A 69,474-nucleotide genomic window follows, 5' to 3' on the forward strand; every position below is an offset into this window, starting at 1 on the left:
AAATATCATCAAAAAAAATAAAAGAATACAATACAGATACACGTGCACGGTGCAAGCAAGTACAATTTTTGTATTTTTTTATCAACTCAATATGAAATGCGAAAACCATGAAATTATACTGAAGAGTTTCCTTCCATGTTTCCCTAACAACAAAGTAGTAAATTATTGAGCAACATGACGCAATAGCATAGCAAAACACATGCGATAGACATGGTCGCTTTCAACGAAATAATTTTACGAAATATGAAAACACCATTTCTATGAATTCCCTTATAATTTATACCAAATAGGTACCTATAGCCATTTACTAATTTTCAACCCAACTCGACCTCTGAAATTTCATTAGCTCAAATCTATTTTAGTCTTCGAATAATATTAAATTATAGGTACTGAAATTCAAAAAAGACAGAAGTGAAGAATGCCAAAATTATTCTTCGCAATCATCGTTACTGTGGCTAAAGCTAAATTGAAAGGTGAAACATCGCATTGTTCTTCTGAAAATGGAATTTATTTTCTATCCCTCAAATTGTAAAATATCGATGTATTGAAACAGGAGCATTCACCCAGAATGAAATGAATTTCTCTAGATTGATATCTAGCTGTGGATAAGTAGAGCAATTTTCGAGAAAAATAATAAGCTTTAAAAAAATGGAAATTTTAATAAACACCCACTCATTTTTTCAGTTACCACTTTTCCACCCATTGAATAAATAACCTATGACTCATCGGGTAATTCTTTCTCATCAGCTGATTATCTGATATCAGTGAACAGTGATATCTCCCAGTTGTAAACTTGTATTGAACTATGATGGAATTTGGACTTTTCCAATCTCAAAAAACAATTTCTATTACGTTGACTTGAATTTGAAACGTAAAAAGTTGAGCTTTCGAATGTTTTAAACAGAAGGACAAAGGTGATTTGAGTACTCATGCGCAACTCGTGCTAAAATTGAAATTCTTCCAACTTTTACTTTTCCATTCGAATGTAACGTCAACGTCAGTGCATCGTGGCCTTCTCGAGTATGTCTACAACCATTTTTTGGTAAAAATTTCTTCAAAATGTCTATCTTTATATTGGTGTATTATGCTTAAGTTTTCAAATCGTAATCGAATGAAGTGTCGTTAACGTAATTGTGTTTTCAAATCATGCATTTATTTAATGGTTGGACTTATCTTTAAATTAAAACGCCTCTCGAGTGGTAGGGTGATAAGACTGTAACGTCATAATTTTACGTGTATATATACAAGTAACTTCACATAAAGCAGTTGAATCATATTTCATCGTTGATCAGTTTTTATTACTTCCACGAAGAAAAGAAAGTCTCTTAATCACTGGGTATTCCTTGGATGGGTAAGTGTTCAATTTTTTGCTTCTTTGTGCACTCTTAATTTCTAGTACATCTTGCCGAAGATGTTTTCTATAAAAATAATTTAATATTTAATTTATTACTGTACTGTCTCACAATGATATTCTCGATCAAGAAGTGAAATTTTTCAATACGTATACTTAATATATCATAGTGTGAAGTAGCCAGTGGGTCATTAAAACTGTTGTGCTAATCCTTCGTTTTAATTTTTTCTTTTCAGATCAGGGTAGTAATTTATCTAGAGAGGAACAGTTATGCCCTGTGGAACAAATTAGTCTCTGCAGGGATGGCAGTGCTCATGGATGTCAACCAACGGTTGGCCGCTGGGGCAGCGAATGGCCCAGTTGACTGAAAACCGCCCAAGAATGTATACAGAATTTAACTGAAGTCGGGGGCGAGTGGCCGAAAGGCCATCCGTTACCTCTACCAAAATGGGGTCGACCTAAGGAGGCCTTATTTTTAACATCTGTCGAAGAATATGAAGAATTAGCTCAGGTTATAGAACTAAACGTACAACATATACTGCAAGCTCACAACTATAATGCTATTGAAAATTTGATCAGGTTTGTAAAATACTCTCGAATTCTTCCTCTTTGTTCGAAAAGATCATCGCTATTATAATCATTCTTTGTGTTACAGATTTTACGAAGAGTTCAAAAAAAGCGAAGAACCATGTTTGATGAATTTTTACCGAAGCTATTGCCCACCAATTACATCCGAACATCATACTTGCGTTGGTTTAAGTTTGGAATTAATGAAAGAATTGTTCGTATTGGAAGAAAGATTTCCGGGCTTGATTGAGAAATTGTATTTGGCATCATGCGAAGAATGTGTTGATGATGTGTCGTCTTACACTTCGGAGTTACCTAACCCTTACGATTCAGAAAAAGAGCACGTTTTGGTCGCTTTGAAAATCAACATCGCTGGTCGTCTAGGAATTCTATTGCTAGATCCTGGGTATCATATTGGACGTGCCATTACCATCATGAAAGATTGCTATTACCCTCATACTGGTAAATTATTACCTCATTTAGAGATTATTGCTCAAATCTCGATGATATACTGAGTCGCAAAAACTAATCATTCTTTTGCTTCAGGTTGGTTTTTACAATCAGAAGAAAATTCATGTCGAAAAGAATACTGCTACAGTTTCGATTTTGATAATGAAGACTATGTGTACTGGCAAATTAGAGAGACGCGACCAAACGGTGTAAACAAGTTGATTGGAAATTTGATCTACGTGGGTGTACCTTATTTAGCACCAGTCGATGTTACGGAACGAAGAAATCTTGTTTACGAATTCAAATGCTTGGTTAGTCGTACAGTTAAAGGTAACCTAAGAGCTGGAGTTTATTTTCCATTCAAAGCTGGAGTCGATAAATTCACAATTTTCTATCAAGATGGTGATGTAACTAAACGTGAAAAACTGCCATTCTCCATGTTCGACAATAATGTGAGTATTTTCTATTAATATTCCTTCCAATTCCATCATAAACTTCTGTATATTAATCTGATTTTATTATAATTCCACAGAACTTAGCTCCAAGTGAAGAAAACGCATTATCTATGTGTAATATGCAGCTCGGATACAAGGATGGGCGATTGATCAACATATTAACATGTTATAATAACATCTTCAATGATGACAGCTTTGTTCAACAAATCACAGAAATCAACCAAAACATTTATAATTTAGGACAAGCCGAAGAATGACAATTATCTAACTAATTGTTTTCCGTTTACCTCGAATGCTTGCTGTTATATGAGTTTAGTTGCTACCTACTTTAGTTTTATTTTTGGTGATGGGTTTTATCATTATTATTTTTTTTTTTAGTATGTACATCATTTCTTCTCCTTCTTTTAGTCTTCATTTCTTCACAATATAAATAAATTTATTGAAATTATTACTTACCTATAATTATTTTTTTGTCTTTTTTTTTACTCAAAGAGAATTGTTTTACTTTGGGTTATTTATTACTTAATTGCTTGACTTTGATTTGCTTATAGTGTATTGAACAAGTTGTCATCAAGTGTAATGTTGTGCATTGTGCATATAATAAATGTTGCGCCACAATTGTGTCGTTTTTGTTGCTTACATGTATCGCGAATTCGCGATCTTGGTTAACGTCATATTGGAAGATTGAACTTGTTAGAGCCGAGTAAAATATTTCAATATGTAGAGAAAAGCCAGAAAAATGACCAAAAAAAAAACAGGAAATTTCAAATTGAAATTTGAAACGTTTTGGGTTTTTAATTTTAAAAATCTGGGCAATTTTGCAACTTTTTAGGTTGAAAAACAATTTTGTAGTGAATGAGAATTTTTGTCATTTTGAAAAAAAAAAAACAAATGGTAAAAAGCGGGACTTCGACGATTTTAGTAAAAGAAATGGATTTGGCAACTTTTGGCAAAAAAGTAAGTAGCTTTTTCTTCAAAAAAAAAAAAAATTACAAATTTTTGAAAAAGTGAGAATTTTGGGCAACGAAGAATATTTTTGAAATTTCTGATAAAAGGGCCAATTTTTGGCTAAAAAGCAAGACTTGAGAGTAATTCTTTAAAAAAAAAAAAAAAAAAAAGAGACTTACACAATTTTTCTAAAAAGCAAGATTGTGCCGAAAAAAAAGACCTTGACAATTTTAGCAAAAAGCAGGATCTTTTGTTATTTTTTTTTTAGAATACAATTTGAAGCTAAAAATGATATTTTGTTCTTCGTTTTCGTCAAAAAAGTGAGACTTCTGCACAACTTTTGGAAAATGTGAGACTGCCTAAAATTTTCTGCAAAAAAACAATTCTTATTTCTTAGCCATTTGGCTAAAAATAGAAAATTTTTCATTTTTGAAAACGTGTGCATTTTTTTCGACAAAAAGCAAGACTAAGAGACTAAGACAATTAAGGAAAAATTACCTTTTGGCAATTTTAGCGAAAGGAAAGATTTTGTAGCAATTTCCAGGAGAAAACTAGACCTAGATCTTTGGACAACTTTTTTTTTAAAAAAAAGCAACTTTTCGGGATTTTTGAAAAATGAAATCGAAATTCTTTAAAAATTTCACTAGAAACGTAAAGTGAGTTTTTGTTAATTTGCAAAAAGCAGGATTGTAATGCCAATTATTAGCAAAAAAAATTGTATGTTCTTTTTTGCAATTTTGAATGACCAAAAAAGCGAGAATTTGAACATTTTTGGAAAAATATGGAGCTTTTTAGAATTTTTGCAAAAAAGCCAAGGACAACAATCCTTACGTAGATAGATAGCCATTTTTCCCAAAAAAACGAAAAATTTTGTCAATTGGAATTCCTGGCAGAAAATTGTTGAGAAAGTGAGACTTTTCGGCAATTGCTGGCATAAAAGCGATATTTTTTGGTAATTCTAGGCTGAAAAATTCGAAACTTTCAGGAATTGTTTGCGAAAATAGGTATGACAATTTTTACCAAATTTTAGCCAGAAATTAAACGTTTTGGCAATTTTGACGAAAGGCGAGAATTTTTGCTATTTTTGGCAGACAGCGAGATTTTGACAATTCTAGCAAAAGGCAGGGTTTTGGAAACGTAACACTGAAAAGTCGATGTAACCAGTTAAAACCGTGCATATTTTCGAAAATTATTCACTTTGATATTTATAATTTCTTTTCCCCCTCAAGATGTAAATATTAAAAAAAGTTGAGTTTTTGAAATTTGGAACAAAAAAAAGACAATTTTAGCACCTATAAAGTTGAAAAGAAACCAAAAGTATCTAACCGAGGACGAGCTTAGAAATATTTTCACCCAATTAGCATCAGTTGAGACAAATTTTTGGAATCACTGAATCAACTCCAGCAGTCCAGCTATACCAATTGAAGAAATGAAACACGAAAATATTCATAACTCTATTATTGGATATTATATACAACAAAATCGAACAGATTTTCTTCGTATACAACAGTCAGAAGTGCTCTACGATAAAGTAACAATTTTTTTTTCAAAGAAAAGAAATCATAAATACTTAAAATTAAGAATAAAGGAACTTAGAAATAGTAAATATGAAAATTACATCTTAATTTCACCACGAAGCCACGATATTTACATTTTGAAATCATATTGTATAAAAGAAAAAAATTTGCATTGAACTGTAAAAAGTCTTAAAATAATTGCTACAAAGCTTAAATGTTAATCGAGAGTTACGAAGTAAAAAAAATCATTCTTGATTCTTTTTCTCTTTACGTTTGTTATAGGGTTTAGAACGGTGATCTTTTTTCTTTTGTTGAGATTCTTGTTTGAGACTATGTTCGGGTTCAGCACTACAACAGAAAAAGGTAATTAAACACGATTCTCGTCGAAATATTCGAGGGCTTTAGTAAATTCTATAAAGCTCCTCGCGGAATGCATGAATGAACTTACAACTACACCTAGAAAAATTTCACTGATAGAAAAATGAAAAAAAAAAGGAACCTAAAAACAACCTACGAGATGGAGAGAGTAAATTGTATGCTTATTTAAGCGAAGTGATATCATGCGTACAAAAGCAATAGTGTAACATGATTTTACAATGAGTAATAAGCGAAATGAAAAAAAAACAAGAGGATAAAACTTAAACTATAAGATATTACTTACATATATAGGTAAAATTGCTTCTATGAAGCACTTTAAATAGTAGGCCTACTTAACATTTTAATACCGCCGCACATACCTGTAAACATTAAACTCGATGTATTGTAAGAATGGTCAGCGTAATAAAGTGTGTGTTAGGTAAACTCTGGTTATTTTTCACAATTTGTATTCAAGCTGCTATTAGTGATTACCGATAAAGCGAGGCGATGTAATTTAATTGTTTTAAAGACAGGTATGTGCGTTAAATATTATTTTAGTTAAAGAACTTCAATCGTTGAGTAAAAACAAAAGAAAAAAGGTGATTATTTTTTGGATTAATTTCGAAAAAACCTGCTACGAACCTAGAATAGGTAACAGGGATAGGCAATGCCCTATATCTGGATTCGGGCAATGCTCGTGAATAATAATTCGAATTACACGACGCAGCTTTATAATTTTTTCTACTCGGACTGTACTTATACCTAATACCAGATGATCACAGATGTGTTACAACATGAAAGATAAGCTTCAAGTTTATTGTACGACTCCCCATCTAAGGTTATCGCAACGGAAATAATATTCAATGTTTAGTACCTCGGAGCTGGTGGTAAAGCGAGATATTCGTTCGGGTTGGTGTGATTCGAAGACCGATGATAGCCGATGGCTTGATGAGAACTACGAGGTCTGAAATGTTGCGTTTTAGTTTGCCATTCTCTGTTAAATTGGTCAGCTTCCTCTGAAATGGTACGATCATTTTTTAGAAACGAGGAATTAAACCCATTAGGCAACTGAATGTGACATGAATTTTACCTTCGTCCAAGTTGACGTACTCTTCGTTCTCTTCCAACTGACCAGAATACACGTTTTGCTCTTTTTCTTTAATATGAGCTCTTTCGCCAATATGATGACCGATCGATAATTTCTTCACACCGGAACGACTGTCACAAACGCTTTTCTTTGTCTCACGAACTCCACCAGGCCCACTTCTCGACGATTGCGAAGCTTGATACACCTAAATCAGAAATATACGTTATTGATCTTCTGAAATGAAATAAACCAAATGAACCTGGCATCTGACTTACTTGTGGTTTACCATCTGGACCAGTGGTCATAGTCATAACTGAACTAGAACTAAAAGAGTGACAATTCGGATCATTTGGCATTTGACTCATGCTTCTCATCATTTGGCCCATGTTTGCCATATTTCCCATACTAGGAAATCCGAAAGGAGACATCATACTGTTCATATTAGGGTCCATTCCGTCGTTGAAAGGCATTAGTGACATGGATCGACTACGGCCCGTGGGTGCTAGTGGATTACCACCGAAAAAGGAGTTCATCATGTTTTGCATCTGTCGCATGTGACCCCTGAAAAAGTAAATTCATTAAGCATACAGATATCCAAAATAAGGTGAAGGCTGGCCAATGTAGGACAAGCTGTAATCTTTCACTGTGTTCATGAGGAAAACTCAGACAGTTGTGAAACTGTTTTACAAGTGAATCCTACAGCTTACAGAACAATACAGTAAAACATTGAATAGCTGAGTATTCTTCGTGTATTTAGACTTACCCCATTAAGTCTTCGAATCCGTCACCCATCATTGAACCGAACATTTCAACTAAATACGTAAGCCTACGAGATAAAAACTGGAACAATGGTAACGCGCAGAAATGAAATCACAATCGATATTTGTACTGAATTTCACACCTTTACAAAGATTATCGATAGAATCACAAGTCTTTCAATTCTCAAAATGGATACTTGGGACACAAGATTTGTCTGATTTCTGATGCGTAACAGCTAAATCAATACACAGAAAAACTTCCATTCAGTTGAATTCAGCTTTCGAAATTCCACTTCTCGCCTTCAAATTCACGAAAAACCTAGAAATTTCCACTGAGCCTCCATTATCAGTGACAACAAAGCAACATTGTCAGATATAAGATGACCTTTTGCTGGGTGTTCAGTGAATTATGGTACCCTAGTGGTTTTATAATTTCAATTTTTCAGTGAAAAAACAGTATTAGAACAATATAGCTTAATAATTACGTACTATTATTAAATAATAGTTGAAATTCATTATCCAAATTCCACTTGATTCACTTTTTCCGTGAAAAATTATATTTACAAAACCGAAAAGGTATCATAATCATTCGAACACCTGTTCATTTTTTATCAGGTAAATTACGGGTAATTTTGAAAATGGCAACAGCGCTCGAATTTCTAGCCATCTGATTGGTCGATGAGACTTTGTTTATGTTTTCATTATAATGGTGAGGGCTCAAGCTCAAAATTCTTCGAATTTGAGAGTGCAAAAGCTCCAAAGCTCGATTTTCATTTCGTTTAATGAGGTTTTTTGAAAATATTAATGCCTGAAAGCTGCAGAATACTATTAATCGGAAAATTTCACATTTCTGTGAGATAAATGAGAAAACGAGACTAAATTTTAACGTCGTTCTGAGCATGTTCTGAGAAAGGGAAAATTTTATTTTTGATTTCCGACATTCTGAAAACGTATGCAAGTGTGAGAGAGTGAATGCATGTATTTGTACCGTATAAATTGAAGTCGTGTATTTGTGTTCACACTTTGCTACTGTGGTGGGGAGCGAGCATCAACATGATTTCTTATCACCTGACGTCTTCACGCTTTGATAAGATTTTACCAAGTTCTGATGAATCCCAAAATATCATCGAAATTTTCCATTTTTTCCCAGGGATTCTTCGATGACTAATTCGAAAAAGTTATAAAAGTTCTTCCTCTAGTTCGAAAATGTGTTGAAATTTCGCGACTAAGATGCGTAGCGTTCTATTTCACAATAATTTCGTTGATCTCAAATCGAAATGTGTTCAATATTCCAGTATTTTACATAAAACAGATTTCGAAAAATTCGCCAACGAAGAGCACATCAAGAAATGCGTTCAAAAGCTGAGTTCTCTGAAGCTCGTAGCAGATGGTAAGAAAATGGAAAGTAGAGCATCGGTGTTAATTCCGCTATGTCACTCGAACAATGACCTTTGTTTGCTATACACCTTAAGAACACATCTACTTCGACGACATCCAGGTAAAATATCATTTCCTGGAGGTATGTGTGATGAAAACGAAACTCCGGAAGATACAGCAAGACGAGAAACAGAAGAAGAAGTAGGCTTTGCTGGACATAAGATGAAAATTTATGGCTGTGGGGCACCTATCCTTAGGGCAGGTGTTTCGATTACACCGACTGTAGGATATCTTGGGCATGTGGGAACAAATGATTTTAAAATTAATAAAGAAGAGGTGCAGTTTGCTTTTACTGTACCCTTAGCAATGCTCTGTGATCCAGTATGTTGTAGATATACGCAATTTAGAAATAGTTACACGTTACCTGTGTATGTTGTAGATAGATTCAAGATATGGGGGGTTACTGGCTTCTTGACTCATTTATTTTTAAAATGTTTAGTAGACGATTTATATAAACTGAAACTGGTGCAAAGCACCGAAGTTTTAAAAGATACATGAATTGGAATTCTGTTAATTTTTATTTTGTTTTGCCTTTTATATGTTACCTTGTACCTTGCAATAATTTATTGTACGTATTTTATCTTTGATGTGTGTTTTTTGTCGTGATTTTTATACGAAACATTAAACGGTTTTGATAAGATTCTAACTTGTTTATTTCATACTTGAATAATAAATAATTTCGACATGAATACATTTCAAAAAATGTCATCGCGTTAAAAAATTCATAAACACTTGAACAATTATTCGGTTTTAACTGAAGCATTTTCGATGACACTATCGCCTGAAGTTTCTGTCAACGGTAGAGGTGCTGGAAGTGGGACATATAAATTCGATGTTCGATGCTCTTTAAGATAATCCCCTCCTTTTTCTTTATATTCCGCCGCAGTTATTAAATAATTTTTAAAATTACTATTCGTGCAAAACTTACTAGCCCCCAGCCAAGCGTTTAAAATCGGCTGCTTGGCCAGCGAAATGGAGAATTTCGATTGGAAGGGTCTCATTTCTAATAATTCCTTATTCATTCGATCTTTAAATCCAGGAATTTTGGTAGGTCCACCGGTTAAAAATATATTATTGGCTAAAGTAATGGCTAACTCTTCCGAATAGCCTTTTAGGATGAATTCTATCGTTTCAGCTATTCCAGCTTGGCTGGAACCCAGCATAGAAGGTTGAAATAAAACTTCGGGAGCTCGCATACGCTCCAATCCCAAATGCAGCTGGTAAGCTTCCTTAGTATTAATAGGTTCATTCGGCGAAGCACTGCCACTGAATAGAGGGTCGTAGTATTTCAGAACTTCTTCTAGTTCGAGTATTTTTTCTTGCTCTTCTTCGCTATCTGTGTCACCTCCTTCCTAAGTAATTAAATCAAGGTCGTTTTATTTGACGTTCGTCTCGGCGTTACGTAATTTTAGAAAAGAATTACTTTATTAATTGCTTTGTAAACGTCCCAGTCTTCGTCTCGTATACCAAAATCGTCGTCATTTTTTTCCTTACGAGCTAATTGACTTATCAATCTCATTCGTTCTTGAGATGCTATGGTGCCTCTTTTCGCCATATCTTGACGGCGCTGTCTACGAAGCGTTCTTTTTTCAACCAGTTCTTTTCTGAAAAAAAAAACGTGAAGAAAATTTCAAGTTTGTGAAAAGCATGCTTTAAAGCGCGAATATTTATTGAAAATATAGGTACCTTTTTCTATAGACTGTACTCAACCATGGTTTTATATCTTCGTCATCTTTGGGTAATTTGATATCGGTTTTCATTATTTTTATTTTTGGTTCCTAAGGGGGGAAAAGGGTTAAAAATGTTCATAAAAAATATCGAGTAAATTCGGTGCAAACCTCAGAAATGCTTTCTTCAATAACTCCTGCTCCCGCAGCAGCTGCAATTTTTTGTTTAGTTTTTTGGATTTTCGTTTGCAAAGTATTGACAGTTTTTTTCAATTCATTTAAATTTGATATCTCGAATTCTCGTAAGGCTGCCTAAAATAACATCGAGTATTATTTTTTTGTGTTCCGGAAAAAAAAGTCAAGTAAAAGTTTTTATCACCTGTATTTCCTGCTGAGTATCCATATCTTGTATCATTTCTTGAAGAGCTTGCAACCTGCTCAATTTTTCTTCGTCTTCGATCAACTATTCAAATCGATAATTTCCACCAATAAAATCGGATTTTCAATTTATGTATTCATAATCATAGGATTAATTCTCACTTTTTCTTCTCTTTTTCTTGCATTAATCTCGACTAATTTTCTCGCCAACTCTTTTCGTTTTTCTCGTTGTTGATCTGGAGTTAGAGGAGTGCTTACTGCGATGTTGTACGGTAACTGAATACGTTTAACGTGCTTATCATAGTAATCACCGTCAGCCCATTTGGCAGCTTCTTCTTGATAATTTGTACAAATAGATCCATGATCGAAAATTAAAGCCTGCAATGGGTAAAAATATTAGCACTTATTTCAATTCATTTATTTGCCAAGAATATCATCTTACCTCTGCTCGACTCAACGTTATAGCATTTAAATGAACTGGATATTTCAGCTGAAGTAATTTATGAAGATAATATGTGACGTGATATCCACCGATATCGATTCGTTTACATTTAGCAGTATCGACTTTGCCATCAATCACAGGAATAACGTGAGTACAATGATAACCAACGCTTACAATCAATACCGAACCTTTGGGATTATTGTCTTGCAAATAACTAAGCAAGAAATCAATCCCGTAGCAAACTCCAGGCACATTGTAACCTTCAAACAGCAGCTCTGACATCACTGAAAAAAAAATCATGAAAATTAAAGTAATCAAAATTCAACGTCTTACGTTTCGTTTCACAGTGAAAAAGATCCACTTACATATTCTAGAATAGTTGGGATTTAAAAAAGATTCAGTCATGAAAATTGGGTGATCAACACTTCCTTCAGTATCTATACTCAGATGAGCGAACGAGTAATCCAGGATTTGCTCTTGAACTTCAAACTGTGTGACTACGTTACGATCAAATTGGGTTTTTAGTTGAAATCTAACAGCTTCGATGTTCGTGATATCATTTCCTATTTGAGTTTCGCCTTCCTTTAAGGAGAAAAGTTTATGAATTATTCGATATCATATTGTATGAATGGGGTGAATGTTGTTTTGGTATTTACCTTCCTTCCACGATCTTTTCGAGGCCTTGCTAGTAAGTTTTTGAAGATTAAATTGGGTTGTTTGCTAGTGGCCCAGCCAATTCTGCAATTATAAGAACCTAAAAATACACGAAAGTTATTAGTATGAGCGGTTTTAAATATATTTTTAGTGTAGCAGTGAAGTTCACTTACCATTGTCTATTACTATAGGAACACGAGCGTTACGTATAGCTGTGGTATACGGATGATAAAAGTCCGGTATAGTTTTGAAATCTTTAATATCTAAAATATCCATAGTTTGCAAGTTTAATTAGGATATTTTAAAAATAGTTTTGAGCAATTCCATTTTTTCAAAATTTTTCAAATCAAAACCGAACCTATTCTTATCAGTAAAACTTGTTTGTTTGTTTATTGTTTTGAACTTTCCAACTTGAAAACAAACCTTTTGAGCAGCAATAAAATCTCAAATGGCCATTTTTTGACCAAATTTCTCAAATTTTTGAACAATTTTGAATTATTTTTCCATAAAATGTACAAATAAAGCATCTTTGAATCAATATTTCAATTAAAAAATATTTTTCATAGAAAAAAACTGTAATTTCACATTGTCCATTGTTTGGAGCTTCTTTCCTTTTTCAGTTTCTAAGCTCCTCCCACCAACCAAACTTTCCTGTTATCATCACGTGTTTTTCTCAACTTTTTAAAAAAACCTCGTGTCGTTTCATTTTTTACAAGTTTTAACCATAAAAAAATAAACACATCGGTGTAATTTAATTCGAATCACAATTTAGTATGCTATTCGAAGATGTTGAAGCCAACGTTGAAAAATCTAACCAACAAAAATTATGGCAAACCACCCAAAACTCAGAACCCTGTAAGTTATGCTATTTGTGATTATCTCAATTCGTGAACGAAATCTATTTCGTATTTGTATTTTTGCAGGTTTTACAAAAATTTGGACAACATCATATAGATTCGTTCAACTTCATGTTGAGAGAGGGACTTGACAATGCTATCAGAGATTTATGGCCTGTTGAATTCATGACGATGAACTCAACTAAAATTAAACTCCAAATTTTAGTAAGATTGCTCTTCAAATGATAAATTCTTATTCTTATCAAAATGGGTAATACGGTTCATTTGTTTCGTAGGATGCTAGAATAAGTTCACCTTCTGTACCCAGTGGCAGTATCGGTGTAAAAACCAAACAAATCTACCCTGCCGAATGCAGACAACGAAGTGCAACTTACACGGGCAAATTGCAAGTTCAGCTTTTATGGTACAAAGATGATAAATGCCATCCACCTATAGACATTGATTTGGCGAATATTCCAATTATGTTGAAAGTAATGCTTTCAGAATATATTTCTATCTTCATCTTGATGATGATTAATCGTTGACTACGGGTTTCAATTCAACTTTTTTTTCCAGTCTGATTTATGTAATTTGAAAAATTTAACCCCTGAAGAATTGATTAGCCATGGAGAACACGAAGAAGAATGGGGTGGATATTTCGTTGTCAAAGGAAAAGAAAGATTGATAAGAATGTTACTCAATACCAGACGAAATTATCCTATTGCTGTGAAACGACCTTCTTGGAGAAGCAGAGATACGAATTTTTCCGATATCGGTGTTCTTATTCGGTGTATATCAGAAGATCAAACGGCTGTGGTAATTATTTACTCCGATTTCTGACGTATTGATATTACCCGAAAATGTAATTATGTTTCTCGTATTTATTTCAGAATAATGTTCTGCATTTTTTAACCAATGGAACTGCTAAACTTATGATATCTTATAGGAAAGCTTTATACTACGTTCCTATTATTTTAATTATGAAATGTCTGGTCAATTACACCGATGAATTTATATACCAACATATAATCGCCGGTTACGAAGATGATTTATATTTCAAAGGGTTGGTGTATAATTCAACTATCTAATTGAAAATATGAATTATACCTCTAATTAATAATTATTATCGATATTCTACAGGTGCATTTTGGAAATGATGCGTTCTCTGCATGAATACGATATTCATAATCATGAAGAAGCTTGTAAATACATGGGTGATTTATTTCGCGTTCGATTTTACGATTTACCTCCGTGGACAACCGATGAAGAAATAACTCAATTTATTATGAAGTTGGTATCATTTTTCTGAGTAAATTCGTAAAATCCTCGATAGACGAATCATTGAAAATGGGTATCATTTCGTGTTGATTTTTAGTCGATGTGTTCTCATCCATTTGAAAGATAACACGGAGAAATTTCACATGCTGGTTGTAATGCTCCAAAAACTGTTCAACGTTGTTCAAGGACATAATTTAGTGGAGAATCCTGATTCTGTGATGTTTCAAGAGTTATTGTTAGGAGGTCATTTGTATCTTAAAGTGAGTCTGACTCTATGAAAAGTTGATTAAACAACGAAATTCATTCGAAATCCAATTACATATGTGGTTTTTCTTCCATTTTTTTCAGATCTTGAAAGAAAAACTTCAGGGTTGGCTGTACGCAGTAAAAAGTGTTTTACTGAAATACGATAAAATAAATGCCGATTTAAGCGAAAGTGAGGAGCACGAAAATTCACATAAATTCATATACATAGTTTGTTCTTGTTCTAAAGCTCGTTGTATCAATTTCAGAGGATCTTTTAAATTACATGAAAAAAGCTGAAACTGTGGAAATGAGTTTAGAATCATTTTTCGCTACAGGAAACCTGTTTTCAACTTCCGGATTGGGTTTGCAACAAGATAAAGGTCTGCCAACTCGCAAAGTATTCGTATTTTGTCGAATATGTCAGTTGACTTTCTAAACCATATTTTCTTTTCCAGGTTTAACGATTATGGTTGAAAATATCAGCAGAATGCGTTACATGTCTCACTTCAGAGGAGTCCATCGTGGTTCAGTTTTCGAACAAATGAGAATGACCGAACCTCGACAGCTGTTACCCGACGCTTGGGGATTCATATGCCCTGTTCATACGCCCGATGGTACACCTTGCGGTTTACTCAATCATTTAACGAGAACTTGCGAGGTTATTTGAATATTTGAATATTTCTTAGTCGTAGAAATGAGCTGTAAAACTTATATTTCTACGTTTCTTCAGGTTGCAGACACCCCCAGTAAAAAATTACTCGACAGAGTGCCCTTGGCTTTGGCCACTTTGGGTATGAGACCAATGACCGAAGCTCCTCTACCGTCCAGTATCAGTTCTTGGTATTTTGTCATGTTAGATGGTAAAATAATCGGTCACGTAATGGCAAGCATGGCTGAAAGCGTAGTCCAGCAGTTAAGATTGCTAAAAATCGAAGGAAAAAAGGTATCGTTGACTGGTCATTCGATTTGTTGATATTTTCATCGGAGTCGATTAATTTTCACCTATATTTTTTCATCAGGTTCCAAGAACCATGGAAATAATTCTGCTCCAACGTAAAGATTACGATACCGTGACTCAATTCCCTGGCCTTTATTTATTCACCGGTAACGCCAGAATGGTCAGGCCAGTGTTGAATTTGGCAGCAAATCAGATTGAAATGATTGGTACATTCGAACAAGTTTATTTGGATATTAGCATATGTCCCGAAGAAATAATACCAGGAGTATGTGGCATATTTATCACTTCTCGGAGTTTTTGCATTGGTGAATTAATTATTAAAATGATTACAGGTTACCACACATCAAGAGTTATCAAAGTCAGACTTTTTAAGTTTTGCTGCTTCGTTAATCCCTATGCCAGATTATAATCAAAGTCCTAGGAATATGTATCAGTGTCAGGTATTTGAAAAAGAGTTGATTGAAATATTGTTGCTGAATTTTTATTGATGAGAAAATGATTATTTTTACAGATGGGTAAACAAACTATGGGAACTGCTGTTCATAATTGGCAATTGATATCGGATACTAAATTATATAGACTTCAGACCCCTGCCAGTCCTTTATTCAGACCGGTGTTTCACGATATACTGCAAATTGATGATTATGCGATGGGTACTAATGCTATTGTGGCTGTGATTTCTTATACGGTATGTGATTAATTTTTATCAATATTTTTGTATTAAAATCGTGAAATAATTTACGATTTTTTTTGTAGGGTTATGATATGGAAGACGCTATGATTATTAATAAAGCTTCCTTAGAGCGAGGATTCGCCCATGGATCTATTTATAAATGTGAAACCATCGAATTAAAGGTATTGTATAGAATTTCAATTCTAAAAATTAATTATTTTCTAATTAAAACTATGTTTTCAACAGCCTGGAATGTATTTCACCCTCGATCCAAATCGTAAAGACTTAGCCGGCCAAGTTGATAGAGATGGGTTACCATTTGTTGGATCTAGATTGACTCCAGATAGTATTTATTATAGGTAAGCATCTGAAATCCATGTTGGAAATACTACTATCGTCCTACATTTCATTTATTCGCCAATATTTAATTCATTTACAGTTACTACGATCCTGCAACGCAAGCATATTCCATCGGTAAATACACCGGTAAAGAAGAAGTATTCGTTGACACGGTTCGATTATGTGGTGATTTCGTCAACGATAAATCATCTGTTCAAAAAGCTTGCGTACTGTTCAGAGTACCGGTAAATGCCTATATATCTACGTGTATAAAAACATTTCATTCTATTTTCAACTAGAGTCTAAAAAAAATCTCTATTCAACAGAGAAATCCTAACGTCGGTGATAAATTTGCTAGTCGAGCTGGACAAAAGGGTATTTTTAGTTTAGCCTACAAACCCGAAGATTTACCATTCACCGAAAGTGGGCTCGTACCAGATATTGTATTCAATCCTCACGGTTTCCCTTCCAGAATGACAATCGGTAACAAGAAATTGACTCGATTATCTTTCTAAAAAAAAAAACCAGATCAATATTTATTTGATTTTTTACGCAGCTATGATGATCGAATGTATGGCTGGAAAAGCTGCCTCAATGTATGGAACGGTTCACGACGCTTCTCCATTCCAATATGGTGAAAATGAATCGGCGATTAATTATTTCGGAGAATTGCTTCAAGCTGGTGATTAAATTTTTCCTAATTTTTTTCGTATTTTTTAAATTAATTTTTAATACGTCTCTTATCTCTAGGTGGATATAATTATTACGGCGAAGAAATCATGTATAGCGGAATAGACGGTACGGAGATGCCAGCTTCTATATTTTTCGGTGTCGTACATTATCAAAGATTACGTCACATGGTATCAGATAAATGGCAGGTTAGTGACATTAAGACAAGCAATCGGACGTCTCTTTTGCATAATCGATTATCACGATTTTTATTAATTCAAGGTAAGAAATACCGGTCCGATTGATATTCTCACACGACAGCCTTTAAAAGGAAGAAAAAAAGGAGGAGGTGGTCGTGTAGGTGAAATGGAACGAGATGCACTTATCTCTCACGGTACACCGTTTCTGATTCAAGATCGTTTTACTGATTGTTCTGATAAATCAACGGTAACTCTATTGTATTTCCTGAATACGATTTTAATCTAAATGGGTTAAATTCTGACGTGATTTTATTTTTTTTAGGCTCATTTATGTCGTACTTGTAAGACCTTAGTTGGTCCAACTGTGATTGTTCAAATGTCTGCCGATGGTCGTAACGTAAAACGAAACGTCGCCGTTTGCAAAATATGTAAAAGTAAAGATTCTAGGAATATTCAAGAGATCGGAATTCCTTATATATTTAGATATCTATTAGCTGAATTAGCATCGGTGAATATTAAACTGAAATTTAATTTAGAAGAAGAACTAAACGCTGTTACGATATCTGACGAATAAAGCATTTTTTTATATTGTTTTAATTCGTTCGAAATTACTGTAAGCTTAATGAAATCAGTTTCTTAATAACAGAGCTGAAGGTATTTCTTCAGAGTAACAATCGAACACAACAAATGGCTTGAAGCCAAAATTTAGTTTGCCTACATAAATTCATGGCCATGTTTTACAAAAAGTTTTCAGTTCAGCTTTCAAAATTCGATTCGTTCAATTTGAAAAAATTACATCATCGCGATAGCAATGTATTGGTTCATCAATCGATATAAAATTAAGATGGGAAGTTGATACGAACTGATGCCTAGCCTATCAGTAAACTCATCTAGAGGTGGAAGAAAGAAGATTTAAACCTGATTATAGGGCCAATGCAACATCTGCACTGACCTAGTAAATACCTATTCACGAGAAATGTCCCCAAAACAAGAATTAAATTACTGACCTACGATAATACATCTCTTATCTAAGTTGTAGTCACACAAGAAATGACGTTACCCTAGGCAAATGTATTTTCATTCATTCGAATTACGAACGTAAGGTACGTCGTACAGATAACTTGGTTTCAATGTCAAGTCGTCGAGTCGAGATGAATTAGCCAAGAACTTCGTTCAGTAATTTACGCAACGTACGATAGAAATAGTTTTTCTAGTGATTCGTAATCGTAACCTACATTTATGTAGTAAAAAGCTCGTCGCATAGTTAATCTCGACGAGACGTATAGGCCGATAAGCTTACAAAGCTTTATCGCAAACTTTTCCTCGGCTCAATTTCATATTTTGAAGGTTATACAGAAAATCCAGTTAAGCAGCTTATCTCAAATTTCAAGTTCAATTAACCTAATGACCCTGATAATGATTTCCTTCATCAGCTGGTAGGTAATAAATTGATGTCTGTCTGAATCCTTGAGACTATCTAGAAAATTCCATATCGTACACGTGAGCAAATTCGCGATACGAATAATCTATCAAATGAGTCACACCACTGCTCGCCTCACCCATCAGATAAAAATCAATGACCGAACGTGGACTCGTAGTAAACTTTACCCTTTACCAATTTGTAAGCTAACAGACTGAATCAACTCTGACAAAAAGAATGAAAAAAGTTGACGAAATCTCCGACAGATAACAACACAATTTATTCGTAAGACAATAAATTAACAAGCAGGATGATTTCATATTTTTATAAATTACTACATAGAATAATGTACGGTAATTTTTATAAGTCATAAAGCGCAAAATGAATTTGTCCTTACAGGACACGAGGAATTTTACTATTAAACACGAAACATATTTTTTGTACAATACTGAAGGTTATGTTTAAAAATTTCCCATAAAGATTACTTTTTACACGATTCGATGATAAATTGAATAAGATTCGCTCTTTCTTTGTCGCTCTTGATTCCAGCGAACACCATCTTTGTGCCAGGAATATATTTCTTTGGATTTTCCAAGTATTCGAAAAGGGTGTCTTTACTCCAGGTGATACCTTAAAACGTGAAATTAAAAATTAATAAAAACGTAGGCGTCGTTTTCAAGGTGAATAATCGAGTTACTGATTAGTGATTACTGTACCTTTAGCTTTATTCGCTTCGGAATACGCGAATCCAGCGACTTGACCAGTTTTACGTCCGACCAATCCGTGTAAATTCGGTCCAACTTTGTTTTTTGCACCTGGTTCGATGTTATGGCATTGTCTGCATTTGGTTTCGAAAACCTGCAAAATTAGAACAATGTGATGTAAAACGAATGAGAAATTACGAAAGAAATATAATGTAAAATTCACATATTTTAGGTGTTATTTTCAGTTCACATCGAAAGCAGATACGATTTCGAAGAGTAGATCTATGCGATAGTTTCAAGATCACTCGACACATTTACGTCAATTTCTTTAGTAAGAAGGACAAAACACAAAATCAATAAATTTCAAATTTCAACTCACCTTTTTGCCTTTTTCAGCGTTTCCTTCTGGAATGCCCATAATTTACTAGTTTTGAAAGCTGAAACAGAACACAAACGATTAGAAAATTGATGAATTATCACACAATACAAAATTGAGGAAGTCTCCAATTTGAGCACTCAACAAACACTCGCTGAATTTGATATTGGGCGAGGACGAATCGAGGATAATTGATGTACACGTAATATTGGCTAACTCGAATTGAGAAATTTGTAAAAGTAGATAAGTTTTATGAGAATTTCAGTAGCTTACCTTAAAATAACTCGAGAAATTAGAGCACCACCTTAACCTTCACTAGGTTTAACACGATTTGCACCAGAAACACACTGTACTCAATTCGACTTTAAATTGAAATCTGTTCAATTTCGCGGCATGCGCTTTCGACTGAAAAAGATGATGAAATCGTATCACCAAGTTTCAGAGGTCACCGGCGCCGTTTGAACGGTGTTTCGTATTTCATGACGATTCTACAGTACGTTGTACGAACTTCGAATACCTACTTAACCTACATTCCATTCCGTTGCAAATTAAAATTTTTTCAAAAAATTTCTTCACTCATTCACTGTTTCTTGGTCTTGATCAGACTTGTTGTTTTTATTTTAGTCATTGATGACGATGATGACTGATGTACTTATACTTGATGAAATGATGAGCGATGAGCGATGATCATGGCGATGATGATGATGTCAAGTCAATCCAACGTCAATATTCAACAATAGCTGCTCAATTTTCTAACGAAATATCAAAATAAAATCTGAAAAAGCGAAGTAATAACAATGAGATGATGAGTGAGAATGAAACGTAAAATTCTAAATGTCTTCAAGTCTCAAAATTCTAGATGAATACTTACTTGAGAGCTAAATAGGTTCCTCACAAAACAAATTATAACAGTCAACATGTCGAAAGAATTAATTTTCACGACTTCCTGAATTTGAGGAATATAAATTTCATATTTTTTTCAAGGCGTAATTTTAGCATTTTAAACAAGGTCTTTTCAAGAAAATTTCAAGTGGTTCTATAGATATAAAAATTTCACAACAATAAGGAAAATAGGCCAACTTCGACTCTGAATTTTCTATCAAAATATCTCAAGGGTGATCACGAATCTGATCGTTGCGCAAAATCGCTCGAAAAGAATGAGTCAACTCCCAACGTACGAAGCCTCGAAGGCTAGACTATTTTAAATTTCAATGTTTCACAGCACTCGAACCTCTCAAAATAATTAAATGTAGAACAATAACGATTAGTTCTATCGATTACCTGTCACTGCATCCTTGACAGTTCTGAGAAAAGCACTCCAAATATACAATTGACACTGAATTTTTCACCCTATCCCTATTCTCAGAAAACACACTTGAATATTACATGCAGTCAAGTGCTCGCAATCACCAAAATAATACATTTTTTCTTCGAAATATAGTCATTTCGCAGAACTACACTTGGAAAAGTCCTTCGAATAAACTGACAAGAGTAAAATAATTGATATGTGCGCACTTAGTCAGTAGATCGCTATTAAAACTTATTAGTCATCGAATATAATAATATTAGAATTCAAATCGAAAATCGAAATCAATATAATTTACTTCAACAAACATATAAAATCACTTTAGAACATAATTATTCTCACAGGAAAATTCCAACGTTATAGTAAGGGAAAACCAGACGTGAAAAAAAAAGTCCTTACTTTGTAACAAAATACTGCATTTCATACATAAAAAATAATCACTTGAAATTTCAATTTTTCTTAAATATAAAAACGCTTACTTCGCAATTAATAAAAATAAATTAAATACCAAAAATGAATTGTAAGCTCCTTCACATTTAGTATACTAACATAAAATCACACCTACAATTTTGAAAAAATGATATGAATAAACGTAATACAAAGGATATGAATCACTATCAAGATTCACTATACATAGTAACACTTATAAATTATAATAAAACATAAAAAAGGAAACTTTAGATACCAAGGTAACGTAATAAAAAGTCAAACGAACGAAAATGCATCAAAAATTCAGCTGATTTTTATAAATAGGATGCGCCATATTATAGCCTTTTAAATGTCTATAAAATTCCATATTATTAGGTACGATACAAGGAGAGTTCATAGTCATGGCTGAATTATACAGTGTATTTTTAATCAATTTCCTTCTCTTCGCCTGCTCTTCTAGAGATCGACATTCTTGACAGCTTGGAATCGTACACAATTCTGAACCACGTTTATTGCAGCGTTTTCCGAAATACTGATTCACATCGAATACAGCTCGCTTATTCGTAGAAACATACTTGGCGATGAGTCGAGTCACATCTTCGGTGGCATCAGGCATAGCTTGATTTTGAGCTACGGAAGGTTCAGCCTCACTGGGCGACTTCTGAGGTACAGAGCTCTTCTCTAGCTGCAATAAGCTCTCAAGAGTCAGCTCGGTTTGCACGGATTTCTCTTCGTATGTTTTAATAACCTCGGGTTGTTTTTCGACGTGAACTTCGTTACTCGTAATAGGAGCCACCGAAGGTTCATCTTTATCCGTCATATCTTGTAAATCTAAATCTGACCGAATATCGATATCGACATCACCCACCGTTACCGAAATACTGGTTCCTTGTTTTTCGACTGGCTCTTGAACTGGAGGCGATGTAATATCAGGAAAGCTATCATTATTCGTGCTGCTTATCACATTTTCAGCTATGTCGTTCTCTACGTAGGTATTAGTCGAGTGTACTTCATCTTGCGACGATAAATTACAAATTTTTTTCGACGTTTTAGTCAAGTCGTTGGTTAAAACCGTAGTAGAGGTGGAAATCACGTTATCGAAGCATTTGTAAAACGCTTTAGCATTCTGCAAAGGCGAGGTAGACTTGGAAACTGAGAAACTGAGTCGAGTCTCCGGTACTAACGTTTCGTTAGTTTGTTCAACTCGATCGACATTTTGAGTATCCGCAGGTAAAACAGGACTAGAAGTATTCGTAGGCGGGATTACGTTACTCTGCTGCGAGCTACTTTCACCGGTGGTCGTACTCGTGTAAAATATCGCATCACTCGAATCGCCAGAATTTGACATCAGGTTATGGAACAACGACTCGTGTAAATTACCAGCTATCTCGATCGTACTCACAGACATAATGGATTCGCTAACATCTTGACCGAAATTACTAACGCTGCTAAGATCGGAGACAGATTCGAGGAAATCATCGACATCGTTGAACGATTTCAATTCGTTGATGGCGTTATCGATCATTTCTTGTTTCTGAGCCGAATCGTAAACGGTGATCATGTCTGTGGGGCTGGATGAACTCGTACCGGGCACCGAAGCTTGCGATTTACACGAACAAAAATTTTGCGAATTTCCAGCGTCGCAAGTGTAAAACTTTTGAGAATCGATTGATTTACACGTACAGGCTGAATCGGTCAAAGCGAGCGGTTTGTAACACAGTTTATAAATGCTTTGAGGTATAATCGAATGTTCATCTGTCATGAATTTGATTATGGGCTGAACATCGCGAGGTTTAAGGAACGATATGAAACGTACTAATTCCGAATGACTGCAATGACCACTGTATGGAAATATGTACAGTCCTGGTACGCTGAATTCTTCGTTACTGCTCATACGATTACAGTGGTAGAAAGCGGTTAGAAGAATAATGATGTAAGGTCCTTCTTCGGCTTGCCTGTAAAATTAAGATTATTTTTTAGCCACTGATAAGAAAGACTGCGGGAGATGAACGTTGAAATTGGATGATTACATTTTCATGCATTCTTTAGGATTTATAATATAATCACAGGCGTAGATTCTGCTCTTTTTTTTATCCGTCGTAAAATGACTTTGTAGATTTAATCTCGACAGGATAATAAATTTCTCTTCGGAAACGTGTATCTTTTCCTAAAAAACAGATAAATCGAAATTTTTAGATTAGCCTAGAGAAAGAGTGAAGATATTGTTTTATTCTTGAATTTATTTCAACTTTGAACTTACGTCTAAAGCTTTAGCAATATCCAACAGAATTTCTTCTTTTCCCAAACGTTTTCCAGAAATAGCTATTTTATGCTTAGGGTGTTGCCTGCAACAAAATTACGAGTTTTAAATCCCAAATTCGGAATTCGTGGACAAAAAAATAACAAAATTAATGTGTACCTCAAACACGTCACGATCTGATCCATGATTTCACTCCTGGAGGGAAATTCGCAGTGTTCTGCTGCATACGTGTTATCGATGAACGCAACATCCAGCTCCTAAAATGATAAATTATGAGATAATTTGTTTTAAAAATTGATATCTTAATTAAAATAACAAAACGTACCCCTTTATCAACCACAGCTTTCAATATGGGAGCTTCAAAAATAGAATCAAAGGAAGATGGTCGAAAAAATCCGGTATAAAGTACATTACCGAACGATCCTGCGAAATAATTATGAGATTAATTTCAATCACAAATTACATAGAAATTAAAAAATCAATATTTTTCAGAGCTGATTCAGAAAATAAACGTACCTTGAAATAAGAACATCAAACTACCGGTATAATAGTTAGCATCGAAAGCTGTAACTGAAAAAGCCGGCTTCGATTGGTCATCGAGAACGGTTATAGTTTCGTTTTCACGTAACTCGACAATTCTATGCTCTGATACCTAATTTATTGAGAGAAAACATACGTTAAAAATTTATTACGACTGAAATTGAGCAGTATGAACTGTGAATTGAAATACGAACTTGGTAATATGTAATAAGATACCACTTATTAAATAACGAAGTGTAGATTGTGTAGGTCGACTCGCAAATATCTTTTATAGAATCATCAGCGCCAATCCTCAAGTAAGTCATAAATCTGTAATATTTATCCTGTAAAATGACAAAAAAAAATCTCACTGTAAATGAAACGAAATAGGGTACATAAAATTATACGTGTATGAAAATCACCTGAGTCAAAGATTTCCAGTAGTCGACCAAGATATTGGAATTGGGGATTCTGTGAACGATTCTAAACTTTTTCGAAGGCATCTTGATCGGAGTGAAAAAACAATGTGTGAATAGTACGTTCGGTTGAATGTGTAAATTGAATTATTAGGCTTATCGTAACACTCGAAGCTTGAAGCATACCTTCAGTTGATCACATTTCAATTATTTGTTCTTCACTTGAAATGTTTGCTTTTCTTATCGTTACATTAGGAAATTCGATTAGAAGTTTCAAGAAATTTAATTAGTGTAGAAACAAAACCGAACAGGAGTATTTATTTACTTTTTTTACGAAAAAATTTTGTAATATCAGTTGATTTGTTGACATAACTAGGTTTGTATTGTTTAATTTTCACATTTTCGTGTAGGATCGTTATCGAAAAAATACAAAATAATCGAACCCGATTGGTGCATTTTCAGGACTTTCATCCCCACCCACCCCTAATTGGCCAATTGGCCTAGCCTGGTGTTTTTCAAAACAGAAAGTTTTGTTGACAACTTTCCTGACAAATTGACATGATAAAAGCTCTTCGAAAACGAAAAGTTTTAATTTATTGTCGATAATAATGACAAATTTATCTCGCGTTTTACTCATTTAATCGTTAATTTCAACTAATTATCGCGAAATGACGTATTCACCTTCAGCGAAAAAAAGTCATGTTTCAAAAAGCATCTGTTATCAGCTATCAATGTTCAGTTTTTTGAATCGTTTGTAAAGTGAATTTTCATTTTGAAAAATCGTAGTATTTTCATTATTTTTTCCCCAATTTTTTGATCCGAAGGAAATTTTTTCATCTCGAACCAACACACATGATTCGTGGTAAAGATCTGGTCACCAGTTTAATTATAGCTTCTGAAAAAGCTGCTCGAGTTGCTCGAATATGTCGTCAAAATCCGCATCTATTATCCCTACTCGTCGAGGAAAAAACACAAGAAATGGATAAAAATTGTCGTTTTGTAAAGGATTTCAAAACTTTAGCCGATGTTCTAGTCCAACAAGCCATCAAGTATGATTTGGAGAGAGAGGTACGTATTAAGTTACGTTTTCTAGTCCACGAATCATTACCTAGTCAACTTATTTAATATTATACTCTGAATTTTAGTTTTCTGATTTGAAAGGCCACGTCTATGGCGAAGAAAGCGAATCGTTCACCAATACGAATGGAGATCATGTGGCTGTCAATTTGAACGAAGATGATTCCAATACATTCGCTATTTTGAGAAAAGTATTAGATGGAGATGAAGAAGCTGCGAATGTGCTAACGAAATGTGTTCATTCTCAAGTTGACATTCAAGATGTACCTGTTCAGATGTTTCCTTCCGAATGTGGCGAATTACCTATCGAAGAGATTGCTATATGGATAGATCCGATTGGTTAGCATAAATAGCTCCATTTATGTAGTATACGTATTTTTTCAGTTTGAAAAAGTGCTCATGCTATAAAAAAATTACAGATTCTACAGCCGAATACATCAGTGGAGAAAATACCAGTGTCTTTGTAAACGATTCTTTGCGAATTTCATTAAATGGTTTAAATTGCGTAACAGTATTGATCGGAGTATTTAACAGGATTACAGGAGAACCTATTATAGGCGTCATCAATCAGCCATTTTATTCGTTCAACGCTAATGTGTAAGTATATAGAATCGATCGAGTAAAAAGTAATAATTTATGCATTCATAATTATTGATTGTTTTTATTTCTTTTGATTCAGCTGGCAAGGCCGATGTTTCTGGGGCTACTCTTATAGAAATAATTCTTCATCCAGCATTCCATCTAACTTATCACCATCCAACGGAAATGTTAGCCTTGAATCATTTTTTTTTTTTTAAATCATTGATAAATGATAAGCGAAGTTAATTAATCATTTTCATCCATTTTTTCCCCAGATCATTGCTGTGAGTGCGGTAGAAAAAGAAGAGAATAGAAAAAGACTAGAAGACGCTGGGTTCACTCTAATCTCACCAGCAGGAGCTGGATTTAAAATCCTATGCGTTGTTCTTGGGCAAGTTAGCGCTTATGTTCTGAGTTACGGATCCACGTACTTCTGGGATACTTGCGGTTGTCACGCCATCCTCAAATCACTCGGAGGAAATATCTTGAACTACGACGAGGCTGTAAAATTCGATAAATTGAGTGATATTTCGTATCAAGAAAAAAATGATACGAATAATATCAAATTATACGCCAATAAAGGTGGTATTATCGCTTCAAAAGACGAAGGCGTGATTGTGAAAATTGTTGATATTTTAAAACAAACTAAAACCGAATGAATAACTTCATTCGAAAAAAATTATGTCTGATTTTTTTTTCTTCTTCAGCCGGTGTCTGGGCTAATTCCTTATTATGTAGTTTTTATTATTTTTCAAATTGACCGCATCAGTTGAGAAAATTGAGGCCATTGATAGTATATTATTCATTTAACCATTTTTCGTGACCATGTTATTTTTTTAAAGTGACGAAAGTCACTATAATATTATTTTTTCAGTATTTTTTGCTGTTTTACTCGTTTTTTTGTTTGTTTTTATTCCGGATTTGTTTAGTTACCAACTCATTGATCTGATTAGGTTACCATGTGTTGTATGTTTTTTTTCTTTCTCGTTGAGTTCTCAAAACTAAAAAAAAAAAATTGTTTTTTCGTATTTTAACGTTTACCATTTGTATTATTTTGACTAGCAGTATTTCGATTGTTCAGTATTCCATAATTCGAACAATATTTCAAAAATTATTAATCTACGAGTAGTTTGTTGTCACTTTTAGATTTTTCAGTACTATTAATTTATTTGGGGATAATTAAGTATTACAATGAAGGCGTGTTGTGTCAAGTTGCATCGCATCATGTTGTGTAATATCACGTAATAATCATTCCTTATTCATTAAACTAAAGTGCATGTTAAGAAATTCCAATTCCTATCTTTTCATGGAATTACTACGTACTTAGTCTAAAAAAGAAGCGTATAATTTTTCGAGTAAGTACTTATTTCGATAAATTTAATGTCATGATTGTCTGCAGTGTTATTATGTACTTCATAAGTCTGTTACTCTGTTTTACATTCGTTTATTAATCCAGTTGTTAATGTTTTAGAAAATTTTTATTAGTGCAAATATTGAAACGATATGTGCTATCCTCCATCATTCTGTTAAATTATTATAGGTACCTATCTATATTTCAGTTACAGTAAATAAAGATTTATAAATGTTTGAAAATTGGAAATCTTATTTTTGATAAAATATTCGTCATTCCAAACTAATGCATTTCAGCCATCGTTGGTACATATTTTCGTGGTTAAATATTAACTTTAAAATCGAAAATAGCTATTTTTAGGTACCCCAAGTCACGACTTTTCTATAAATAAATTTTCAAGAACCCTTAAAAGTTAAAAGTGAGCTATCAAAGTTCAAATCTCTAAATATTTATTCTATCTTAAGTCAATGTACTGATTTTAATTTCCCAGTCGAGTGAATCTCGTTGAAATTAATTAGGTATTCGTTAATGTGGGAGTAGGTATTACGTTGACTTTATATGAAATGGATTATTTATGTCATGGTTTTGAAAATTCAAGTGAACTGAGTTTTCAATTTCAAGTGATGGAAGTTCGCGTCATTTCGTTAATATGTCAATACTTCGCTGAGAGGAAGTGGAAGTATAGTGATGTTATTAATTTTTCAACGAAAAATGATCATTTTTTTTTATTCATAGAAGTATGATCGTAATACCGCGTTGGATCATAAATTAGGATACAATGAGTAGATTTCCTGTTACTTTAAATATGTGTACGGTCTACTCAAAGTGTTCAAATATTCAATCAATTTTATCTCTTGAGTTCTCTGAAGATATAGCGACACTCTTATCTTATTCTAATGAGTTGATTATGTTGCTGTCCTTCTTCTTGCATTTAATATTCGCTGCTGTCATCTTGTTTTTCCAGGAGAATTCTACGATGCAAAAATTGTCAAGTAGGTATTCCTTGTGTTGGAACTGATTACTGAAAGCTGAAATCATTTTCTGAAATTTTTATTTTTTTATTACACAGATATAGGTAGATGAAATACTGCTGTAATTGTTGACGATATCAGTCAGCTTATCGTAGCTAATTGGTGTAATGTAAATAATTAACGATGTTCTTGAAGGAAGTCGTTCTTAGTTTCTCATCAAAAAATCATCGTCTCGAGTTCTCTACGAATTTTTCATTAGTAAATGTTATCAATAATCATCAAATTATGAACCAAGATACATTTAATACTTGGTAATTTCTAAATGTATTCAAATATTTTAATATTTAACTTAGTTCGCCAACAAATTCGTCTGCAAAAAGCGGTAGGGTGGAAACGAGCGCCGGATCCGGAGATAGAAATAAAAAATTCCAAGATGGCAGCACTGTTTTTAGCCCGTTAGATTTTTTTCTCGTTCGTTGCCTTACCTGCGTCGTTCGCCGTGTTCCTCCTAATCTACCGTAGTGATATTTTGAGGACAATTTTTTTGAAGTACAAATTTTATATATTTAAAACTTTGAAACTTTCACGATTTCTTATTAATTTCTCGAAAAAAGGAATTAATATTCAGTATTACTTTCGTACGTATTTATTGCTGTACTATATTTCTTCTGTGTGTGTGTTTAATTTATGCCAAACATGAATGCATTTATCAGAAACACGGTTCTTCGTCGAAAGTGCAATATTTCTCCTTTAGTAAGTATTCTGTATTATAAATACATATTATTCTACCTAAACTTAGTATTTATAAGTTTCTCGTTGAGCTCAGATCACAACAAAACAGTTTACTTCTGTACTACTGGGTGTATCTCTAGTATCGTCCACAATAGCAATGTGCTCAACTACCTACCTACAGTTCGCTGAAAAAAAAACTAACGCATAATGGTTAATTTATTTTACAGAATAAACTTGTGAATGGTGCAAGTTGTCTCAGAGCTTTACACTTGGGAAAATCAGACAAGGCCAGTGTTTCGAATGATGTACGTATATCACAGATGCAAGTTTCCAGTTCAGAATTGCATACAGAAATCATTAATCAACTCTCACACTTGGCTTTTTTTTCAGATATCCGACTCGTATGCTGTGGTAGATCATACTTTCGATGCAGTAGTTGTAGGAGCCGGCGGTGCCGGTCTCAGAGCAGCATTTGGCTTAGTCGAAGAAGGATTCAGAACTGCTGTTATTACGAAGTTATTCCCTACGAGATCTCATACGGTTGCCGCCCAAGGAGGTATCAATGCCGCCTTGGGTAATATGGAAGATGATAACTGGCAATGGCACATGTAATTATTTTCTAAAACCTTTAACCTTCTTGTTATTCAAAACATTGCATAAATATTGCGTATTGTGAACCTTATTATGGGGCTTGTTTGTGTGATCAGTTTTCTCGATAATATGTTAGCTTTTGTTTAAAAATTCCATTGTTCAGGTACGATACGGTGAAAGGTTCAGATTGGTTGGGTGATCAAGATGCAATTCATTATATGACGAGAGAGGCACCCAAAGCTGTCTGCGAGCTGGAAAACTACGGTAATTTTACATCGTGTTATTTCTCAAGTTTAATTGCATGATAGTTTTCGATAAGTTTTTTATCATTCGGTTATTACCAATATGTATTAAACATCGAACAAAATACTCTGAGTAGATAATTACGACGTTGGGAATTAATGTATCGATCGTTTTAATTATAGGCATGCCATTCAGTAGAACTCAAGATGGAAAAATTTACCAAAGAGCGTTCGGTGGACAAAGTTTAAAATTCGGTAAAGGAGGACAAGCCCACAGATGCTGCTGCGTAGCAGATCGAACTGGGCATTCGTTGCTCCATACTTTGTACGGTCAATCTTTACGTTACGATTGTCACTATTTCATCGAATACTTCGCCTTGGATTTATTAATGGAAGGCGGAGAATGCGTCGGTGTGATTGCTTTGTGTCTAGAAGACGGCTCCATTCATCGATTCAAAGCTAAAAATACGGTAAATTTACACCGATCGACGTAGATATGGAAAATTTCCCCATCTAATTGAAATTATGGTCTAGATTTTAGCCACCGGCGGTTACGGACGAGCGTATTTCTCTTGTACATCGGCTCATACGTGTACTGGTGATGGTACAGCTATGGTTACCAGAGCCGGCCTAGTCAATCAAGATCTCGAATTCGTACAGTTTCATCCTACTGGTACGTTGAGTCGCGTGACTTGGTTTTCAAATTAATTATATACGTCGAAACTGGTTTTTTTATGAGTTTGACGACTATGTACTTGAATTGATTATCATGAAAATGTAATATGTACGAGAGAAAGAGTGAATTCTTTTTGTAAACAGGCGATTGTATTTTTTTTTCAGGAATTTACGGAGCTGGTTGTTTGATGACGGAAGGTTGTCGTGGTGAGGGTGGGTATTTAGTCAATAGCGAAGGAGAACGGTTTATGGAACGATATGCTCCTGTTGCCAAAGATTTAGCATCGCGTGATGTTGTCTCTAGATCGATGACTATTGAGATTAGAGAAGGAAGGTACGATATTCTTACCAAGATTATTATTTTTAATTAAATATAAACTAATATGATGACGATATTTTATGAACGAGTTGGCTCAGTTTCATAAAGCTACGTTGTACGTTTTCAGTAATAATGTCGAATATTTGAAATTAGTCGAATACTTCCATTTATTTATGGGAATGAAAAAGTTTCTTTTTTATACCTCACATACGAAGTTCAAATATGCTTGAAAATTAAATCATCCGCAGCTCGAATTCTAATTCAAAATTCATCAGCAGCTTAGATAAAGATAATTACACAAATGGATTTCGATATGGCGTGATTTTATACGATTATGAAACGTTCAAGTTGGTTTAAATGGCCCTTCACGAACTTTCCCGAGCTCCTAAATCTACGCAACAAGTTCATCGTCTCCGAAATTTGTATTTTAATAAAGAAAAAAGGGCTCGGATTTATTTGTTTTTCTTCGCAAGCCTCATCGAAATCCGATTTAGATAACCTTTATTTGCTTTGCAATATAGTACCTATCAGAATATTTTGTAATGGAGTTATCACCTTTTTTTATAGGGGTTGTGGACCGGAAAAAGATCACGTTTATTTACAATTGCACCACTTGCCACAAGAACAATTAGCTTCGAGATTACCGGGTATCTCAGAAACGGCGATGATTTTCGCCGGCGTAGACGTGACCCGTGAACCTATACCAGTGTTACCCACCGTTCATTACAATATGGGAGGTGTTCCTACTAATTATAAAGGCCAAGTGAGTGTTGATTTGTAAAAAAAAAAGTATAGGTATCAACGATGGATGAAATTTTAAAATTTATGTTCTCTGTTAAGGTATTGATAAGCGAAAACGGTAGTGATAAAGTAGTACCTGGATTATATGCCTGTGGCGAAGCCGCCAGTTCCTCCGTACATGGTGCTAATCGTCTAGGAGCCAATTCATTATTAGATTTAGTCGTATTCGGTCGTGCTTGCGCAAAGACAATCGCCCAAGAACATGTCCCCGGTGAAAAAATCAAATCAACGAAGGATGTAAGATGACTCTATTCGAGTTTTAGAATATCAATACCCACCTTGATCGTATTTTGACGCTTTATTATTATATATTTTTTGTTTACAGAACATCGGTGAAGAATCAGTCCAAAATTTAGATAGTATTAGAAACGCCAACGGCGATTCACCTACAGCTGAAATTAGATTAGCTATGCAGAAAACTATGCAAACTCATGCGGCCGTTTTCCGTACCGAAGAAACATTAAAGGAAGGTTGTTCGAAGATGAGCGAATTATATAAATCGTTGGCTCACATCAAAGTGCAAGATAGAAGTTTAATCTGGAATACGGATTTAGTCGAAACGTTGGAATTGCAAAATCTCATGTTGAATGCTTTACAAACCATATACGGCGCTGAAAATCGCAAAGAATCCAGAGGAGCTCATGCCAGAGAAGATTTTAAAGTACGTTTACACGTTTTGTAAAAAAAGTGCTGTAAAATGTCAAATCACGACTTTCATTTTTGTGTTATTTATTCCAGTTAAGAATAGACGAATTTGATTACTCAAAACCATTAGAAGGGCAAACGCGTAAACCTGTGGAACAGCATTGGAGAAAGCATACGTTGACTTTGATGGACCCGAAGACTGGACAAGTACGATATTTTATAATACCGAATTTGATTGAAAATGCGAATGATTTCCTAATTCTTCGACTGTGTTCTGTTTCAGGTTAAAATTACTTATAGACCTGTTATCGATGAAACTTTGGACCAAAACGAATGTAAGACGGTGCCACCGGCAATTCGATCCTATTAATATTCGTTTCATAAGTAATTGCCAGATTTGTTTGATAAAATGTATGTACAATTTCCCTATACTCCTCTTAATTTATTTTAAAAATGAACTAAAAAATTGAATGATGCATCGACAGATACGTGCGAAGGTGAAAGTATGCATTTTTATTGATTATACGATTATTCCCATAAAAATATCGTTTTTAAAAAAATGGGTCGAAAGAACATTTTTTTAAATCTCGCTCATCGTAAATCGTCGTTCTAAATGTGGCGCAAATTGTACGTAGCTAGTTTTCTTAGTTAGCAGGGTGGAGGCATTTTGCATATCGCAATCACAGAATACTCGCTTTGGAAAATTATTTTTTTATACGGTTTACGTTTCACGTGTCTTGTCAAAACTTAATACCAGTTAGATGAATTCGCGGTGATGGAGTAGTACGAGTGATGTAAATTTAGAATATAACTTTACGCAGTATTCTTTTTGTCATTTTAAATTAATTACCGACGTCATAATATCCTACTTTTGTCCAGTGTACAGAATTTTTCTGCATCATCTATCATATTTTCATAGACTATGTACGAAAGTTGGGAATCCGTGTGTAAAAAATGATTTATTTAATTAGGTCATCCCAAACTCTCGTTATCATTGTTGATTTTTTGCTAAAATAAACTGTTTCAAATATGTTTTTGTTTTTTCTTCCTTACTTGTAGTTTTCAGATACTGACGAGGGAACCTCTTGAGGTGTCACACTCCGATTTGAATGGGACCGCGATTTTTGGAAAGAGCATAGTCTAAAACCCCCAAAACCTAATTTTCAGCTGCCCAAGTTCATTTTTCGATTTTGGGGAATTTTTGAAAATTCAAAATTGACTGTTTTTGGCGATTTATGCTTTTCTTTTAAAAGTACGTGCTTGATCAGTAAAAATTGTCAAAATAAGTCCCAAAACTAATATTAATTACCCAAATCCAAATTTTACCATTTCCAGCCATTCTGGAGCCTCCAGCGCGATTTTTCAATTTCTCCAGAATTTTGAATTTGCTCCAGAAGGCGTGAATATGAAGTTGGGCAGCTAAAAATCGAGTTGTGTATTATACTCGACCTGTTTAACGAGTTTATCTACATTTGTAGATGTCACTAGAAAGCAACGGGAAACTACTAGTGGAAGCTCGAAACAACGTCGATTCCCCAGAATAATCGCAGTGGCAATAGGCATTCGCCTCACCCTGTAAGGGTAGCACAAAAATGCGATTTCCAATGTCCTGTAAAGGACAAGGAACCACGACGACGACGAGCCGATTTTGGGAGTGACACCTCAAGAGTGGTTTTTTGACCAGATTTTTTCAAAATTAAAAAATCCAAAAAATCAAAAGTTTTCTGTTTGTGTGGAAATTTTCGAAATTCACGCGAATCGCTGTATTTTGTCCAAAACTAACCCCCCAAATCCAAATTTCACAATTTCCAGGCGTTCTGGAGCCTCCAGCGTGATTTTTTAATTTCTCCAGAATTTTGAATTTGCTTCAGAAGACGTGAATATGAAGTTGGGCAGCTAAAAATCGAGTTGTGTATTATACTCGACCTGTTTAACGAGTTTATCCACATTTGAGCCGATTTCGGGAGTGACACCTATAGAGTGGTTTTTTGACCAGCTTTTTTCAAAATTAAAAAATCCAAAAATCAAAAGATAACCGTTTGTGAGAAAATTTTTGAAATTTGTGCGAATCGCTGTATTTTTTCAAGAACTAACCCCCGGAGCGCAAATTCTACCCTTTCCAGCCGTTTTGGAGCGAGAGTGACACCTCAAAAAACCACTGGGAGCATGCTGATCTTTTCTTGATTTTTGAAACTTGTGAATTTTTATTTTTTCGATTTCCATTGTTCATTTGTTGATGAATCTTTGTATTTATTTATGAATTCATTTCAATTTTTTCAACCCTCAAAGTTCCAATCCTATTTTCAAGCGGAATTTTTTATTCATTTTTTTTTTTTTAATGAGGTAGAAGTAGTACCTAAGTACTAAATTTTTTCATTTGTTGATGAAAAGAGTCAATTCTCAATTTATGGACTTTATTTTTTCCATCTTCAAAGTTCTAATTGAAAAAAAAAATATTCAGCGTATCGAGCTATCCTGCTTTCGACACTCATCAATATTCATCATTTCATCAACAAATGAAATGAATGAATAATCAAGTGGGTAATATGTACCTACTTAATTTTAAAAGTTTAAAAAAAGAAACGATTGAAAAAAAAGTTATAATAATTCAAAATCAAAACTCAAAAGTCAAAAGTTTGAAAAGTTCAACTTCAAAACATCAAAAATCAAAATAACCAGAAACCAGTTAACCACCATTACACCCCATCCACTCGCGAGCTGACAAAATAGGTTGGTGATCCTGTGAGTATGCGTGCGCATCTTCAAGTCGAGTTGTGTTTTGTTTCTAGAAATTATCGTCCATATTGTGAGAATTACATCGCATAAATAATGTTATTCTTATTCGTGTATTCAGTGTATTCGTCGAATTATTGGTATTTAAATATTAATTATGCGAATGTAGTGTTCCTGATTGATTGTTCTTGTAGAGTTGTCAACCATTAAAATGCGTTTGATTAATACGAAACAGACTTCCGTCGAAAAATTATTGTGCGCAGACAACACGTGTTACCAATTCGATCAGCCTCATCTGTCCTCTATGCACATCATTGAATAAGTTTCGACTAATTCCAGTATTCCAGTTCCATTTTGGTACAGCGTGCAGCGCCATGAAAACGGTAAAAATCATAACACATTCGTTCAACTTGACGCTGAACATCGACCAGAAAACAACGATCGAAGATTTGATCATAGAAACATGTAAGCATCTTGAAATCGGTCCAATCGCCCGACATTTATTCTTTCTACGCATCAAATCTACCACGGGCTCAATATGGCTACAATTGAACCTGAACGCCGAAAAAATGTCTTGTAAACATCTCGAATTTGATGTGAAACGCAGTTACCTCGACCAGTTCAAGCAAATTTTACCGGATTATCTTTGCGAGAGGTTTAAAGCCTGCCTTACAAACTATGTTGATGAACCCTCCGCAAAGCTTATTGTTGTCGATCCTTATCATAGTCTTCATCCTGGTATTTGTATTAAATACGATCTGAGAGGAAACGTAAGTGTTGGCCGTAAGGTTCTTCTATGTGATGAGTTCATGTTTCAGCCTTTTTATTGACTAATTGAATCTGTTTTTTCCCTGTTTTAGTTCGAACATGATGGTCAATCGATGACCTATGTTATGTGATTACACGTAAAGAAGCTGGGGCTGTCGAAATATCACGTAGAAATGGAATACCACTGTATTTACAATTTTCTTTGAAATCGGACATGATGTCATTTGTTTCGTTACTGGATGGATACTACAGACTAACGGTGAAATGGAGTTTCAATCTTTGTCGTGATGTATCGACGCCATCGTTGTATAAATTGCGATCTCTAAAATGTCACGGACCTGTTGAGTACGTATTGATTACTTTATATTTGAAGATAATCATCCTCCAATTTGCAGTGCTTAACTTACAATGGTTCTTGATTTCAGTCTGGAATTTGCTCACCGTAAATTGCGAGAAAAACGTAACGATAAAGTTGGCTGTTATATATTTTGAGAGAATCCGATCAAGAGTACGATACGTACAACATCGACCTTTGCACCAAAGCGAGGTAAACATTTCGTTACCGTAATGCCAAATCCGAGTATGTCCAAGAACGTGAATTTTTCAGGAGAGGAAATTGAAAGTTTGAAAGATGATAAAAACAAATGGAGGGGATATGAAGTAGTAAAATTTTGAAGTATGATAGCTCAATCTCTTATGAAGAGATTGTCTGAGCTACATTTGTAAAATTTCTCAATTTAGTACGTGTGATTAAATGATTGTCAAGCGGTGATGGACATACTCAGGTTTTGATTCTATATGTTCATGTTGTTACGAATTGAAATCCGAGTATGTCCCAAATTTCTTATGAATTTCGGGTATGGGTGAACTGTTATGCAGTCTTGAATGAAAGACAATGAAATTCTTATTCGATTGGTGTTGAATTTTTATCATTTCGCGTAAAATTAACGATTTAATGAGTACTTCTATTTTACTGATTTTTGCATACTACGTACGTCATCTTTAAACTAAAAATACTCGAAATTTTCAGTGGACACATAGGTATTTTAATACAGCAAAATGTTCGGATTTTCATCCTCTTGAAAATGAGCTGTTACCGAAAGCTCTACATGCAACCGTTCAAAAGTTTTCGAAGTTTGAAGTTGCGAAAAAGAGCTGCAAGCTGCAAGTATTGAACTTCAAACTGAAATTACTGAACGTTTTGAGTGGACACATAGGTATTGTATTTTAATGTATCAAAATGTTCGTAATTTTATCCTCTTTAAAATGGTTGTTTATCGAAAGCTGTTCCTTCAACCATTTGAAAGCTCTCGAAGATCAAAATTACGGAAGGTGGTCAACTGTGTTGTCACTGTTATCATGCAGTCACAATGAGTTCATGAGTTCTGTTTAGAATATTTTGTAATGCGGATTAGGTACTTTATTTACCCTGATCTATGAAACCAGTTGTCTGGCGTACGAGATGATAAACAAGCTGGAACACAATCATTGATGGTTTTATTTTAATGGACATACTCAATGGACATACTCGCTTTTAGCTTCTAAATGGACATACTCAATGTTTAAAATTTATTTAAATTCAATTTTTTTACATTTTCATAATAATTATAAGGTTTATTATTTATTTCACTAGATTCGGCTGAGCGTCAGCTTTTCAGTGATACCAAAATCAAAAAATTGAAAATTTTGGACATACTCGGATTTGGCATTAAGGTAACGATTTGCCATCGTCTTTACTCTTATCAATATCAGTACTGATAATGATAAAGAACTTATCTTTCAGTGTGAAACCTATTATGTACTCATAAAATTGTTATGGCAAACACGAAGCAATACAGATTGGGCGATGATGCAATTACCTATACCTCTGTATCAATGCTCATAGCAGCTTATACTCGTAAAAGCGAATCAGCAGAGATTGTACTTCGAGAGTGCTTGCCACCGCCTAAATTCGGTACATTAATTTTGTCCTTTTTTTTCTCTAAATTATTACGTATTGTGCAGTTTTATATAATTTTGTTTTTAGATCAGTCGAATTAATTAATATGTCGGACTGAAAATTTCCCTTGTAAGCAAAAATCTCTCGATCAGAAACAGTTACCAGTAACCAGACCGCTATGTATTGATGTGAGAACGTTGACGAGAAGTGAGTTGAATAAAAATTAGGAACAGACAGATGGAAGAAATCAATTCACTTCTGTTCATCGAGCTATGTTTGGGATTACGGTACGACTCTTTGGGAAATTTTCAGCTACGGTGAATCACCATCTTCAGATGAAGCTGATGTTATTAAAAAGGTATATAATATACTTTTTTTGATATACCCTCAAAACCTTGGAAAATGTGCTAATTTATCGAAGATTTTTTTTTTTTACAGTTTTACAACAGCGGTAAAGTGCTTCCTCTACCTACCAGCTGTCCTAGAACTGTTTATTATTTGATGAAAGAGTGTTGGAATAACAATCCCTGTCATTGTAAACGGCCGCAGGAAGTCATGCGTGATATTAATCAGGTTCTGTTTTAAGGTGAGAACTCGTAAAATTCCTTCGGCTTTTGAAAGTACCACTGCGTAAGAGATTAAGTTGTGAAGTCGTTATTTATTTCGTTTTTCATGTTTTTTCAGTGTACAATGTGCGACAAAATCATGCGTATACTGCGATCGCACCATCTCGCGATAGTCAGCTAGATAATGTTTCGATAAAATCAAATTTTAGCAACGATTTGAGTTGTAGTTTACCGTATGAGCCAACGGGTGAGTTGAGTCGTCAGTTGAAGTTTGTAACAGTCGTTAGCTGCGTGCCACATGTGGAAGAGAGAAATACATCTGTCTTTATGATTTGTTTTTTTATTTCAGTGAGCACATTTCGCAACGACGACGAAGAAAGATGTTGCGTCGATTTATTGCGTATGGATCAGGAGGATAATACCATTTACAATTTGATGATTCCGATGGAAAGATCGTCAAAAGTGAGCTTTTGTCGACATTTTTTCTTCTTCTAAAAATCAATTGTAATTCTGTGCTACTAATATTTGTGACTATCTCACTAATTATACAATCGTAGGTTACCTTTCTTTAAAATTTTTAATTATTATTTTTTATCAAACAGACTTCTAAACGAACCGAAAATTTTTTCCGTACAAATTCAGCACTGTCGATGTATAGCCTTGAAGGTAATTTCATTTCCAGCGTACAGAGTATATTCGAATTGGATCGCGAATGGAAATTAATACTGAACGGACGTATTGGAGAAGTAAGACAGAATTTTCCGTTTTTATAACTGCCTTGAAAGGTGCATTTTACTGATGAATTGTTTTCTTTAGGGGTTTCATGGTGAAGTATTTCGAGGAATTTTGCACGATTGGCTAACCGAAGAGGATACTCAAAAAGTCGCTGTTAAAAAATTGAAAAAACACGTGTTAACGCCCGATAACCTGGCTGATTTTGATAGAGAAATTTCCATTATGAAGGTAAACTGTTTTTTTTTTTTTTTGATTTTTTGACGAATCGTTCAACATTTGGGAACCCTTGTGATTACCTTTCTGGGTCCATTTAATAGCTCACGTTCAGTGTGTGTTTTTTTTTCGTAGAAATTAAACCATCCAAATATAGTCAGAATTAAAGGTATTCTTGGAGATCCAGAGCGGTGCCTGGTTATGGAGTACGTCCGGATGATTGTCCTTCTCACAAGTATTTAAATATAATGCGAGAATGCTGGCAGTACGAAGCGACTGAAAGGCCGACTTTTCAAATTCTTCATGAAAATATCGTTGAGCTTTTCCATCCAAATATAAGCTGCTATTCTGTGAAGCTAACTAGCTAACCGCAATCTTGACAAATGTAAAAATACGAGTAAGTGGTGAACTAGAGATACAATATAATTTTGACATTGACAGATTTTTTACGGTTCGTTTCTAATTTTTTCAGACATTATCGCCGAGTCCGCCTGGCACCTGATACATTTCTGAAATTTAATCCCGGCGCTGACGATAATTTTTTCCATTGGTTCTGGATCTGGAAAAATTTCTCAAAAGGGAAGACCATTACAAGATTCACAATTTCAGTTCGAGATGATCCCAAATAAAAGTAAGTTCTCGAGACTGTTGGGAATGCATAGAGTAGCAGCGAAGAAATAACTAAACGTTGTTTCATTTTAGAACCAGTAAGATGAATAGTATGCGACTTGAACTGGATACACTTCTGAGATATCACATCTATACGACTTGCAAGATCGACGTTTGTATTCAGAAAATCCGGTAGGAGATAATGTACTATTCTAACTGCATAAATCAATTAATAGATTATTATTAAGAATGTTTAGTGTTATGGGGGGGGGGGGGAGGATTTGATCTAAATTCATGACCAAAAAGTAGTATCGTGTTGGTCAAATCCGCGGGGAAAAAATGTGATTGAAGTCAACTGTGCACACTTTAAACCCAATGTGAATGTATTCGAAGCGATTTCCTAATTCAACTCAACAACAACGTGCACCACTTTCTTGCTCGCTTATTTACCCTACTGTAGAGTAACGTTATCTGGTGATATTTACTCGTAGCTCGAGTTATGACGTAGGAGACATTGCGTCTTGCGCTGTCGCTGCTCACTCGCCGATAATTTTTGTAATTTTTCAGAACCACCGCCCAACGCTTGTCATTTTACCGCTAAGGCGTGTGCCAGTTTGTTTGTGGGATATGTAAACAATCTCGACTTTTAGAGAATGAAACGTTTTACGTGTTGTAGACGGTGTGAACGAGCAACGTTCGCCTTAACAGTATGTTGTTGTGATGGAAAATCTGCCTTCATTCAAAAAAGCGCAGGAATATCCTTCTATGTTGAAGATATTCAAAATGATCGATCTTTAATGAAAGCTGTGTTTTAACTCGAACTGTTGAAACTATTTTCGCATGCGCCGCCATCAGGGCACCAACCCTTTATACTACTCTTATTAATTATCATAAAATTACCCTCTATTGATAAGACATTTTATTTAATAGCAAAAAATGAATTTAAATTGATGATGTAATAACATCAGATTCAGTCAAAAGTTTCCACTGACATTCGCATATACTTACTCAAAAAATTTTGAAGGGTGTTTTTGGAGGCTAGCATATAATTGTTGGAACTTACATACTGATTATTCTCATGATCCGTAATTTTACACTATATTATGGACCAGTACTTCAGTACTAAGTTCCATAATAGTTACTCTTCACTTTCCATAAAAGATTTACTTCTTTTTTTTAGAGATTATCCATTTTTTATTTTGAATTTCAAATAAAACACTATTACATAAATTCTTAAAAACTGATAAACCACACATTACATAAATTATATTAAATATCATGTTATTGTAAATTTTTGTTTATTGGCTTTTACTAAATTGCACTTTGTTTTGTGTAACTTTTGAGAAAATCAACTAAGCAAAAACACTGTAAAACATCCGATTTATAAACCAACAGCAAATCAGTTGTTGTAATAACAAATTTCCCTTTACCACAGGTTACTAGTTAAACAGCCGATCAACTAATCAGGCGTTTAATCAAGGGTTGTAATAATTGCCCTAAACGTTCCTTGTTTTTATTAAGAGGGTGTATGTCATGTTGTCTATGGGCACTATTGAATATGTTGCAGGGTTGTAATAATGGTCCTAAACATTCCTTGTTTTTATTAAGAGGGTGTATGTCATGTTGTCTATGGGCACTATTGAATATGTTGCAGAGATTGTTGCATTCAACTCCAGTGATAGATATGTTAGTGATAAATATTCTCAATTTATCATGATCTTCACTAGAAAATGTTGCTTTTGATTTTTTTTCTCATCTTGTGATCATTTTCTCTTTTTCACATTGATTTGAATTAGCCAATATAGCAGTCTGTATATTAGTCCACAGTATCAATTTCTGATTATTCTGTAGACCTTTGAAGTAAGGTGCCAAGCTGAGGCAGAAAGTTTCATCTTAGGTAGTATCTGACTACTCACATTTCTTCTTAACTACAATAACATCTTTTTTAACATCAATACTCACATTTTTGAGTTTTATCTGTACCATTAAAATCTTAGTTATTCCTTATGGAAGTGATAGTGAAGGTAAATGAAGAGGTGGTGACAGGAATGGGTTTGTTTGAACAGTGAAGCAATAAAGATGTGATCATTCATTTGTCTCCTATTCATTAAAAATCAATACATTTCATAAATTTGAACAAAAAAAATATTAACAAAAACTTACAATTACAATAAAACAAGAGAGAATGAGAAATGTAAAGGGTGTTCCAAAAGTAACGCCTACTCACCCATAACTCACTGTCTAATTATTGTACCTAAAAAATTGATAGCTCATAAGAAAGAGAATTTTATTGGCTTTGAAATGATTTATTACATTTCAACATAATCACCATTTTTTTTTTTCAATACAGCGCTGCCAATGTGAAATCAGTTTATGCATACCCCTTTTCATTAAATTCAGGGGGCTGGGAATGGAATCATTCATTCACTGCGCGAGTGAGCGCTGCAATTCTTGGTCTAATGCACAGCGATTACTTTTTAAACCCTTCTTCAGATGCCTGAATAAATAAAAATCACATGGCGCCAAATCTAGTGAGTAAAGGAGGATGAATAGTGTCTTCAAATCCATTCTCCTCAATTGTGTGGTCTTGCATTATCATGTTGCAGGATAAACACAGAATGATCACTTTGTACATACATGGTTCAAACAACGTTTCAACTTTTTAAAAGTGCTTACACAAGTCTCTGAATTGACTGTATGTATTCCCTTTTGGCAGAAATGCTATGTGCACTAGGCCATCCATATCCCAGAACACTATCAGCATCAATTTCTCTGTTGCTCTCTCAGTTTTGACCTTCTTTGGGTGGGGGGAGGGGAAGTGGAATGCTGATATTGTTTTGAAGTCTCCTGCAATTCTGGATCATAATGGCATACCCAAGATTCATCTCTGGTTATGATATTCTGAATAAACAGCTCACCTTCACAAAAATACTGTGCCAATAGCTGTTCAACTGATTCCTTTCACGCCAACTTCATTTCATTGGTCAGCAACTTTTCTGTTGAAGCCGGATTACAGTCTGAGCAGTGAGTTGTTGCTGGGTTAAACACTGATTTTCCCGAATTTGTTGGTGAATTTGATCCATTAATAATTCAAATGATCACCGCAGTTTTGGGCACCATGATCGAGGTTGGTCAAAAATTTCAATCAGCCCATTCTTCACCTTATGAGCCCAGTACCATACTGTACCATACCCTTTAAAGTTTGATGTAATTCATCCTCATAGATGATGAGTCCTTATTTTTTAGCTGGTCACTGCTGACCACATGCCCATTTGCAATCATCCCTAAAATCATTTTGTACAAGGAATTAAGTGATTTTATGGAACACCCTGCTTTTTCTATATTGTCTCTATATAATTTGAGCATTAATTTGGTTGTTGTGTCATTCCAAGTGAATTTTTCCTATGAAATGAATTATTAGCATGATACAAAGCACATCTCAATAATACAAAAAGGAAATCTGTTTGGTGTATCTATGTAAAGCCTATGAGGAAAAAACATTAATTAAAAATAAAATTCATAAAAAATTATAATAACAATCATACACTTACAAAGGGTGAGGTGTTGTTTCAGGTGTAGGGTACCTAACTACCTATGATTATTTTTTCCAGCATTATCTGGGTATATAATACCCTCCTCCATGGACTTCTCATTAGTTGAATAGCTTTATAAAGAGGACAAATTTATTTTTTTAAAAATGGATATTTTTTAATAAACATATTTTTGAAAATGAAATGGAATAATATTATTACTTTTCAATTACCTTTACACCAACTATAATTTCCTCATTTGTATTGTTCTGTTGGGTGCCAGTGATGTTTTTTAAATCTGTCTTGACCTTGATTTTGTACATCACATTATCAAAAGTAGCTGTGACAAACTTGCTTTTCCAATCTACCTCTGCAGTGGAAACCTTTATTTCTAACCCATCTGAAAGTATCCAAAATCCTAATAGAAAATTTGAATGTCAAATTGTAAAATATAATTCTGAATGGACTTACTTTTACATTGAACAAAGACATCATCACCCTCCATATGCATCATAATAGCATTTAATGCGTCCTTGCTCATTTTATAAAATTAATTTTAAAAATTTCAAATATTAAAAGAAAATTTTAAACTCTAAAACTTTAAATTAAAACAAACTTCTAACCATTCAACTAAAACGTACTTTAATGTACTTCAAACTTATCTGTCTGAGAAATGGTTTCATCTTAAGAAAAACTATCCCTTGAGTAGATTCACTTTTTCCAGAATCAGAACTGAAACTGAGTCTAAAAACTGTTTTGAATCTGGTAGAACAAACAACCACAGATTTGAAACTAGTGGCAAAATAAACAGCCTAAATATGAATAAATGTACTGCTGCTTGGAGAAGTATTCAAACTAGCATCATCTTCATTGTCATCTTCCATGTCATATTCATCTTAGTAGTGGAAAATGATGATCAAGTTCATTTACTGTGTTCATCATTAGTATATTACAGTGACAATGTGATCATCTGCATTATCATTATAGAGATTGCTTTCATTCACTCCTTCAGTGACATCATTGTCATAGAGAAATCCTAGTAGATCGAAGTATTTCCATGTAGGTTTTGGAGTATCTCCTCCAGTACTACCTGACCTTGGATTCAGAATTTTCTGTTAATTTTTACAGTAGGTGTCTTTCAAATTTTTCTACTTGTTTTTTGCAATTTGTCTTGTTGAATGATAAAAGTTGATATTATATTGATGTGAAGTATAACACTCACAAAAAAATATTAGTACAGTAGACTTCCGCTTATCTGGACAGCAGTATTATCCGGACGAAAAAAAGTTCTCCTTATTATCCGGACTTTTCGATTATCCGGACAAAATCCGTGCTATCTGGACAAGCATACACGAATTTCTTACAAGTATATAGTAAAAAAATTTTGTAATCTTTGTTTTTTATTTATTTTTCTCTATTTTTTGAAGAAATAAAATCTATCCATCGCACTTTTTATTCAAAATTGCAAAATACACCATCATCATAAAAAAACAGGCATTTTCTACCAAAAATTCAACCAAAAAACATCAATCCGTATTATCCGGATTTTTTCTTATCCGGACAACCAAATTCCCCAGTTAGTCCGGATAATCGGAAGTCTACTGTAGTTACTTTCATTTTTTTCAATAACATTTTATTGAAAAGAAAAAAATTACTTACCCATTTCTTGATTTGTAGTTGTGGTCTTTTTATTCGTCTACCTTTATTACCATGCATCCCATCCTGAATATGTAAAGAGGATGGGAAGTTGTAAGAGTTTTTTTTTGCAGCACTGAAGTAACCTATGAGTACAACCGTTCCTTATCCTCAGATGAGGAACTATTGGTCTCCTACACTAGGCCCTTGACCTTCACTCTTAATTTTGCAATATGAATGGTGTACTTGAGTTTGGTTTTGTTATCCAAACTGGATTCTTTGGATGTCTTCCTCAGTATTATCAATTCATTGCCTTGTTCAAAATGCTCAACTCAATCAGATAGGGTTCAAGTGTATAATATTGTAACAAGTAGAATGTTCAAATCACTCCATTGGGATGCTTGCTCAGCACATCTCAAACTTCACTTGCAGTAATGGTTTTGTAAACATGTCAGCAGTCTATTTTCTCTGTTGAAATATATTCAATGATTGTGGTCTAATATTTCTTTAACTAACATCTATAGGGTTTCTAGGTACCTTTCAATAATCATTGAATTTAGTGATGAAAATCACCTAAGTATGGTTTTCCAGTGCGTTGATAGACTGTTCTTTTAAGGCCATATGGGCATATATTAGCAATTAAATTCTGAAATGGCAGCTCAAGATATCGAATTGTTCCCATTCTTTCCGTAGTTTGCATATCCTTGAATTTGATAGTGCCCTATATGTAAATTTTTCACTTATATGAGTACCTTAAGGTTGTAATTTTTCATGTATATGTGACGCGGCACGACAAAATCGACCTTCCGTCTGGAAAAATTATTTTTCACTTTTTGACGGATTTTTGGTACTTGGACATTCAAAAATCATTTAAAACCACCCAGAAGTCCCTACGATTTGCATAGCTCCATATACGGGGTAATCCAGTCAGAAGTATGCTCATTTTTCTGACTTTTTTGATTTTTTTTTGATTTTTTCATTATTTCAATTTTTAAATCGATCTGGAGGCGAAACAAAGCGTTCTACGAGAAAAATACATCGAGCAAAGTTGTAGAGAATTAAATTTCCAAAAACCTATAAGAGGTTTATTTTTCTCCTAAATGCATAGTTTTTCCGTTTTTCTCAAAAAACAAAAACCTCATGATGATTACCATAAAATTTCTGTTTTTTGAGAAAAACGGAAAAACTATGCATTTAGGAGAAAAATAAACCTCTTATAGGTTTTTGGAAATTTAATTCTCTACAACTTTGCTCGGTGTATTTTTCTCGTAGAACGCTTTGTTTCGCCTCCAGATCGATTTCAAAATTGAAATAATGAAAAAATAAAATAAAAAATTGAAAAAATAAGCGCAATCACGACTGAGCCCCTTGTATCAATGTAAATAACCATTTTACCCAGTGATATTCACACAAAACAGGCAAGAAACGTTATCCAAGACTATGTTTAGCTCAGTTTAGCCGGAGAACGCGATTAGAGCGCAAGCGCTTCCGCTAAACGAGCAGAACTGGACTGAAAACTTTAACCCCCCATAACTCAAAAACTTGTTTTCAGATGGAAGGTCGATTTTGTCGTGCCGCGTCACATATGTATCATGATAATAAGGTATTCGTTTCTACGGATAAATCCTTGACAATGGAATCATCTGGTTCAATGTGATTCTATAATTTTCCAGAGAAGAGATCTGTGAAATTTCTGGTTGTGTCACCATTATTTGAATGCTGAGAGTGGCGGATGTTGGTGACAATGATTATTGATACAGTGCAAATTCTCTAATAGTGAAGCCTAATGGAAAAATACAATTCTACTTGCTCACATGTATAAGCCGAAGTTTTGAGTAAGCAAATATGTCCACCATATTCTTTATTAGATTTGCTCTATCCAAACAAAACTTCATCTGCACATTCTGATCTTTGAAAAAAATCTTAGCATTGCCGCTAGAATGGGCAGCGTGGGCAACACTAACAACGAACAAAAAGCAAAGGCACAAATTTAATTTGAATGAATAAATTATCGCAATCACGTCGCAGAAGCAGTATTGCTTTAATGGAAAATGAAACATTGGAATAAAAAACATTTAGGAAATTATTGATGAACAAAATTTTATAATAAAACGCCATAAAATAGGTACTGGAATTCCAGGATCAGTTGGTAGTCAAATATACGCAGAAGATGAATTCTCATGGTTCTGGGATTATAAGATTAATGCACTTGGATTTTTATGTTTCATCGAAGCAATTACATATGTAGTTCAAATTTGAGGGCCTCAAAATTTGAAAATTCGGAATTAATTTTCCCCCTTTGTCATATCAACATTTTTTGCTTGTCCCCTCAAGCACCGTGGGTGGGAATAGTCAGTGGAATCATGCATAATGCATAAGCATAATCCTTTTCTTACTTTCTGTAAATTTAGGTAATTACACAATTTTTTGAACTAAGTAAAATTTATTAATTTCAAATGTTCCATAAAAAATATGAAAACGTTGAGATCATTCAAGTGATGCTTCCAACCCATAGTTCTCGACTAGAGGAACAAGAAATGTTATTATGACGAACTTGCTATCTTCAAAATTGAAGGGGCAAGCCCAATTTGAAAATTTCAAAGATGCACTCAAAATTCTTAATGAAGCCTGCTCCTAAATTTTGAAGATAGGCAATTGGACGCTATGACATTTTGTGTTTGTCCACTCCAGTACTATGGGTTGTGCTTCATTTAAATAATCAAAATCAACCACTTGCATCTAAAACTTGAAAAAGTGTGTATTTGAATAAGGTTACTGAAATTTCCCTTGCAAATTTTATGATGAAGAATTGATTCCCACCTCGTTTTTACTAATATACTTACGAATTGTTTCATATTTCTTTTCCCTCGGAACCTGGTTTTAAGAGCATTCAACTTTGGTAAAATCAATCGGGAAATATCTGGATTGAATTTTACACCCATTGGAAAAATTATTACCAAGCCTAGAAGAGATTCGAGCGCAGATATTTCCATTGACCTAAAATCTGATAAAAGTTGCGCCTCTCGATAAACTGCAGCCGCATCGAAATTTCCACCTTTTTCATTTCTTCCAAAATCTGCGAGCTAGAAACAATGGAAAATTCGAGTACCTACGCCTTTGTCGGCTCGACGAGCGATGATTTTATTATACTCGAGAAATAATAATTTACGCCAAGATGTTAACAACTTGAAATCCGCCGAAGTATCTCTCTTTTTGTGCTTGGGAATTTATTAAAATTATTCGAAAAACTGATATCTTGCACGTGGTACTTTGCAAATGTCCGTGTCTAAATCGTAATTTAGGGACGAGAAATAGGCTTATCAAGAAGAGTAAAATAAAAAGAACGCATTTTTCAAGGCCAAAACATACGTCAATATTTTGATTATACGAATTTACCATTTTTTTTCGTTACCGTTATCGCGAAAATTTATTTCCTTTCGGGCGCCGAAAAGTACCTGTAAACGTCATAAAATTTCGTATCCGCTGTAATTACTTCAACCCTTATCAATGCACGCTAGTTTTCAACACCATATTATCGTAGTCGTCATAAACCATGAATGACGTAGAGCTGCACTATACAATTATGCGCAAGGATGACGTTTTAAACCTGGTATTGAAAAAGCTCTGGGTTAATTTACAGTTCGTATAATAAATTTTTCGTACGAGGAACTAAATTTAATATTGAATTTTTTTGAAGGATGTGACCGAGAATAAATTGACCAAAAATTAATAACATTACGTTATCGATGAAATGTTCATCGATGTAATCTTACGATAGTCAAAGCTAATTGAAATTTTCTGTGACCTCTTCATCTGTATTTTCAAATCATAACATAAAGGTTATTATAGGTCACTTGAAATGGTTTTCCTCTAGTTTGCACACGGATTCTTATTGAATTTTTTTCCAACGTTTAACCATGAGTATCTATCTACTGAAAATGTTGGCTAAAAAAAGAAATATCTGATTGAAACGTGTTGTTTAGCCCAAATACTGATAAAAATCTCATATCTGTTGCCACAAGTGTCAAAAATATTCAAATTTCAAATACAAAAATGAGTAATCTGGTAAAATTGGTGGAGAAACTTGATCACATATCAACGATAGGAGAATACGTGAAGTAAACCCTTGTGGTGCAACAATACAGTTTCCCAGAACTTGAGAACTGGTCCAGAAATAATTTGAATAATTCACTTATTTTCGGATTAAGTATCTTCCAGCGGGTAAAAATTGGTCAAAGGACGTTTAATTAATAATTTCTGCGTCATAAAACACCACGTACCTAACCATCAAATGAGTTATTCTTGTTGGAATGAGTTCTAGCATAATGTAAGTTTTAATCGAATTAAATTTTGAAAAAAAAAATACAAAAAAAAAGGCAAAACAGAAGCGAACGAAAGCATAAAATTAAACTTCTTTTAAGAAGCCATAATTACCCTATTATACGAACTAGGCGTATAAGTAAACGAAGTTGCTGGCGAAATAATTGGCTTTTAGATAGTCTATATGTTTTTTTCTTTTAAAGTAACCCTTCATCGTTTACAAAATAAGCCATCAGTATCCTAGTTTATCTGAGGGTATAAAAAAGCGTGGAAATTTAAGTACCTACTGTAAATGAATATCCCTCTTTTCAAAGTACGTTTTATAACGTTGGAGAATTCCATGCAATTCGTATAGTATGTACACCCTACTTTAGGATGTACACTTTCAACACGTAATTACTTTTATAATTATGACGATATCGCGAATTCGCCGAGCATAACGGAAGTTACGGAGAATTACAATAACCTCAACAATAAGTTTTATTTAGTAATTGTTCAACTACCTAACTTTCTTCCTGCACAAAGGATCTTGCTAATAAGTTATTAGCATTTCATTCAGTGAATTCTGCTGCAATGCTTATGTTACCAGAGCCTGCTTATTTGTAAGTGAGAATTGAAAATCATACTCTCAGTTTTTGATGTACCTTCTTAATCATTCTTTTTAGAGAAGCCAAAAGTACATAGATATACTTGAACTTGATAGTGTTTGGCCAATGTATGTTTTTAAAATGTAAACATATGACATTCCATTTCTGTCAGTTTGGTGACTCCATTGTCCAGACAGTAATCACATAGGTAAGCTGCATATAAGGACAACAAACACAATAAATCAACAATTAAACATTGTATTGTATAATGCATAGGAAATTAGCAATAAAGAACACTTGAATGTGACATACATTTTGAAAATATTTTCTTATTGTAAGATATATTTTATAACAGGTCTCTAACCAAATCAAAAAGAAATGGAGTCCTACAGTAAAAAAAAGAATTTCAAGCCTATTCCATTGAAAGGATTAGGTGGGAATAACAAACAAGTTCCTTTTTAAAAATCATTATTTAATACAACTTCAAGATACTTAGGTATTTGAGAAATTATACATGTATAGATATTAAAATAGGTAGGCATTGTTTAAAAATGAGTAGAGAATTTTCTTTTGATCAAAGTTACTATTCTAAATTAAAATCAATAAAATTTCAACTAACACAAATGCTCACTAGAATTTTATCAAATAATGTCCATCTTGTAAATCCCATCTTCATTATACAGAAGTAATCCATCTGTATAACAAAACTACTTACAAGCTAGACAGTCTTCAAGATCAAAGTTCCCTCTGATGACCCAGCACTCGGTCGAGCGCGTAAACAAATGTACCCGACTCTGGTCAACTAGGAATTGTTCAATTTGCTCTCCTTTTCTCATTCTCTTTTTGAATAATGCTGTAGGTTGTCCGAAAAGATGAAGAGCTCTAAAAAGCAATTATAAAAACTTTTTTAAAAAAGTAGAAAAAGAAGTAATTATACTTACAGGAATGAAAAAAATTTACATGACAAAAATAAATTGATTGAAAGTAACTCAAGCACTCTGAAAAACAAATACCTATGTGACGTGACGGGACAAAATCGACCTTCGAGCCTAAAAAATTATTTTTCACTTTTTGACGGATTTTTGGTACTCGGACATTCAAAAATCATTTAAAACCACCCAGAAGTCCCTATGATTTGCATAGCTCCATATACATGGTAATCCAGTCAGAAGTGTGCTCATTTTTTTGATTTTTTCAATTTTTTTTGGATTTTTTCATTATTTTAACTTTTAAATCGACCTGTAGGCGAAACAAAGCGTTCTACGAGAAAAATACATCGAGCAAAGTTGTACCCTAACAACCAAACGATATCGTTCCATGTCTTATGCAGAACGATGTCATGTCGCTCCTATATCTATACAATGGCAAAATGTCCACCTATATCGCTAAATCTCTGTAAATCTGTCTATATCTGAACTATATTCAGAGACATTCAGAAATCTGATGAGCTATTTCTACCAGACATCGTACTGCTTTACTATATACCACATAGATATCTGAGGGATATAGTTTTGATATCCAGGGTATATCATTTGATATATCGCAGGATATCTAGCCTATGTCTGTAGATTTCGTCAGATTTCTAGTTGATGTCCATAAAATATATAGTATGTATATCTTTCTTGTGAATTTTTGTATAGAATTTTCAAAACCACATTGGTAATAGAATGTAAGTCTCAAAGAGAATACAGTGAGTTACAAAGAGTAATGTTTGATTTATGAAAAGTTTTTTACACTAGTGATAGGTATAACAGATAATTATTCACTTCAGTAGCTTTTCTTTTAAACAAAATTATTCTCTATAACTCACTGTATTAGCTGAAAGACTTGCATTCTACACCAATACAATTTTAATAATTCTACACAAGAAATTGACAAGAAAAAAGTACATACATATAAATTATTTCAAGAAAATCATATCATTTTTGAAATCAACAACCTCTCTCAAGCCTCTCACACTCGCTTCACATTACTATAGCCAAAAGGTTGCAGAAATCCAGCTCACTAAAAACCTAAAAATCAAAAGCCCACTAGCCAGGGACCCTCACTTAGGGGCACCACCGGCCCAGGGAGGAGGTGCCGGCGATGAATTATTTATTTCTTGTGCCAAGTGGGGTATTATGAAATAATTAGTTAAAGTAAAATAAAGTACCTCAATGAAATCAAAATTGTAGTCTAATTGGAATTCACATTAGTAACTTCATTTGGTTCCAAAATTCATGATTTTCACATTTTTAGTTACACAATCAAACACAAACACACATACACTAATTTAGAAAACATATCTTGAAAATTCCAACATCTTTAAAAAACAAAAAACGGACACACTCATGAAACACCCAGGTGAACAGTTTGAAAATAAAAAACCATCTTTGTCACTTTTCAGCCATCTTTGATAATAATTTATCTCTACACAAGGCACAAGTTACAGAAAACAAAAACAAAATTATAGAAGAAATCGTTCTATATCTTGGGAAATCTATAGGATGACCCTACTTTTACACAGAATCATCATAATATAGCAACAATAACCTGGAGATATTGCAAAACCTATATCCTTTTCTAGATATCCAAACGATACCTACAGAAATCATGATAGAGAAAAAGGTGTTGAGGATATCAATAGATATACCTGCGACATAATCGATATAGGCAGACATACATACGATGTCATTGTACAATACAGAATTTCATAAATCGTTTGTAAATCGTGAAATGCTATTCAGATATCCTAGTGACATAAAAACGCCAAGTTTGGTTTGTTAGGGTAGAGAATTAAATTTCCAAAAACCGATAAGAGGTTTATTTTTCTCCAAAATGCATAGTTTTTCCGTTTTTCTCAAAAAACAAAAACCTCATGATGATTACCATAAAATTTCTGATTTTTGAGAATAACGGAAAAACTATGCATTTTGGAGAAAAATAAACCTCTTATAGGTTTTTGGAAATTTAATTCTCTACAACTTTGCTTGACGTATTTTTCTCGTAGAACGCTTTGTTTCGCCTCCAGATCGATTTCAAAATTGAAATAATGAAAAAATCAAAAAAAAATTGAAAAACTGAGCGCAATCACGACTGAGCCACCTGTATTAATGTAAATAACCACTTCAACCAGTGATATTCACACAAAACAGGCAAGAAACGTTATCCAAGACTATGTTTAGCTCAGTTTAGCCGGAGAACCTGATTAGAACGCAAGCGCTTCCACTAAACGAGCAGAACTGGACTGAAAACTTTAACCCCCCATAACTCAAAAACTTATTTTCGGCTCGAAGGTCGATTTTGTCGCGTTGCGTCACATATGTATAAAAATTGAAAAATAGAATTTCAATACCTAGGTCTTTCTTTGTCATTTCCTTTTTCTGCATTGCTTTCATGAAAAAATACAAATTTCATGAGAATGAATAAAATATTGTACAGAACAAAAATGATTTGATTGAAAGTAACTCAAAGTTCCCACAGATGACCCAGCACTCAGTCGAGCGCGTAAACAAATGTACTCGACTCTGGTCAACTAGGAATTGTTCAATTTGCTCTCCTTTTCTCATTCTCTTTTTGAATAATGCTGTAGGTTGTCCGAAAAGATAAAGAGCTCTAAAAAGCAATTATAAAAACTTTTTTAAAAAAGTAGAAAAAGAAGTTACACAAGAATAAAAAAAATTTACATGACAAAAATAAATTGATTGAAAGTAATGTATGATTATACTTGAGCTGCTGGCAAACTCAAATTCTCCTGAACACAGAACGACAAGCATTGTGGAGCTTTTTTCTTTTGCAATGAATGTAAATAATCATGCTGAGGAATTGAATCAACATTTTCCTTAACTTCAATCTTTTTGGGTAGCCTTCCTTTTACAATTGGTGCATTTCTGTGGCATGTACAGCCTGTCAATTTTTTTTGTTCATTTTTTTTCCTCACCAGATCGTTGAGATATTTATAAGGCGGTTCATTGTCTGAAGGTGGAATGAAGTTGATTTCATCTTCTACAGTTGTGTATACTCATTCTTTAGTTTCTTTCTTTTTCACTGGAATAAATTCAGCTGCTGAGGATAATGTTGCACTATTTTTGTTCTCATTATTCTGATAATTTGTAACATAAACAAATAGGCATCGACACTTTACTTTAGATAACACATGTTCGTCTGTAATATTCACTTTCCTTTTCACTTTTAATGATTGATTCAATTCCATTGTAGTAATGAAAAACATAACAACTTAATAAGAAATTATGTAGAATTGATCAATTAATTTAGAATATCAAATTTTATTTTATTCATCTAACTTTATTTAACAGAACTGAAGATAGATATTATTTGGTTTCTCCATGTAAAGTGAGAAAATACACAATAGTTTTTATTTTGAAAAATACAATTATCAGAGTGTATGTGAAGGTTGGTCTCTCCATACATATATTTCAGTAAATATGAGTGTATGCCACTAATTACAGTATTTGAGCCTTTACTAATATTCACTATCTCTGGAATTATAAAAGTGCACTGGCTATTATCAGTATTATTCATAACACCAAACAATCCCACTTTATAAGGTGTTAGAAAGTAGATTAGTCCCAAGTTGCATGGGATTTGATGGTATGTGCAAACCTTGTGCAAAATCATATGAGATATGAATCATGTTATTATATAAGATTCCACCTATGAAGCGACCAGTCTAGTCCATTTTTAGCGAATGTTACACAGCTACTTTTCATTATAAAATCATTCTTGTGGAACTTTTTGTAAATTAATAAGCTAATAGTAAGTCCTATAAAAGAAATACATTTCAAGTTACAATGTAGTTAAGGTAGAAATATGAAACAATCAAGAAAGTACTTACTCACTGAGTTTGCATTCTAATGTAGATGACCGGACTTCTCCTTCGCTTTTTCATTAGACACCAATTCCATTGATACACAATTATCACCTCTACTTGAGTACATAATTAGAATTACATTCATTAGGTCTAGCCCTTTGATTTTGAAAACAGTCCTTGGCTAAATAACCACTTTTGTGGCAGGAATAACAAAGTCTCCAATCTGAAACAGATTTTTCTTTTACTAACCTAGCAGCATGTAACGCTAATACCTCCCAAAATATCTAAGCATAACAACTTAAGGACACATTTTGTAAAAATATAATACTAGCCCTTCAAAATAAATAGATAACACCTTACAAGTAATCCAAGGGGAAGAGGTTTTTGAGTTGGAGTTTCGAGTTATTGAGGTTCCACTGTATATCATCAATTCCACCTGAAAAGCATAATTATGTTTATATTTTATATTAGGAGGTGAAAGAAGACAAAAATCATCCTTATGGGAACCCGTTTCCTCACCACCCAGGAGGTAGAGTTCCTCAGCGCACAAAGTGAAATAACTGGAGTTGGGACGCAGCCTTGCTAGAGGCCGCGTCCATACATCGAAGGACACTAGTCCGTAGTAGCTGATGCTTGTAAAATCATATATGAGGAGGTGAAAGAAGACAAAAATCATCCTTATGGGAACCCGTTTCCTCGCCACCCAGGGGGTAGAGTTCCTCAGCACACAAAGTGAAATAACTGGAGTTGGGACGCGGCCTTGCTAGAGGCCGCGTCCATACATCGAAGGACACTAGTCCGTAGTAGCTGATGCTTGTAAAATCATATATGAGGAGGTGAAAGAAGACAAAAATCATCCTTATGGGAACCCGTTTCCTCGCCACCCAGGGGGTAGAGTTCCTCAGCACACAAAGTGAAATAACTGGAGTTGGGACGCGGCCTTGCTAGAGGCCGCGTCCATACATCGAAGGACACTAGTCCGTAGTAGCTGATGCTTGTAAAATCATATATGAGGAGGTGAAAGAAGACAAAAATCATCCTTATGGGAACCCGTTTCCTCGCCACCCAGGGGGTAGAGTTCCTCAGCGCACGAAGTGAAATAACTGGAGTTGGGACGCGGCCTTGCTAGAGGCCGCGTCCATATATCGAAGGACACTAGTCCGTAGTAGCTGATGCTTATAAAATCATATATGAGGAGGTGAAAGAAGACAAGAAAAGATAAATTTCTCATGATATACACTTATACAGGGTGTCTGGGGAGTGGCAGTACAAACATCAGATTTAGATATAACTTAGTATGACTAAGAAAACAGGTTCTGTGAAAGTATGGCCTATATTCAGAATTGAAGGGGCGAAATACATTTTCAAAATCCAAGAGCTGAAACCCAATTTTGACCATGGGGCTCGGCAGTACATACTTTGAAAAATGAACAAAATTACCTATCATGACTTTTTGCCCAACTTGCGAATTGAAGGGGCTACAAATGATTTTTAATTTCAAAAAATCGCATTGAAAAAAATGAATGCGGAAATAAATACTACCACGGTTACGTCAAAAAATGAACAATTTTTTTTGTTATGGTCATTTTTTTCCTACTCTAAAATTCAAGAAGTTTTTTAAGCTCAAAAGTTGTTAATTTAATGAAATTTTTAGCAAATTGAAAATGGTTGAGCTTCAAAAACTTTTTAATTTTTAGAGTAAGAAAAAAAACGATCATAATAAAATTTGTTCATTTTTTGACGTAGTTTCATTTCTCCATTTCTGTTTTTTTTTTCATTGCAATTTTTTGAAATTAAATCATTTGTAGCCCCTTCAATTTGTAAGTTGAGCAAAAAGACATATAAAGTAATTTTGATCATTTTTCTAAGTACATATACCAACCGGACCCCATGGTCAAAATTGGATTTTGCCTCTTTAAATTTTGAAAACATTATTTTTGCCCCTTCAATTTCCAAAATAGGCAACTTGTGTATCCTACTTTTTTTACTCCTACCCTGTTATATTCAAATCTGAAGTTTGTACCACCACTCCCCAGACACCCTGTATTAATCCACAAGAAAAGCGAAAAACAATTGATAGTTTTCCAACGCCATCTACTTCAATAAACGTTAGGTACATAGTAGGCAGTCTTTATGATGACGTTTTTAATGGAGGTTTTTTATTGTAAATATTATGCATGGAAAAAAAAGCGTACAGAATCTATTTAATAAATATAAAAAAATTTATTTTAAAAAAATGCATTTTTTTCTAGTGATGAAAATATTTACGAGTATGTGAAAATTTTGGAGAAATTTTAAAATTCTGAGGAAATTTAAAATTCCGTTAGAGACTCCAGAATGGCTATAAATGATGAAATTCGGATGGAGGGGGGGGGGGGAATTGATACTAGTGTTTGGAAAAAACATTTCACCCCCAAGTATAGCGCATTTTTCCCAAGCCTATACAGGTTGAAAAATTTTGAATACTGACATAACTTACTGCAGCTTAGAGCCTACAGCAGTACGTACTCGTATATGTCGTAATTATATGGTTACGAATAAGTATATACGAGGACGACAACGACGCTAATTTCGAATTCATCGTTTTATTATACGCAATACAAACGTTAATGGGGTTTTTTGATGGACCGCGGGGGCCTATGCGACGCGACGCGGACGTCGTCGTCGTATACGTAGTATATATAGCAGTTTTATTACTACGATCGTTAATCAGACTATAGATGAGATTAAGATGGAAAGCAAAGGGTGCTGTGCAGATAAGGGTGAAAAGTTTGTGTGTGGAAATACGCGGAAGTATAACTTATACGATGACGATGACGACGACGACGTACATACGTAGTAACCGCGCGACGATGGCGCAAAGGCGTAAAATTCTTGGGCGTGGTTGGTCCTTTTTAGCTCCCTTCAACTTGAGCTTTGGGTACCTGCGGGGTGATTCAACTTGGCTGCGAAACGCTATGCAGACTTTTACGGCCTACAAACATAATCGATCGATTTACGAGACCAGCCGCCGCCTGGACAAGTGTACTGTGTTGCCAATTTGTGTGTAATATTCGTATTACTCGTATTTGGGGTGGTGCTGAAGCCGATACCGCATTCGCAAAAACCTCTCGCTGCGCCTCGCCTGCCGTGAACCGGAAATGCGTTCTGAAATCGTTGTCCTATCTTCCGACTGTAGACATAGACAACAGCGTATGGTGTAGGTCCGTGTCCCGTAAGGGTTCAACTTGAAACGTAGGGGGTCATTCCATGTCAATTCGAACCAAAAATATGCGATTAATTTTCGATCTCATGTCTTTCGAGTTTGTTCAAATTTTTTCCACGTATAATCTACCCACTCGAACAACTCGCAAAAACCTCCCTTAACTTGCCTCCGGACCACTTTCAAAAGTTGAAAGTTCAAATTTCAAATTGGCGCTATAAGACCGAGCTACAATTTAAAATTACGAAAAAATTACCATAGAAATAACTTTTTGAGTTGTTTCAAGATATAATAGGTACCATTTTTAAAATGAACGTTCTCCATAGGGAGAGGCTGTACCACGCCTCGAATTTGGGATGAAATTTCAAAAAAAAGAAAAGTAGGCATGAGCTTGTGACATACCAACAGGTATGTTTTCGGAGGTGCTGAACACGAATATGACCTCAGTTTTTTGATTCAGCTTCATCCAAGGGTCCTCAACACCCCCCCCCCCCTCCCTCAAACGCGCCAAATTCCCCTGTGATGATGGATTAATGCGCTCACTGATTCAGACATTTGGTGAAAGTAGTTCCCATGTTTACCTCGCCGATCTGTGGGAGAAGTCCATTTTTCAGTTAGAAAGCTTTGAAGACAAACCTTGCAGAATTTTGCAAACTTTTGCTAAAATTTCTTATAATTTTTGTCAAGTTTTCAGCAATTTTAAAAACAGATGATTTGACAAATTTTCGAAAAAAATCCGAGCTAAATTTTCGAATTCCAGTCGACTTTACTAGTTTTCATATAAATTCACAAAATTTTAACTCTTGTTATATTTAATTTTGCAGAATTCTGCAAACTTTTGCCAAATTTATGAATAGTTAATAAATCTAGAAGAAAAAAACTGACACCATGAAACAGACTTGGTTAACTCAAGTTTATTTTAAATATTTAAAAATTGATAATTTAATTACATGTACAATATTTTAAACATTAAAAAAATAATGGATATACTGCCGCATCATACTGTGGATTTTACTCATCTTCGGACACTTTTCCGTTGAATGTTTTGTACAGGTATTCCTTCATTTCTTGAGAGGTATTTGGCAATAAAGCCATAAATGTAAATTGTGCCTATGAAGTTGAAAATTAATTAGTACCTATAGCCTATAGGTATCAAATTGCATATTAATATTATTTAACACTCTCAGTGGTAGTTAAATTGAGGGGTTAAAAATTTAAGAAATGACACATAAAACTAAACTTACTTACTCATACATATAATTACCGTCAACCAGGGTGATTTCGATTAGAAGTTGCAGTTTATCTTATAAAAAAAATTTAAATTACTGCAAAAATCTGGAATATTTTTTTCTTACATCTTTGGTTCTTTATCTATTGATTTTCACTCAAATTTTTTTTTCAAAAAGTTGTATGTACTTTCCTGTGAGAGCCATCCAAAGTTCTGTCTGATTCACCTCCGATTCCGGGGTGAATCGGATAATGCTGTTTTTGCATGTTTTTTGTAGATATAAAACATCCTAGCATGGCAGTGACTCAGAAAATGAAGAATATGAGTTCTACCTTAATATTTATAACTTTTTTACCTAGAAATTTCACAAAAAAAAATACAAAAATACAAAATTGGCATTTATTCAAGAAAATTTACCATTAAAATACAAAATTCATTTCAAAACTTCAAAAAAACTGGATAAAAACAAAATCATTCAATGTATTTAAACACATCTTCGAATACATCAACATTGAACACGAATTGTTTGCGTTTTAAAGCCATACACAACTCAATTTTTCGATCAATAATGATATTTTCAAAAGCTTGTTAATCTAAATTCACAGGGAAATGAAATATTGGCAGTTTTTCGCCACTTTTCAATGTATGAGTGACAACAATTTTACAAAGATATGAAATTTTCAAATTTTCATTTTTTTAAACCACTTTTCCAACGAAAAAACTAGGCAATTTATTTGTCAAAAATTTGACTAACACAAACTCATTTTCTTTCAACTGATTAGGACGAACTCGGAGATCATTTCTCAAAGTTGAAGCATTCTCATTCAACTAATCATTTGGAACATTTGATGCAGTTGAAGCATTCTCATTCAACTGATCATTCTGATCATTCGGAACATTTGATGAAGCATTCTCATTCAGCTGATCATTCAGTGACGTTGAAGCAGTTGGGAGGGTCTTTAATTTGGCCAGACAACCTCTTGGCCTTTTCACAGGTGATTCTGAAGTTGTAACCACAGCTTCCGGATCGTCTTCAACGTCACTGTTATCCGAATCCGAATGTGTAAACATTTCTGGCACAATACTTTTTCCAGGGGAAGCTGCCATTCGTTTTTGACGAGGTCGACTACCTTGAGTTTCTGTGGAATGTTTCTTATCAAGATGTGACACCACTGAATTCAGCCATGCTTCTGAATTTTTCTGTTTCATTTCTTTTGAATCAGGCGATGAACAATGCAGTTTTTTCAGAACTTGCTCTGGGTTCCAAGGTACTATTTTGCAAGCACTGAATCCGGCAATGGCATTTTTCATGCCTCTGCAATGGTATTGTGAATAGCAGTTGACTATAATGTTTTGGAAGGAAATAAGCAGAGAATTTTAAGTCAGATTGAACAAAATTCCTAAAGAACATAACAAACACAATACATGAAATATAAAGATTTTAAACACACTGCAAAAAAAGCTTAGGTTTAGGGTCAAGTTATAAATTTAACTTCAGCTTTTCACTGAAATTTCTTGATTCAATTAATGAGCAGGGTTGATTGCCATTACCATGTAGTGAAGTTGAGCAATTCTCACAATCCATAAACTTCTCAACTTTATTATGGAGCACATATCTGGAAAAAAACACATGCTTATTCAAACTGGTGAAACAATACTACATACTACATTACACAATATAATACATAAAGAATTGAAATTGGCAAAAGTCAGCTTGAAAATTTACAAAAATTGAAAAATAAAATTTTCACATTTTAAAAACTTGATTTTGTTATCAAAAAAAGAAAAAACAAGTAAGTAGGGCTATTGTAAATTTTCTACAATTTTCCTTGACGTCATATTTTTGGAACTTCATTTATTACCAAAATCCATTTTTATGTAACACAGTTTTCAAATTTTTCAAAAATTGAAATTGATGCATGCCAAAGGAAGGAGTTCTGCTTTGCAAAGATGTTCATATCCTTTTCTACTTTTAATACAAAATAAAATTGCTTCATATATCCATTTGAGAGAGTACCTATCAACGAGCCTGTTGATTTGCAGATAAATCTTCAAAAAGAACTGAACTTTGTTTTTTTTTTTAAATTTCATTTATAGTATCCAACAAATCTTTATTCTGGTTTTCCAACACATCAACCTAGAAATAATAAACAATTTATTTGGACATTGTGATAATTAAACCAGTTCTCATCCGCAAACTTGAATATTTTGATTTTAAATTTACCTTTTTTTGAATATCAGCCAATTTGTTACAAACATCTTTTTTATCATTTGTTTCAAAGAAGCAATTTTCGTTTTTGATCTTTGTTGTTGCTGTTGTTGCTGGTTTACTGTTTGATCATATTCTTAACAGAAGCAACATTTCTCTGCATTATTTTATACATAATGTACACAGTGATCACTGAAAAATATCAAGAATACATTAATACATATAAGTCAAAGGTATAAATGCACTGATAAAACCAATGTTGAATAAATTTTCATTTTTCATTTTATGATTTTAAATAAATTTTAAAATACCTTTTCCCTTTACAATATGAAATTCTGTTTTCTATGGTTTGTAGGAAATTTATGAACGAATTTTCCTCATAGAAAAAATTTGAGGGAACATCTATTGATATCTCTTACCTCCGACAAAAACCTAGTGTTTTTGAAGAATAGAATATTCATAATTGATTTACTCTAGTAGGTAATTTATAATATGAATTTTCAAATTTTTATTTTAGCAACTTATGTACTGCAACACAGTCCCAAAGTGATGTGAACGTGAATCTGTTTCCAAATTATGGTTTTGGGAGCATTAAATTGCAAAAAAATAACTTTGTTCTCTTCTTCATTTTGATAGCTTTCCCAAGAATTTGGTAAGTTGGGAGAACAATGACTTCGGAAAAAAGAAAAGCTGCACAAAAAACATGGATTTAAAAATTTGATTCTTACTTTGAATTATCTTTGAATATGGATGGATTATTTGAATGGTTAGTATCGTCGCTATAGATGGAATCACAGAATTTTCCCTTCTTTTATCGTCGTGTTGTTTTGGTCAGGGTTGTCAAATTATCCTCAATTGGCATCGTAACCTAAAAAAAACTCGAACTATACCATTGATGAAAACTAACTGACAGTACTGCTGTCATGAAACACTTACCAGCCGAGTTAAGGCAGTCACCCGGATAATAATATTTAGAGTTGAGTTCGAAATTTCCATCACCACGGACCATCATCGATTTTCCACCTTTATCGCCCTTTGCTTGACTGGACCTGGACTTACCAGACTTCTCATCGGTTTTATGCTCAGGGCAGTTCTTTGCAATATGATCGGTTACTTTTCTGCAGCAGTAGCAATAAGATCCATTCGTTTTGCAGTCTTTCATCGCATGACCTCTCATGTTACAGTTTCAACACCTTCCATAATGGTTGCCTTCGGATGAGTTATGGTTCTGATAGGAATCTCTCGAGTTGTAATTGCGTTGATAGGAACCACGTCGATTGTCTTCACATCGATTATCCTTATCGTCACATTTGCGTCTATCGCCACATCGATCATTGTATTGTTCACATCTATCGCCATGTCGATTGTTGTTTCGCAAATTTCTACCTCTTCCATTCGAAGAATTGGCAGAGGCAATGTTCCTGAAATCAACCTGAGGCAAGAGCTTTCGTGAGGGTATCAGCTGGTTGATCTTCCGACCTAACGAATCTCAAAACAATCTTGTTATGCTTAGCAAAATCTCTAACGATGTGATAATTGATGGATGAATCTCTAGCATATAAAAATTAACATAAATGAATTAAATCTAACTAATTACCAGTAGGAGAACAAATGAAGATCTCTGAAAATATTCAAGCTCAGAATAACTGTGTACAACTAAAACACACCATGTTGGTAGTGGACTTTATATACTTAAATCAAACCACTTCCAGGTTTTCTCATTAGGAGGTTTGCAATCAATAACCATTTGTTCAAGTATGTTGGCATTGCCAGTACTGGGCCACCAAAATCCATATTCGGCATATTGCACCCATGATTTTGGAACAACGTGTGGTTTTTTTTGTTTGCTCTTCTTGCTTCCAGAATCAACATCAATAAGTTCTGTAATGACTACAAATTGCATGGATGGCTCATTGTGTAGAATATACTTATCTAAATAGACAGTACATAAATTATCTAAACCTTTGAAAGATCAATAAATGATAAATAATTCAGAACTGAAGTATGGATCAGTAAAGCAAGCATTCGATAATTCATATACCTAAGGCTAATAAATAAAAATGTGAACAGCCTGTTGATTTTTATTAATGGCAGGTCAAAGTAAAGTAACTAGGTAAGTATATACGTACATTCAGGTATCCATATGAACACAAATTGAAATTTAAGCTTTTCTTATATTAGGTAAGATACTTACTCTATCAAACCAACGGCAAATTTTTTCTTCATTTACTGCAGCACCACCTCGGTGTAAATATTCGGGCTGTCTCATTACCAGGGTCTGGTGATGTTTGAGGAAACTATTAAACCACCGTCTTCTCTGACCTTTCTCTGGCTTGAATGTTTTAGGAATTTTTCCTTGAGCATGACCTTCGGATATCAATTTTTTAGCCGTAAAACACAATCCATCTCGCATGATTGGAAACCTATGGTAATTATGTACTTCCAGGACCATGTTGAGGGTTTACACAATTTCCATTTAGAGGTGGTGGTGCTGGAACCTAAGCTACATCAGCAGCTATATCTTCCAATTGAATGGAGCATGTATTGTTTCTAACTTTGTCCTAGTATTTGTAATATTCAATTTAATAACATTAGGATAATTCTTATCAAAATACAAAGGTTATTAACTATTCACATACTGTTTGATGGCCTACTTCACAATTGAGCTTGTTTGGTCTTGAGTAATTCAAGTCATCTATTAAGTTTGAGAGGACACTACTTGTGTCATCAGAATGGTTTTTGACGTCATTGAACATAGTATTAGTAAAGTTCATTTTGATGGTTTTTGATAATGAGAGCTGCAATGATGAAGGTGGATTCACTGCTCATTTTTATAAATAACGGTGGCAAATGTCATTCATCATTCGTCAACCATATACCTCAGAAGTGGGCACCTCTCTGTGGTGCCTATGATGTTTGGTATTTGGAGTGCTTATGGATGATTAATTCTGGAATTTTGATAAATGGTTGTTTTATATTCAGCTGGAGTTTCTTTGTACAAAGTTTTTGGCTGAGAAATCAACTCAGCTAAAATGACATAAAAAATCTCAACCTGTTACATTGTACCCAAGTTATTGAATGTACCTATTGTAAATAATTTTTACATAGGTACAACACAACAATTTTTTTGTGTCAGGTATATAAAGGTGAAATTATTTTTAGGGTAAGCGCTTATAATAAAGTAATAATACAAGATGATGAATAAAAACCAAATTTATAATTTTGATTCCTTTCAGTTTTTTCTTGTTGTGAGGGTGTTCTTTATTTATTATCTTAAGAATCTCAGTACTTGACCCCATCTTTAAAAAGTGTTTTGTAAAACCTGTTGATATCTTTTTTCAAGAAATGCAACAAACATACTTTATCAGCTAGTTTCAACTTGTGATCAGCACTAGGAATTTTTTGTTCCATGGATTGAGAGAAACCGAGTCCTATAAAAAGCCATTTGTCAATTGCAATCATATCATTAGCAATAAATCTTGATTGTATAACTGCATATAAGTGGACTTATTGTTGGTGGAGAAAAAAACAAACGGTTCTTTTTGCCTTCAGATGTGTTCAATTTCATTTGTTTGGGGTAACTAGAATCACAACCTGGCACAAAATAAGACTGCATTTTTGACAATTATACTGTCATGTCGTGAGAAAAAAAACTTACATAGCACACAACATTTGATAGTTGATAATGAACTGTCAAGTTTGATTTGTTCAACTGTTCATAAGCTTCTGAAATAACGTACTTCTTATTCCTTGGCACTTATTCCAACCCATATTAAACAAATTAAATTTAAAATGTTTCTTTGCTGTTTTAAATGATACATCAAATTGGAAATAAAGTGCAACAACATAATGTGGATGATTAATGGCTCTATGTATGTGTCATGTTGATTGTTCATAGTTAGATGAAAAATCACAATCAATCTAAAAAAAAAGATTAATAAATTAAATTAAAAATGTTCCTTTGCTGTTTTAAATGATACATCAAATTGAGAATAAACAGCAAAGACATAATGTGAATGAGTGATGACCCTATGCGCATGTAATTTCAATTGTTCATCAGTAGGGCTAGGATTTTTATGCACTAAAAAAACAGTCTTTAAGTGCTTAATAAAAGCAGTTGAAGTGGCAAAAAAAGAGCTAAATTATGCACCAAAAAATCTATGAAAACAAAAATAAATAGTTTGTAGCTGCACCATGCGGAATATTAAAATGCTGAATGCTGGAATCGAAAAAAAATGGTCACTTTTTGTTAATTTTTGGTCACTTTTTTGAAGAAAAAGTCATTTTGGTCACTTTTTTCACTGCTGAAAGTCACTAAAGTCACTTTTTTGAAGAAAAATTTCGCTACGATGCCTGTACTTACTAAAAAGACAAGAATGCTAAAATAGCATTATTCTGCGCACACTGTGAATACGTACCTATCTTGAAATACCTATTTTAATTTTTCATTTGATAATAATAATCAATCGGATCTTCATGTAGGCTGCAAAAGAAAGTTATTTAAAAAAATTGATTTTCCAATAGTGAATTTTAAATATTTTAATTAAAAATGAATAAAACAATGAATTTTCCTGAGGATAAAATAAAATTGGTATAACGACTCAAATGTGTAGTTGACAGCAAATTACACATTTGGTCTCCTCCATTTGGCGATAAAAAGCAACAAACTAATTAATTCACAACAAGGTAACTTCTTATCGACTTTATCAGACTGGTTCTAACTCTAATCCTTTTTCAATCTGGGTATATTTTGGCTTACATTCACTTCGACTTGAATTCAGAGGTAGAATTCATAGTGCATTTATAACAACTATTGAAACACTTTGAAACATTGGATGATAGAAAAGCTTAGAATACATTCCATTAGAAGTAAAATGACATTTCCAGAAAAAATGCCAGGTATGTTTTCATTCTCATTTGTCAGTTTGAATGTTTAAACATTGAATTTATGAGATGAATTTGTATCGTGAAAAAATTTACATTGTTTTCATTCTAGTTTTTAAAAGAAAGAAATATGTAAGTATGTAGTTGAATTAATCGAATCGTAAAAAAACCTGCACTTCCTAGCATTTTGCAAGGTTGAAATTCTGTCAAGTTTTTGTAAGGGATGAAATGCTAAAGGGACGTACCTAGACCTACTGAATTAGGAATTACAGGTTTTGTAAGGTGGTATTTACTGGTATGCTGCACAGATGGCTTCAATTTTTGTTTTTGGATTATTTTTATAGCTTCTCGAAGTTTTATCAAAAATTCCCCAAAATTGAGTTGTTTTATATTTTTTAAGACTGCGTTTCCGTATTGTTCCAGAATTTTTATCAATTCAACTAAATGTGATTTTTATTCTATGTGATATTAAGATAAATGTATTTTTTAATTTATTCTTAAAATAACAAGTGACGTAAAGTTTCATTAGTTGATAATCTCGCATCGTTTTGTACCCATTTTACATTTTTTACTCATGTAAACATTTTTCTTACATGATTCATTTTATTTTTATTTTTTTCACTTTGCATTTAGTTTTTGATACCTAATAAATTTTTTTCTAATATTTTTTCATTTTTTTAAATTTATGTTTACAGCAGTCAATACCTACATATTTCTTTATTTTTTTATCTTTTCAATTATTTAATTTAGTATGGAGAAGTTATCATGATCTAAGCTCGATGGATTCCAGAACAAATTTTTTGATTTTTTTTAATGATTCTGATAGCTCACATAAACATTATTAGGATTGGAATACTCATTTTTGAATGAAGAATTTTTTGGAAACGATTGGCCTCTCTTTCCGTCTTTCCCCCTTTGGCTATCTTGAGTGTAGTTGATATTTGAAAGACCTAGAAAATTTTAAAAATTGGTCTGAACTCTCTCTCAAAAAAAATGGACACCCTGTGGAATTAGGCTACCAACTTCGTGTATTACGAAGATTTTTATTTTTGATTATTTTATTATTTTAATCCGACGAATAATAATTAAACAAATTAAAATGCGTGTGAAAGTACATTTCCTCTCGAATTATATAAATTAATTCGCGTCGGCGTGAAAAAAAACACAGGTTGGTAGCTGGGGAGAGGGGAATATTTGAACGAATTATGCGACATCTGCCTATTTACTCGTATAATAAGGCTAGCGAGTACTTAGACCTACACAGACGTCTGCATGCTAAGTATCTGCTGACATGCGAGTTCTTGTGCGTAAATCTCGTTTAAACAAAAAAATAATAATAATGAATAGAATAAAACACATGTATCAACACTGCGAAAACAGGAAAAAAAACTGGAACACAAAACGTAAGCGAATTACAAGTTGGAAGTACACGAGCACGTGTCATAGGTGTTATTGTCGAAGGTGTGTTCATCAGGTAATTCGACCAGCGGCGCGTAAATTATCATTGAATTTAGAATAAAAATAATCATAATTGTCGACGTCGTCGCAATCGGCGATATTTCAATTATTGTTTATGAATTAAAGGTGCTCATATTCGTAGAATGGCGCGTGTGTCTGGTTTACTAGTCAAAAATAGAATAGTAGAAAAAATAGGTTACTTACTCGATTTTAATAGGTAGGCGATTGAATAATGAAGAATTTGGATTTTAATTGTTATCGTTTGGTATTTTGTTTCAGGAGTTCTGTTGAAAAAAATTAGTGGTTTAGTACTTGATTCGATCTTCCATATTTTTGGAGTCGAGTTAAACTGAATTGTATCAGCCATTGAAGCTGCAGAAACGTGAAGCAAAATAGATGCAAGTTTCTTAAATCAATTTATTCAAAATTTCGTCTGAAAAAAAGGTCAAGGTAAGTGATTAAGGTATTTATTTTTTATGTTGGTGCTACGTTTGCGGAAACGGGCTAGAAATTGGACTATGATGAGTGAATATCGGTCTACTACGTATCAAAATATACGAACATGGTATTGATATCTGAATGAAACCGGATCATTGTGATCAACCATGATGAATGTGTTGCCTATGTGTGTAATCAAAGGAGAAAAATGGTCTGGGAATTGGGATTTGAATGAGAATTGATTTCACGATGACGAAATATTGAAGGAAGCACGTGACAGAAAAATGAAACTTGATCATGGAAAATTTATTTTCTTCTAAATTTCAGTAGCCACTTTGGATTTTCCAGTCAGCAAAATTGCCAAGTCCTGCTCATATTATTCATGATATTTTTTTCATGCGAGTGAAAACATTTTGTTCGTCTGTGATAATAATATTTTGCCCAATGAAAAATCCAAAGCGGCTACTAAAATTTACAAGATAATGGATTTTCAATGATCAAATTTCATTTTTCCATGTTTATGGCTCTGCCTCTTGCTGAAATTGTCAAAAGCATCGTTTCTACCTAAAAATTTCCAAGTCTCATTTTTTTCCAAAAAGTATCCAAAAGTGTCGCTTTTTGACAGAAATTGACAAAAATCCCAAAAATGTCGTTTTTTTGACAAAAATGTTGAAAAAGTCTTATTTTTTACTAACATTTTGCAATTCGTCTTGCTTCTCATAAAAAATCCACAAAACGTCTCGCTTCCTAGGAAAATTACTAAAAATGCTTACTTTTACATACCTACAAATATTAAGTACCCTAATATTGAAGCTTTTTTGACCTTGCCAAAAATGTCCCACTTTGAATCAAAAAGTTGCAGAATTGTCCAACTTTTTGACATAAATTGCGGAAAAATATCAATTTTTATGACAATCATTGCTAAACAGT

At 33.8% G+C, this 69,474-nt stretch overlaps 9 protein-coding genes and 1 pseudogene across 12 annotated transcripts; 6 read left to right on the forward strand and 4 right to left on the reverse strand.

Annotated features, from left to right (window-relative positions):
- Positions 1-844: 844 nt before the first annotated feature.
- Positions 845-3,441, forward strand: LOC135845291 (uncharacterized). Its single transcript, XM_065363769.1, has 5 exons — positions 845-1,351; positions 1,588-1,930; positions 2,007-2,380; positions 2,465-2,820; positions 2,901-3,441. The coding sequence occupies exons 3-5, from the start codon at positions 2,047-2,049 to the stop codon at positions 3,078-3,080; spliced, it is 870 nt and encodes a 289-aa protein (XP_065219841.1). The 5' UTR covers positions 845-1,351; positions 1,588-1,930; positions 2,007-2,046; the 3' UTR covers positions 3,081-3,441.
- Positions 3,442-5,214: 1,773 nt separating this feature from the next.
- Mlf (myeloid leukemia factor) lies at positions 5,215-7,799 on the reverse strand. Of its 3 annotated transcripts, XR_010558719.1 has the most exons (7): positions 7,496-7,798; positions 7,008-7,293; positions 6,736-6,937; positions 6,520-6,661; positions 6,288-6,407; positions 5,950-6,025; positions 5,215-5,636 (listed from the first exon to the last, which is right to left on the reverse strand). XR_010558719.1 is itself a non-coding variant. In XM_065363767.1 (6 exons), the coding sequence occupies exons 1-6, from the start codon at positions 7,537-7,539 to the stop codon at positions 5,534-5,536; spliced, it is 897 nt and encodes a 298-aa protein (XP_065219839.1). In that variant the 5' UTR covers positions 7,540-7,799; the 3' UTR covers positions 5,215-5,533. The 3 variants fall into 3 exon arrangements, 2 of the variants coding, with proteins under 2 accessions (XP_065219839.1, XP_065219840.1); XM_065363767.1 differs by lacking the exon at positions 5,950-6,025 and having other exon boundaries at positions 7,496-7,799; XM_065363768.1 differs by lacking the exons at positions 5,950-6,025; positions 6,288-6,407 and having other exon boundaries at positions 7,496-7,793.
- A 784-nt stretch (positions 7,800-8,583) lies between these two features.
- Positions 8,584-12,429, reverse strand: Arp5 (Actin-related protein 5). Its single transcript, XM_065363766.1, has 10 exons — positions 12,242-12,429; positions 12,071-12,168; positions 11,780-11,996; positions 11,415-11,698; positions 11,135-11,350; positions 10,974-11,057; positions 10,766-10,906; positions 10,614-10,705; positions 10,351-10,531; positions 8,584-10,279 (listed from the first exon to the last, which is right to left on the reverse strand). Exons 1-10 carry the CDS (start codon positions 12,342-12,344, stop codon positions 9,668-9,670), a joined length of 2,028 nt encoding a protein of 675 aa, XP_065219838.1. The 5' UTR covers positions 12,345-12,429; the 3' UTR covers positions 8,584-9,667.
- Positions 8,721-9,567, forward strand: LOC135845293 (mitochondrial coenzyme A diphosphatase NUDT8). Its single transcript, XM_065363770.1, has one exon. It carries the CDS (start codon positions 8,721-8,723, stop codon positions 9,423-9,425), a length of 705 nt encoding a protein of 234 aa, XP_065219842.1. The 3' UTR covers positions 9,426-9,567.
- Positions 12,430-12,725: 296 nt separating the features above from the next.
- RpI135 (RNA polymerase I subunit Rpl135) lies at positions 12,726-17,864 on the forward strand. Its single transcript, XM_065363765.1, has 22 exons — positions 12,726-12,923; positions 12,992-13,129; positions 13,201-13,395; positions 13,481-13,720; positions 13,795-13,967; positions 14,045-14,194; positions 14,280-14,442; positions 14,531-14,618; positions 14,695-14,808; positions 14,884-15,086; positions 15,159-15,371; positions 15,448-15,651; positions 15,719-15,826; positions 15,898-16,074; positions 16,143-16,241; positions 16,306-16,418; positions 16,499-16,643; positions 16,725-16,881; positions 16,955-17,080; positions 17,149-17,276; positions 17,350-17,514; positions 17,590-17,864. The coding sequence occupies exons 1-22, from the start codon at positions 12,855-12,857 to the stop codon at positions 17,839-17,841; spliced, it is 3,420 nt and encodes a 1,139-aa protein (XP_065219837.1). The 5' UTR covers positions 12,726-12,854; the 3' UTR covers positions 17,842-17,864.
- A 1,081-nt stretch (positions 17,865-18,945) lies between these two features.
- Positions 18,946-20,197, reverse strand: LOC135845571 (cytochrome c-2-like). The gene is made up of 4 exons (XM_065364206.1): positions 20,041-20,197; positions 19,771-19,828; positions 19,404-19,545; positions 18,946-19,317 (listed from the first exon to the last, which is right to left on the reverse strand). Exons 2-4 carry the CDS (start codon positions 19,807-19,809, stop codon positions 19,169-19,171), a joined length of 330 nt encoding a protein of 109 aa, XP_065220278.1. The 5' UTR covers positions 19,810-19,828; positions 20,041-20,197; the 3' UTR covers positions 18,946-19,168.
- A 1,147-nt stretch (positions 20,198-21,344) lies between these two features.
- On the reverse strand, positions 21,345-25,110 carry LOC135845568 (protein artemis-like). Of its 2 annotated transcripts, XM_065364202.1 has the most exons (9): positions 24,884-25,110; positions 24,704-24,784; positions 24,497-24,625; positions 24,279-24,414; positions 24,088-24,185; positions 23,922-24,019; positions 23,763-23,847; positions 23,533-23,669; positions 21,345-23,457 (listed from the first exon to the last, which is right to left on the reverse strand). In XM_065364202.1, exons 2-9 carry the CDS (start codon positions 24,782-24,784, stop codon positions 21,798-21,800), a joined length of 2,424 nt encoding a protein of 807 aa, XP_065220274.1. In that variant the 5' UTR covers positions 24,884-25,110; the 3' UTR covers positions 21,345-21,797. The 2 variants fall into 2 exon arrangements, with proteins under 2 accessions (XP_065220274.1, XP_065220273.1); XM_065364201.1 differs by having other exon boundaries at positions 24,704-25,110.
- A 151-nt stretch (positions 25,111-25,261) lies between these two features.
- Ipp (inositol polyphosphate 1-phosphatase) lies at positions 25,262-29,428 on the forward strand. The gene is made up of 5 exons (XM_065364205.1): positions 25,262-25,765; positions 25,843-26,113; positions 26,194-26,371; positions 26,454-26,541; positions 26,629-29,428. Exons 1-5 carry the CDS (start codon positions 25,550-25,552, stop codon positions 27,010-27,012), a joined length of 1,137 nt encoding a protein of 378 aa, XP_065220277.1. The 5' UTR covers positions 25,262-25,549; the 3' UTR covers positions 27,013-29,428.
- Positions 29,222-33,712, forward strand: LOC135845569 (succinate dehydrogenase [ubiquinone] flavoprotein subunit, mitochondrial-like). The gene is made up of 12 exons (XM_065364204.1): positions 29,222-29,428; positions 29,635-29,712; positions 29,798-30,015; positions 30,162-30,262; positions 30,424-30,710; positions 30,775-30,913; positions 31,081-31,249; positions 31,802-31,997; positions 32,075-32,272; positions 32,361-32,696; positions 32,774-32,887; positions 32,964-33,712. The coding sequence occupies exons 1-12, from the start codon at positions 29,363-29,365 to the stop codon at positions 33,048-33,050; spliced, it is 1,989 nt and encodes a 662-aa protein (XP_065220276.1). The 5' UTR covers positions 29,222-29,362; the 3' UTR covers positions 33,051-33,712.
- A 1,710-nt stretch (positions 33,713-35,422) lies between these two features.
- On the forward strand, positions 35,423-46,445 carry LOC135845123 (uncharacterized; annotated as a pseudogene).
- The last annotated feature ends 23,029 nt before the right edge of the window (positions 46,446-69,474 follow it).

Source organism: Planococcus citri, chromosome 4, assembly GCF_950023065.1.
Source record: "Planococcus citri chromosome 4, ihPlaCitr1.1, whole genome shotgun sequence".
Classification (NCBI taxonomy): Eukaryota; Metazoa; Arthropoda; class Insecta; order Hemiptera; family Pseudococcidae; genus Planococcus; species Planococcus citri.

Coding starts and splice junctions, on each gene's coding strand:
- LOC135845291 (XM_065363769.1), top strand. CDS start 2,047: ATGAATTTTTACCGAAGCTATTGCCCACCAATTACATCCGAACATCAT. Junction 2,381..2,464: donor TTGCTATTACCCTCATACTG/GTAAATTATTAC, acceptor CTTTTGCTTCAG/GTTGGTTTTTACAATCAGAA. Junction 2,821..2,900: donor TCTCCATGTTCGACAATAAT/GTGAGTATTTTC, acceptor ATAATTCCACAG/AACTTAGCTCCAAGTGAAGA.
- Mlf (XM_065363767.1), bottom strand. CDS start 7,539: ATGTTCGGTTCAATGATGGGTGACGGATTCGAAGACTTAATGGG. Junction 6,938..7,007: donor GTCCAGATGGTAAACCACAA/GTAAGTCAGATG, acceptor TTTCTGATTTAG/GTGTATCAAGCTTCGCAATC. Junction 6,408..6,519: donor GCTTTACCACCAGCTCCGAG/GTACTAAACATT, acceptor ATCTGGTATTAG/GTATAAGTACAGTCCGAGTA.
- LOC135845293 (XM_065363770.1), top strand. CDS start 8,721: ATGCGTAGCGTTCTATTTCACAATAATTTCGTTGATCTCAAATCGAAA.
- Arp5 (XM_065363766.1), bottom strand. CDS start 12,344: ATGGATATTTTAGATATTAAAGATTTCAAAACTATACCGGACTTTTAT. Junction 10,907..10,973: donor ATACTCAGCAGGAAATACAG/GTGATAAAAACT, acceptor ATGTTATTTTAG/GCAGCCTTACGAGAATTCGA. Junction 10,706..10,765: donor TTGAAGAAAGCATTTCTGAG/GTTTGCACCGAA, acceptor TTCCCCCCTTAG/GAACCAAAAATAAAAATAAT.
- RpI135 (XM_065363765.1), top strand. CDS start 12,855: ATGTTGAAGCCAACGTTGAAAAATCTAACCAACAAAAATTATGGCAAA. Junction 13,968..14,044: donor GATGATTTATATTTCAAAGG/GTTGGTGTATAA, acceptor GATATTCTACAG/GTGCATTTTGGAAATGATGC. Junction 16,882..16,954: donor CCCTTCCAGAATGACAATCG/GTAACAAGAAAT, acceptor TTTTTTACGCAG/CTATGATGATCGAATGTATG.
- LOC135845571 (XM_065364206.1), bottom strand. CDS start 19,809: ATGGGCATTCCAGAAGGAAACGCTGAAAAAGGCAAAAAG. Junction 19,546..19,770: donor ACGCTGAAAAAGGCAAAAAG/GTGAGTTGAAAT, acceptor CTAATTTTGCAG/GTTTTCGAAACCAAATGCAG. Junction 19,318..19,403: donor CGAAGCGAATAAAGCTAAAG/GTACAGTAATCA, acceptor TCACGTTTTAAG/GTATCACCTGGAGTAAAGAC.
- LOC135845568 (XM_065364202.1), bottom strand. CDS start 24,784: ATGCCTTCGAAAAAGTTTAGAATCGTTCACAGAATCCCCAATTCCAAT. Junction 24,020..24,087: donor AAGCTGTGGTTGATAAAGGG/GTACGTTTTGTT, acceptor TTATCATTTTAG/GAGCTGGATGTTGCGTTCAT. Junction 23,458..23,532: donor CCTAAAGAATGCATGAAAAT/GTAATCATCCAA, acceptor TTAATTTTACAG/GCAAGCCGAAGAAGGACCTT.
- Ipp (XM_065364205.1), top strand. CDS start 25,550: ATGATTCGTGGTAAAGATCTGGTCACCAGTTTAATTATAGCTTCTGAA. Junction 25,766..25,842: donor AGTATGATTTGGAGAGAGAG/GTACGTATTAAG, acceptor TCTGAATTTTAG/TTTTCTGATTTGAAAGGCCA. Junction 26,542..26,628: donor TATCACCATCCAACGGAAAT/GTTAGCCTTGAA, acceptor TTTTTTCCCCAG/ATCATTGCTGTGAGTGCGGT.
- LOC135845569 (XM_065364204.1), top strand. CDS start 29,363: ATGCCAAACATGAATGCATTTATCAGAAACACGGTTCTTCGTCGAAAG. Junction 30,914..31,080: donor CGTACAGTTTCATCCTACTG/GTACGTTGAGTC, acceptor TTTTTTTTTCAG/GAATTTACGGAGCTGGTTGT. Junction 32,697..32,773: donor ATGCCAGAGAAGATTTTAAA/GTACGTTTACAC, acceptor TATTTATTCCAG/TTAAGAATAGACGAATTTGA.